Source organism: Arvicanthis niloticus, chromosome 9 (assembly GCF_011762505.2).
Source record: "Arvicanthis niloticus isolate mArvNil1 chromosome 9, mArvNil1.pat.X, whole genome shotgun sequence".
Classification (NCBI taxonomy): Eukaryota; Metazoa; Chordata; class Mammalia; order Rodentia; family Muridae; genus Arvicanthis; species Arvicanthis niloticus.
The window spans coordinates 69,565,179-69,626,126 of NC_047666.1; the positions used below are offsets into that span (position 1 = coordinate 69,565,179).

Consider the following 60,948-nt stretch of genomic DNA (forward strand, 5'->3'; position numbering starts at 1 on the left):
CCATGCATAGTTTTTGGGTTTATCATGTCAGCTAGTTAAAATTTTGAAACCCGGTACCTAAGTCACAATAGAAAATTTAAAACTTTCAGGAGGATTGGGATCATCTGAGATGTGCCTAAGTAAACTGCTATCACGGAGTTACCATGTTTTACAATCATTTTGTTAGTTTTGAGACTTTCATATACTATATTTTAATAAATTGTACCCTTCTACCATAAGTCCTTCTAGATCCACCCATTTTCATACCTGTATAACCTTGTGTCATCATTTTTTTCCTTAAACCCAACAATTAATTCTATTAGTATGTGGCCCATAGACTCTGGGACGTCACCAACCACTTTCAGATTGGGTATAAATACTGTGATGTGAAAATATTTTTTTGAAGAAATGAACAAGCATCTACTTTCCCCTGTTTGAAACTGGTGACAGATCAAAAGTCCAAAAGTTTAACTTGGGGATCTAATGAATTTTATTGGTGTTACTAATAGAAATATGTATGAAGGGCTACTCATAGGAACGTAAGTAACTGAAAGACAGAATCATCACTAGAAACACACCCTATCATGGGTCCTTAGAGATGGAGACTTGGATTGCATTGCATAACCTGCAGGGCCTGCAGCTCAACGACTTGGAGGGTTTCCTTCCCAGGTGATTCAGTTGTCCTAAGCCTGTTTTAATTCGCTTAGCTTGTCAGAGACTCTATTAGTATTATAAAATAAATGTTGATTGAAATATATATATATCAAATTATTATTACTTGCATATTATTTTGACACAGAGAAATAAATAAAATCATAGTTGGTTAAACTTTTTGTGAATATTTGAATTTTGTGTAATCATTTGATCAAGTGGTCAAAAACTAAATTTAAAATGATATACAATTAATTATAAATCAGATAGATATATTAACACTGGCTTTGAAATAGGCAAGGTCACTTTACTCTGAAGCAATCGTGTTTAAAGAAAGTTCTTGTACAATGACAGATAATTGACAAACAGTAAAGTGTATCATTTCCAATACACTGTATTCTGGATTTTGAATTCAAGCAGACTGTTCATTTTATTGTGTGGATGAAATGTTAGAATAATGCTGTGTGCCATTCTCAGCTTCTGTAGAAAGACTCTCTCCCCAGGATCTGCTGTTGGTCAGGAGGAAACTATAATGATTCCAAGTCAGAATTAAAGTTATCTGAAAGAGCTCTGTGCACATGAGTGTAATTCTTGCCTGAAATGCAAGTCCTGAGGCTTTCCTGAAAGCCCATGAAGTCTCTCTATTGGTACCCATTCCACACAGCTCCTCCCCTTGTCCTGTCTCTATTTGTTTCTCTTCATACTTGAGCTCACTTTGCTACCTTGGAAGGAGGCAAGCCACAGGGAACATCCTGCCTCTACAGTGAAGGTATGTTTATTTTTCCATTCATAGATGTTTCCTTGATTTTTCCACACCAGCCCATTACCAACATGCTATCTATATGAAGGGATCTTACCACCCAAATTATGGATGATTCTAAATCTTCAAATTGTTTACATTCCTTGTTCAGTTTTCCTTCAAGGACTGAATGTACTATTATCAAAAATTCTCAACTACTTCATGTTGTTCATTGCCCTCTACACTACATTTGGCAACCATTCCTAAAGTTAGTTCATTAAGTCCTGTATTTCTCTTTAGATACTGAATTATCAGTGTATCAAATTTCTAATTCTTCATCTTTCCTAGCATATATGACATCCTTCATCACTTTTGGTGACCATGAGTTACATTTACAATGAAGACACTGGATGCAGTTGACTGGAGTCGGGTACAGTCTGATGGTGTATTTTGCTAATGAAGAAGCTGTTCTAACATTCAAAGAAGAGGGCAGGAATAAGGAGTTGTCTTGCTTTATGGATTAGCTAATCCTCATCTTAACTGGTCACAGCACAAAAGTTTTCCATCATAAATTCATGGATAGTGAAGAACAAATGCATCAGGTATCATGTAAAGCATAGCAAAAGCATGAACTGACCACCTTGTACAATACTAAGCATAAGCTATATGTACAATAAATATTGACCAATATGGATACATTATAGAAAAATTTAAAAAATTTAATCTCAATAAGTATGTATGTATATGTGAGCATTGTATGTATGAATTTATCCAAGTGACATAAGAAAGCATCATTCTATTTATTACTTAAAATTGAAAGTATAAAGACCCTCCTGACATTGTGATACAACATAACATGAGAATTAAGGACCTCATATGGCAAGGTCTGAAATTTGCAGTACTTATAAAGTCTTTTCCTAAGAAAGTCAGATATCTGTTAATATTTTATTGTTTATTTTATATATTTGATCGTTTCTAAAAGTCTTTTACACAGTATACATTGATGCAAATATAGAAAAGTTATGAAAATAATGTGTTTAAATTTTCATGCAAGCATGTGAGTTTCCTACCTTTCCTTTATCATTGTCTAGAAAATAAAACAGGAGCTGTGTGTGAGCAAACAAGTTCTGGTCTGCTACTCCTGAGCTGTGTGAGGATACACACTTTCATGGAAAGAGATTCAGGCTCCATCACTGTCAAACTTGTATGTTTGTTCCTCTGTTAATGTGTGGGAAAGAGTTAAGAAAAAAAAGCATGTCATAAAAATCAACTCAGAAATTGTCTTATATTGTCTAGACAGAAATTTTTAAAATTATATTTCAAATGGATATGTGAGCAAATCTTTATAATTAATATATAAAATGCACTATCTTTGGAAGACAATATTTGTTATCTTCCAGAGCACACTTGTAACCATTTTATTCATCGAATTAATAATTGGAATTATAGGAAATGGGTTCATGGCCCTGGTGCACTGCATGGACTGGGTTAAGAGAAAGAGAATGTCATTAGGTAATCAAATCCTCACCGCTTTGGCAATCTCCAGAATGTTTCATCTCTGTTTATTGTTTATAAATTTAGTTATCTTCTTTTCATATCCAGATTCAACTATGACTTCAAGAATGATACATCTCACGAATAATGTTTGGATTATAGTCAACCATATCAGCATCTGGCTTGCTACATGCCTCAGTGTCCTTTATTTTCTCAAGATATCCAATTTTGCTAACTCTCTTTTCCTTTATCTAAAGTGGCGAGTTGAAAAGGTAGTTTTAGTCACACTGTTAGTGTCATTGGTCCTCTTGATTTTAAATATTACACTAATGAACTTAGAAATTAACATATGTATAAATAAATATAATAAAAACATATCTTGCAGCTTCAGTTCTCATTACAAGCAAAAGTGTCATAGGCAGATGTTAAACATTCACATTATTTTCTTGTCTGCCCCCTTTGTTTTGTCCCTGTCAACTTTTCTCCTGCTCATCTTCTCCCTGTGGACACATCACAAGAATATGCAGCAGCATGTTCAGGGAAGCAGAGATGCCAGCACAATGGCTCACTTCAAAGCCTTGCAAAGTGTGATTGTATTTTTCCTACTATACTTCGTTTTTATTCTGTCTGTCTTAATTCAAATTTGGAACCATGAATTACTGAAGAAAAATATTTTCAATGTATTTTGTCATGTTATATCTATAGCTTTTCCTTCATTCCATTCATATGTCTTGATTCTAGGTGACATGAAGCTGAGACAGGCCTGTCTCTCTGTATTGTGGTGGCTGAAAATCAGGCGAAACTATGTAGAAACTATAGATCTCTAAAATATTACGGATTATGTTGTACGTTCTAGATAAAGGTTAACCAATACAAATATCTTTTATATTTTTCATTTTTTACATTTTAAATGTCCTTTGACTTTTACTGCATAAATTTGATTTTTGTTTGCAATTATCACTGATTAAAGCTATTCCTAATTTATCTAGTTGTGTACAAGGTTATTTCTTAATATACATATCAAAAAAGGACCTCATTGTTACCCACTAAAACACAAATATATCAAAATTGTACAAATTTTCTATAAAGCAAGAGCCACAGTGATTTTGATTTTTAGACTATACTGTATGGGTTTTAATATCCATAAAATGTTTGATAAAAGCAAATAATTGAAACCATTTAACACAAAATGTGTGAATAAAACTTTATAGACAAATGTGTGGTATAACACAGAATTATAAATAAGTGAAAATAAAGGTAGTTTTTAAAATACAGACATAAAATTTATAATTATTTTTGCCAATTAGTTCATGAAATAATGTCAAATAATTGTACAATATGATACATAGGCAGTAGATCTTGGTAAGATGCCCAGTGTTTTATGCAGTGAAATCTTCATTACAATATGATTCTGAATTTTATGGAGATGAAGAATTCTTTGTTCAGTCATAATTTTATTATTACAAATTTCTGTATCAAATTTATAATATACTTTTCTATGCTCTGACAAAATAAACACTCATTCATTGAAAAATATTTATAGTTAATATCTATCCATTGTAGCATTTGACCATATTTTAATGAGAAACAGAACCTCTGTAATGAAGAAATTTAACATCTCTTACCAGCAGTTTCGAGGAGAGTTATATTCTTCTATTTGGCATGTTTTCTTTTGTAAGATTTTGTATTAATATTCTAACATTTTAAGACTTCTTGTCCAGGTTTACAACTTATGGAATAATATTATTCTGACATAAAACATACAAAATATACAAATAAAATTTTGTTTGGTCAAGTAAATAGAGTAAGAGTCTTGAAAAGTCTTCAGTAGCTATCAGGTGTGACAGCACATGCCTTTATCCCAACCCTTGAAAAGCAGAGATAATGAGAACCTACAATTCAAGGCCAACGTAACTGGACAGTGACCTCCATTTCACTTAAGGATACTTAGAAAGAACCAGCATAAACCTAATCAATAATTAATATGTAACAGTAATTATTTCTGTGTGATATCTTCAATTAATGTCTGTATCCTTATTTAAAACTTTAGATTAACGCTCAACAATAAGTGAAACTTTCAACAATATAAAGGTGAAATGGAATGTTGAAATATAATTGATAAGATTACCTTATTGAGCGAGATGTCTCTATATGGTTCTTATTTTCATATGTTATGAAGTGTCTATTTCCTGACACCTGCAGACTTAATGTCATGAGGGATTTACAGACAGAGCTCAGGATCAGAATCTCTGATATATCTTCTTGGCTTTCTAAAATATGTTAAAAGATCTGCACATACTGTCACTTGTAGAGATCTTTTATGTAGAGAATGTTTTCATTGCATCCAGAAATTACAGGGAGTAACTCTAGTGGAGATTATTCTGTTAGAGCAAACTGGAATTTGCTACAAATTAAATAGAATACATGTTTTTACATATATTTTGTCTTTTCCTCTTTATGTCATTTAGTTTTTTATCATGGATTTGTGGTGATTATTTTTACACTCTAGTCTATATAATAAAAAATGATAGAAGAAGAATAATTATGAAAATAAAGGAAGAATTTTAATTGTCAAAGAACACTGAATTTATATAAAGATGTAATTATGAAGGTGAACAAAATTTTGCACTTCCAAATTTGATAGCTTCACAGATCACACATAAGTAGAGGATAATCCACCTACAATGAAAACGCTTTTGCACATAAGTTTGTCATTACCAAAAAACATTTGTAGAATTTATGTATTGTGATGTATTCCATGGGAGACACTCAATTCAGATAAAGCACTAATGGCAAACCAACCAAATGATTTCGCCCATGTCCAAATTATTGAACTATTCAGTTTATGGGAGTTCCTTATGGGAGGATGGGTATTGGATTAACTTCTTACAGGGACATGGGTGTCTCAAGATAGCTACATCTATAAGGAGTCTATCCCAGCTAAAGTCAGCACTTAAGAAAGATGGAAGACCTGCAGGCAACTCAAATCAAAAAATTCTCCTGTCCCCAGTGGGTGGTGTTGACTAAATAACCTTGGATAAGAGCCTTGTGCCTTGTGCATTATAGGAGCATCCCTAACCTTGTAAATTCTTATTCTACTGGTATTTTGGGCTTCTCTCATCTCTCTTGGTGGAGCAACGTCAATCTAAAGGAGACAACAAGAAACAATGAGTCTGCCAATTTGACACAAGATTTACTCAGGTATTCATACACTATACTCAACAGACTAAATAAAACAAGTTATTCATGTAGTAATTCCAAATCATACCACTCAAACAGAACTGTTAAAATGAGCATGAGCGCAGATAGAAGAGACAGGATGGAGGAGAGTGAGAGACGAGAGAGAGAGAGAGAGAGAGAGAGAGAGAGAGAGAGAGAGAGAGAGAGAGAAAGAGAGAGAGAGCTGAGAGAAAAGATATGAATCAGAAATCCTCAAAACTGTCTACATTTAGTTAATATTATTTTAAAAGACAAAAATCCCATAACTTTTAACTTTGCAAAATTATTACTTGAGATGATCACTTTTTATTATCTTTGGGTTTTTATTTGGATTTATGAACCCTTGTTCTCCTTAACTATATTTTGTTTATAGAACTAAAACCCATTCCCAGAGTATCATAATACACATTTAATTTTGAATAATGAAGACATATTTAAAACTAGATTTTCAAATAAGAACCAATTCAATTGTTTAAAGGTGTTGCAATATTGTCTCTGCATTATGAAATGGAAATGAGGTAAAATCTAAGGCCAAGTTGAACAGGAATTTCAGGAACTATGAATTACTCTCTGATATCAGAGACCTTAGTGGAGATAATTTACACTCCTATCCTACTTTATGAATATTACTGAGTTGACTTTCTCTTAAGTCAGCATCCAAAGTTTGTTTTGACTTCTTCAGGACAAGTCATCAAGATGAACAGCAGAAAATATACATGTCCTCTCGCCTGTAATGTCTAGCTCATGATAGGGAATTAGTTATCTATATTCTTCTGTTGCTAACTATATTTCTGATACTGATCAAATGTAGAGCTACTTGCAGAGAGTGTCGAGTCCATAACTAAAATACTTACATGAAATTTCTATAACAATAATGATTGGTTATCTTTCTGTTATTTTTGTATCTATTACTGATAAGAAAACATCATGATCTCTCTTTTATGAAATATTTATAATTTATGGCTTTAAAACAAACCACTCCCTCAACAGGATAGCTTTAAGCAACAAGATTGAAGTAAAGCTTAATTTAATTTAATTACAATTGCATATATAAATATATATATTTTTATTTATAAACATATAATCTCCTTGCAATAACTTTGGGGAAAAAACTGGAAGCTAACCAACTTTGAAGTTTTCTTAGGCCTTCTCAGGATTCCAATTTATACTGGGAATTGTCCAGAGAAGCTATGCTTTGTAATATAGTCCATTGCTTTTCAAGTATCTGAGTAAAAAAGTGATCATATTTAGAAAAACTAAAATTTAGATAAATTTGATGATTTGAGACCTTTTTGCCTACCGGAAACAAAACCAGCACTGCCAAGAGTGACATCCCTATGTCATGGTTCTATTCTCTTTATTAGAAGTGAAGTAAGTCAAGCTCACTCTCAAGGCCATGGCATGGCTTACACAAATAAATGGAAAGCAAGAGGCAGTCTCATTCCAGATCGTCTACTACACTCATTGAGTGAGAAAAGTATCATTTAATTATTGACTTTCTGGTCTATTTTAATGTTATATATAAAATATTTGCATTTTTTAACAGAAGATAAGAACAAAGAAACAGGGTGTATGCAGATTCTTGTTTGAAAGATGTTGCCTGTCGTGCTCATGCAACTGAGATCCATTCTCTAACATGAAATTCTATCATCATTTGGTTGTTAGTCATGTGTTAAAGTTCATTTCTTTAATTATTTGACACACCTTAAACAAACAAACAAACAAACAGCACTGTGACATACAATGATTTCAGTGCTGTCTTATTATTCCTAAAAGAGAACAAACTTGCCCCTCTTCATGAATTTCATATTTTGCTCTCTTCATCTTCCAAGGTTAAGGTTTCCCTTAAAGCAAATAATCTCATCACTCATATGCAGAAGAAGCATGTTATGTTGATTTTACTGCTGCATCTCTTCTTGCAAATCCATGTATAGTTTTTTGGTTTTTCACGTCAGCTAGTAAAATGTTGAAACCCAGTATGTAGATCACAATAGAATAATTAAAATTTTCAGAAGGATCATGATCATCTGAGATTTGCCTTAAGTAAACTGATATTACTGAGGTACCATGTGTTAAAATGTTCTTAGTGTTTGAGAAGGTTGTACATTATATTTTGATATGTTTTACCCCTCAACCTAAGTCTTCCCAGATCCACCCATTTTCATATCTATCTAACATTGTGTCATCCTTTTTCCTTAAACCTAACAATTCCATATATTTTGCCCATAAATTCTTGGGAGTAGCCAAACACTTTCAGATTGGATTTAAATACTGTGATGTGAAAACACTCCTTTGGGGAAATGAACAACCATCTACTCACACCTATTTGGAACTGATGACAGATCAAAGTCTGAAATTTAACTTAGGGACCTAATGAGTATTATTGGTGTTACTAATGGAAATATGTATGAAGGGTTACTGATAGCAACATAAGTAACTCAAAGATAGTTACATCACTAAAAACCCACCCTATCATGTGTCCATAAAGCTTGAGACTTGGAAAGCATTGCATAACGTACAAGGCCCAAGATCAACATGTTGGAGCATTTCCTTTCCAGATGATTCAGTTGTCCTGAGCCTGTTGGAATTTGCTTAGCTTGTTAGATACTCTTTTAATGTAAAAAAATAAAATTGATTGAAATATACACATAAAATTATAATTACTGCCATACTTATTTTGGCATGGAGAAATAAATAAAATCATAGCTGATTAAACTTTCTGTGAATTTTTGAATTTTGTGTAATCAGTCTATCAAGTAGTCATAAATAAAAATTTAAATAACATACAATTAATTATAGATAAAACAGATACTTTAACACTGCCTTTAGAGTAGGTGATGGCACTTTTCTCTGAGGCACTTTCTTTTTAAGAAAATTCTCGAATATTGACAGATTATTAACAAACAGTAAAGTTTATCATTTCCAATGCACTGTATTCTGGAGTTGGAATTCAAGCTGATTTTTAATCTTATTTTGTAGATGAAATGTTAGAATAATGCTGTGTGCTGCTCTCAACTTAAAGATTCCTCCCCAGGATCTGCTGTTTTTCAGGAGTAAACTATATGATTCCAAGTCAGAAGGAAAGTTATCAGGATGTGATTCAATATACTTCTTCCTTTAATGTCTTAGATTAGTTACAAAGGGCTATAGTAGTATTATTGATGAGAAGGGATAGAATTTGGATGCTCACAATTTCAATTTCCAAAAGCACTTTAAATATTATACATTTTAGCAAAAAGCATTTTTATTAAGATCATTCATTTTTGACTCCAAATTATACTATCATCTTCTGGGCTGTTCTTCAGAGAAAATCTTTTCTGAAACAAGAAAATGAATGTTATCTTATTTAAGGTGTATTCACACATTAAAGGTGGCATTGGGATTGTAATTTGCACAGTGGGTGGAGTTTGGAATCTTGCTGCTAAAAGTGATAGATATTTTCCCATCATTTTTTATACTGCATTATACCATTATTGAAGTTCAGAATTCATGAATGGGAAATTCTTTACTAAGCCACAGCAAATTTTCTTTTCTGAAGAATGTTGTACAATTTACTTTAGGAGTGATTTTCTTCAGAGACAGGTGGCTACTGGATCCAGAGATCTTTATTATTTTGTTCAACAGGGAAGAAAAAAAACTATTTGGGAAAAAATGTTCCCAGTGGCTATGAACTGCTAAAAATTTATTTTAAAAAAATCAGTAAAATAATGAGAAAATATTTGTGATTGGTGTTATTAGAACAGAATGCCAAGAAGTGAAATAAAGGGAAATAAAACTGTGTATTAGCAGTAGTGTGTGCACATGAAGGGCAATGAGTAAAACCATGCTTAAATCTCACAAAGATACTCTGTACCTTTTGTTCGCAAATTAATGGAAAGAAAACCCACAGTTGTCTTTTAAATGTCAATAAATTATCCATTAAAAAGTTAAAAATCCTAGGTATTGTGAAGAGCTCCATGCAGGTGAGTGTAATTCTTGCTGCAAATCTGAGACCTGAGGCTTTTCTGAAAGCCTATGAAGTCTCCCTATTAGTACTCGTTCCACTCAGCTCCACCTCCTGTCCTGTTTCTATTTTGTTCTCTTCATACTTGGCCTCATTTGCTATCTGGAAGGTTCTAAGTCACAGGAAACATCCTGCCTCTACAATGAAGGTATGTGTGTTTTTTCATTTATAGATATTTTCTTGATATGTGCCATACCTGTCTGTTATTCCTCTTTATAGAACTTACCACCAAAAGATGGAGACTTCTGTGTCTTCAAATTGTTTACTTTTTTTTCCTGCAGTATTGCTTCAGGGACTGAAAGCAGTATTAGAGACTTTAAATCACTGCATCTTATTCTTTGCTATCTACACTATATTTGGCAACCATCCCTTAATTTGTCAAATTATGTTCTATATTGCTCTTTAGGTACTGATTTAAGACTATATCAAAGTGTACTTTCTTTATGTTTCCCAGCATGTTTCACAGATTTCTGCTTTGGTAACAAGCAGTTATGTTTACAGTGTAGATACTACAAGAACTTTATTGGAGTGGTGGCTACAGTCGGATGGTGTTTGTTGCTAATGGAAGAATATGTTATAATGTTCAAAAGAGGGGCCAAGAATAAATAGGTGTCTTATGTTGTGGATAAGCTAATCTTATTATAATAAGATTATAATAATATTATAATCTTATTATCTTATTAGTCCTATTATATCAGGTAACATGGAAAGCTCATAATAAACATGACCTGAGCAACTTGGACAATGCTGAGCCAGATTTATGTGCACATAATATTGGCCAATGTATATATATTATAGAAAAAATTAAAAATTATTTTAATCTCGATAAATACATACTTACAGTTGAGCACTTATAGATGTATATATGCATATAAGATAATGATGAAATATTGCGTTTGCTACTTAATATTGGAAGATCCTCATGACACTGTTACAGAGATAAGAATATGAGAGTTAAGGACATCATATCATAAGGTCTGTGATATTTGCTGTACTTATAAAACCTTAGAGAGAAGACAGACCCATATTTGTTTATATTTTGTTTTTCATATACTTGATAATTTCTTTTTGTTCCTTTTTTTATTGGATGTTTTATTTACACTTCAGATGCCATCCCCTTTCCCCATTCCCCCACTTAGAAAACCCCTATCCCATTGCCCCTTTTCCTTTTTGCACTTATACATTTTTTTAAAAATGTTAATCAAAGGCTTTATAAGTTTGGTATTGCTCAATCAGAAGTGTAACCCACTACCCAACCTAGATATATCAACTATCTTTGACTGGTGGAGATACATGAACATCTGCCTCCCTGTCTCCCCCCTCTTTCTCTCTCTCATCACCTAGCTTCTCCTCTCCTTCTTCTCCTCCTCTTCTTACTCCTTCTCTTCCTCTCAGTACTCCTCCCACTTTAGCTCCTCCTACATATCACCCTTCCTGTTAAAATGAAACTTTTCTCTCAAAATACAATTAGAGCATAATTATGCCAATTTGTACCAGTGAGGTACAAGATAGTCCTAATACCCAGTCCATCATTTTGTTGACTAACCAGAACCTCTGTCATCTATCCTAACTAAAACACTTAGTTCTGAACCTGGCTTTTTCCTTGGCTTTAGGATGAATGTCAGCTGATGACCATCCACTCAAATCTTTTCTCTCAAGGTAAATATCCAGGATTGGCTATGAGACTATAAGTTTTCAACCCAGTCAGAAATCCAGAATGACTGAGTTAACTATAACTGTGGGAAGCACAAAGCATAGCTTCTAAAACTTAGCCAATTTATAGAGACAGCCACTAGACAAGAATTGCCTCTTTCCTTCTACAGACAAGTTACTGTCCAGAAAAGGACACACTTGCAGAATAGTCGACTGATTATATCTGCCTAGACAGAGTAATCAGCCCTTAATAATTCTGCAGCACTAACGACTGTCAGATGATCCTGGGCCAGAAGGCGAAAGAACAGATGCTCCAACATTTTGTAGTACAGGCAGTGTCCAGGTGTTCAGAGGTCTCTATAAATTGGCTAAGTTGTACTTGATAATTTCTAAAAGTATCTCCCACAGAAGACAAAATACATAGATTGATGCAAATATAGGTAAGTGATGAAGCTCATGTGCTTTCCCTTGCACAAAAACATTGAAGTTTCCAATCATTTCTTCATCTTTGTCTAGAAATACTACAGAATATGTGTGTGAGCAAAGCATTTCTGGTCCAACTCTCCAGAGCTGTATGAGAAGACACATTTTCATGGAAAGATCTTCAGAATGCATAACTGTAATCCCTTCATGTTTGTTTCTTTATTAGTGTGTGTGGCAGAGTTAAGCATAAATATTTTATGAGAATCAACTCAGAAATAGTCTAAAATATTTAAACTTTCATGTTAAAATTAGCACTTCAAATGAATATACTTGTAAATCTTTAGAACTAATACATAAAATGGAGTATTTGTTGAAGAGAATACTTGCTATCTCCCAGAATATACTTCAAATCATTTTATTCATTGAATTAATTATTGGAATTATAGGAAATGGATCCATAGTCTTGATGCACTGCATAGATTGGGTTAAAAGAAAAAAAATGTCATTAGTTAATCAAATCCTCACCGCTTTGGCAACTTCCAGAATTTGTCTCCTCTGGTTTGTTCTAATACATTCCCTAATTACCTTACTGGATGCAGATTTAGCTACTAATAGAATGATGCCATATTTCATTAGTAATCTATGGACTATAGCTAACCATATCAGCATCTGGCTTGCCACATGCCTCAGTGTCTTTTATTTTTTTAAGATAGCCAATTTTTCTAACTCTCCTTTTCTTTATCTAAAGTGGAGAGTTAAAAAAGTTGTTTCACTTATATTACTGGTATCTCTGGTCCTCTTATTTTCAAATATTTTACTAGTTAACTTTGGAATTAACATGTGTGTAAATGAATATCATCAAATAAACATGTCATACAGCTTTGTTTCTTATTACCATGCAAATTGTCAAAGGCATGTGTTATGCCTTCACATTATTTTCTTGTCTGTCCCCTTCGTTTTGTCCCTGTCAACTTTTCTCCTGCTCATCTTCTCCCTATGGACACATCACAAGAAGATGCTGGAGTGTGTTCAAGGATACAGAGATGCCAGAACCATGGGCCACTTCAAAGCCTTGCAAACTGTGATTGCCTTTCTGCTACTATACTCCATTTTTATCCTGTCTCTGTTACTACGACTTTGGAAACATGAATTACTGAAGAAACCTCTTTTTATTTTATTTTGTCATATTGTATATATAGCTTTTCCTTCATTTCATACATATGTCTTGATTCTGCGAGACAGGAAGCTGAGACAGGCCTCTCTGTGTGTGTTATGGTGGCTGAAATGCAGGTCAAATTATGTGGAATAAAATTTCTTTGTGTTTTTATTTTCAACTTTGAAATATTATTTGATCTTGACTGCATGAATTTGATGCCTTATTTGCAACAACCACTAATTAAAGCTATTATTAAATTACCAAGTTGTGTGCAAGATTATTTCTTAATACCTTTATCCAAAATGACCTGTTAATATACCACTAAAACATAAATATATCAAAATTATATAAATTTTGTATCAACCATTAATCACGAAGGTTTTGAGTTATGACCTCTATCATATGTGTTGTTATTTATAATAAAATGATTTAAAAGCATATGATTGAAACCATATAATATATGTGAATAAATCTTAAGATAAGAAATGTGCATTATAATATAGAATTATAAATATGTGGGAATAAAGGTAGTTTATTAAATACAGAGCTCAATTTGGAAATACTTTGGCCAATTCTTTGGAGCCATGAGGCTCCTGTGTTTTAGTTACTGCATACTTGTTATTACTTTTATTACCAATCATCTAAAACATTTTCATAATTATTAAGACAATGTAATTTTCATTTCTATGTGCAAAGTATATTATTTTAGTGAAAGTAATATAATCTATTTTATTTTAACATATAATTATAAGAAATACAATATTATTATAATTCTAAAATATTAATTTGAAATTGTTAATTTTATATTTCTAATATTACAGATACTTATTATCATGTGACATATGTTATTGATGACCCTAAAATCATCCATAGCAAAACTTCAAATGTATACCTGTTCTTACTATTTGTTACATGCAGTTTCCACGATAAGAACTTATTATATTTCTGGGTTCTGGGAATTAAATGCATGGTAGAAAAGTGTTTTACTACTGAGTCACATCCCTAAGAGTAATCCTAAGTGTCTCTCCCATGATCCATCTGTGTTCTCACACATGAATTCTGCTGGTTTTCACATGATTGCTCCAGGATACAACAGAACATAAAATATCGGTAGAAGGTGAGAGTAACGTCTTTCAGTAGAGGGAACACACCAACAAATTCATACAAAAAACAAAAAGACATCCCCGGTTAGAATTGTTCACAGATAAACATTGCATAGACTGTGTATTTTGTTGCTTAAAACAAATATTCTTGCCCACCAAATGCAAAACAGTTTCAAGGTAAGATGAAAAAGTCATAGACTCCTGTTAATCTCAATGTGTGTATTTGATTTACCTATTATTGACATTTAATGGAGAATATGGCTCTTAATTCTTTAATATCTACAGTGAAGGAAAAATTTTAGAGCCTCCACTTTCTATTCCTGATAAAATACAATTTTCAATATACACCAGAAGATACATGGGAGTCTTATAAACTAAGTTCTATGTACTTCAATTATTGAGCTATAATTCCTAGAGGTAGACACATCTGTATTAAATTTCCTTCATAGCCATGTGACTGGTGGTTAGTGAAGAGTCTGACTCCATGATAGTGGAGAGTTGGAATATTCTAAATTCAGAGCCAAATTATCTTGATCTTTTTTTAGTCCTCTGGGTAGCCATTGAAATATTGTCACATTGCTCCTAATCTGATTATTTTATTATTAGCATATAAAAATTTTTGAACTTGTTAATGTAAATACCAGCTATGTATGCATGTATATATGTTAATAATGATTTACAGAACAATTTTGTACTAGTAATAATGGCATTATTATAGAAGGTTTTGTATTAGCCATTTTCTTACAGCTTTAATGAGACATCATGGCAATATTATGGAAAAAGAGATACTGATGAAGAAGATATAACAGCATATTTTATTAAGGTAGATTCTTCTTTCAGAGTAAAAATCTATTACTAAAATAACCAACACAATTTTAACTAAAACCTAATAGAATTCAGGAGCATCTATAGAGTACTTTGTTAATACTGAAGAGTTAAACTTTTAATTACTGAAGAAGACTTCTCTTCTGTTAACATGAGCAATGTGCTTGGTAAAAAATTTTGGGTAATAACTGAATATAAACAAGGAAATTTCTGTCTGAGGATCACTTAGAAAACTACGGAATAAAATTTCATGTCTTTATTTCTTTAGAGCTTTTTCTTCCTTCTTTCTTTCTTACCTCCCACCCTACATCCCTCGACCTTTCTTTCTTCCTTCCTTCCTTCCTTCCTTCCTTCCTTCCTTCCTTCCTTCCTTCCTTCCCTTCCTTCCTCTCTCTCTCTCTCTCTCTCTCTCTCTCTCTCTCTCTCTCCTACATGAGTCTTCATTGGCCATGGATACTATTTGAGGGGGATGAAGGGGAGGAGTGAGTAGCACAAAGCCCAGGCTAGCCATGCTTCACACACTTTTGGATGATGGAGAAATCACCAAGGTAATGGCTGATCATCACTGGCTTGATATGCACTTGTTTGAAGGGCTAGCTGTTGTACACAACCACCATGTTTCCTGCCTCCTCAGTTAGAATGATGATGTCCCCAAAGTGAGTCTTTGGGACCTCTGGCTTTTCCATGTATGAAGCCTCCTTCACATTTCACAAGTGCTTGAGTAGTAAGTCTGCTTCCAACACAGGTGATGGTTCAGGATATGTCCAGCAGTTGGTCCAGGTCCATGCCATGGTAGGTGAACTTGCTGAAGGTCCACTTCCTGTGCTCTACTTCAGTCATTTTGGTGGCTTCTCAAAAAAAGAGGTATTTTATTTTACATATAGGGATGTTTTGTTTACATGAACTTCTATGCATTGTTTGCATGCACAGTGCCTGCATATGTCAGAAGAGGGCATTGGACTCTTTAAATTTGGCAATTAAACCTGTGGCTTCTGAAAAAGAAACCACTGAGCCATCTCTCTAGTCCCTTCCTTAGAACTTCTTTCAGAAAGCCAAATAAAATCTGTACAAAATTGTAGGAGGCAGAGGTGTATTTATTATCTGTATTATACAAGATTGCTTTTTATGGTAATTTGGAGAACAAAAGTTGAAAGATATTATCAGGAACACTCTACAGATCTTTTCCTTTAATCCTTTCCTCTAATGCAGTAATTTATAAAAGATTATCCTTGGTAATAATAAAGCATTCAAATCACCTGCAGGAGATCAGGTTTCATCTAGTAATTTAGACAGTTTTTCTACACTTTCCTTTCAATTTTTAACATTAGCTGACATCTATCCTTGATCAACTCAAAATGAGACAGATTATACAAAGTTAACAATGGAAAAACTATGAAAATAATGTATTCATTTGCAAGCTATCAAATGAGAAATGAATATTTCCTTTAGCACCTGCTGTGGAATATTCCAGCCTAAAGTATCCAGTCTGTGGGCAGGTATTCTGAGATGTCTGAGGGACAGTGTATCACATGCAAAAGCATTGAGCACTCTGCAGTTATTATGTGTTTTACTGCTTTTTTTTTCTGTTGAAAGACAGTAAAATGATCCTGAAAGTTCAGTGCTTATATAAAAACACAATGTTGATTGAATTTAAATTTGAAGATTAAAAATCATATCCATGGAGAGTACACACACACACACACACACACACACACACACACACACACTCACACAATCCTACAAGACTTGACTTAATAGCAAGCACCTTTCCCATCCAGACAGAGAGAAAGAGAGAGAGACAGAGACAGGGACAGAGACAGAGAAAGACACAGAGAGAAACAGAGACAGAAAGACAGAGACAGAGTCAAAACTGAGAGAAATAGAAATTTTTCTAAGGTCTTCATAGCACGAATTGGATCAGGAAATACTGTACCTCAGCTAGCTGAATTCATTGTTTTGCCTACCTCAAGAGCTACTTTATTTGAAGAAGTTAAGACATTTTTATGAAAATGTGATCAAATACATTTTACAGATAAAAAATTACAAAATTATTCTTATTATTCAATAAATGTCAACCATTATATCTCCCCTCAGTTCCACCATATTATGTTTGCTATAAAGAAGGTTAATTTTCTTACCTTAAATTTTCCTCCCTATTAAATGTGGGACATAAGCCTTCACATTTAAAAATCAGTAACAAGGACACTGTGTGACTTTTAGAGGAAACCAAACTGAATACATTTGTGTCTCTTTATACCTACTGTGATTTTTCCAAACAGGTTTATAATGGAGTAATTCCTAAAGATAGTCCTGAAAATACTTTAACTGTGTTTATTAAGAAAAGATGAATATACATGTGTTGGTATTTGATGCATTTATGAAAATCAACAGACATACTGCTAATACTTATATAAATGGTGTCAAGACGTTTCTTTTGAATTCTAAAGCCAACTGTATTTCACTAGCTTCTTATTCTGTTAACATCTTCTAAAATTAGGACTGGAGTGCAATTTTCAGCAGTCACACGAGTGCTCACAACTATTTATAGTTCTAGTTGCAGAGATTCTGACATCTCTACTGGTCTCTGAGGGCTCCAGGCATGTGTATAGTATATACACATATAGGCAAACAAAAAACTTGTGCCTATAGCATAATAAAATAATTTTTAAAAAGTTTTAGATTGCTGACATTCTGTAGTCATTTCTCCTAATCTTTTACATGAAATATGTTCTTAATAAAGTAGAAAACAATGTATACATGTGGTTTTCTTTAAAATAGTTGGTTTGTAGAAGGAAAGATACAACAAACAGGCAATGGCAAGTGGAAAGTGTGAGTGATTCAAATTGATTACAGATGATGTGAAGGTCATTTATTGGGTGAAATGAGACAGTGATTTAACTCAGAGACTGTTTGCATATTAACAAGTGTGTGCTTCTTACTTAGTAAGAGTAGTATTTTCCTTAGTTGGAGGTAAGACAAAAACAGCATTCTAATATTCAAAAATAACTTAGACAATAGGATTTATAATGAAAGGAGGAAACATGACAGTCTAAGAAAGTACAAAGAAATAAGTCAACCTAATTTAAAATTAACACTGTATTACTCATTATAACACCCAAAACACACCTGTTAACTTTGCACATATTTATTAATCATACTTCTGTGAGACATTATACAACATTTTTGCAAAACAGTCCTCTAGATAGCTTATCTCCTGCAGATCAAAAGCTCAGTCTTTTATTTTACTTATCAATCCATCAATTTTAAGTTTCTTTATGCATCAACAACCTGTGAATTCAGCCCCTTAAATCTTAGGAAACAGAAAGCCCACATTTTTTTTTTTTAACATCACAATATAACTCATAGATTTGACTGCCTCAGTTATGCACAGATTCTAAGCTAGCACAGTGGAACCCAGTCCTGAAATTACCATTTCTACCATACCTGGGCCTAACCTTTCTCTGTCCTAGCCTGATTTTGAACTCGAGAATTGGTCTACTTTTGTAAGCTTAAGTACAAAAACTCAGCTGGGTGGGATCTCCTGTAATCACAACTCCCTAAATCTCTACCTCCCTCCTTAGTATATTTCTGATAAATTGGCTCATAGTACAGCTGCCTCTGTTTCTTTAGCTTCATGAAGCTTCTCATGTAATTCACATTGCAACTTTATATTTTGCATAGTAGAGAAAATACATATTTTTGAACTCGTGTTTTTTTCAATTCTTTTTTATTAGATATTTTATTTACACTTCAGATACCATCCCCTTTCCCCATTCCCCCCTTAGAAAGCCCTTATCCCATGACCCCTTTTCCTTTTTGCACATATACATTTTTTAAATGCTAATCATAGGCTTTATGTTTGGTATTGCTCAAACAGAGGTGTAACCCACTACCCAACCTAGATATATCAACTGTCTTTGACTGGTGGAGATACATGAACATCAGCCTCCCTGTCCCCCCTCTTTCTCTCTTTCATCACCTAGCTTCTCCTCTCCTTCTTCTCCTCCTCTTCTTACTCCTTTTCTTCCTCTCAGTACTCCTCCCACTTTAGCTCCTCCTACATATCACCCTTCCTATTAAAATGAAACTTTTATCTCAAAATACAATTAGAGCATAATTATGCCAATTTGTACCAGTGAGGTACAAGATAGTCCTAATACCCAGTCCATCATTTTGTTGACTAACCAGAACCTCTGTTGTCTATCCTAACTAAAACACTTAGTTCTGAACCTGGCTTTTTCCTTGGCTTTAGGATGAATGTCAGCTGACGACCATCCACTCAAATCTTTTCTCTCAAGGTAAATATCCAGAATTGGCTATGAGGCTATAAGTTTTCAACCCCATCAGAAATCCAGAATGACTGAATTAACTATAATTGTGGGAAGCACAAAGCATAGCTTCTAAAACTTAGCCAATTTATAGAGACCTCTGAACACCTGGACACTGCCTGTACTACAAAATGTTGGAGCATCTGTTCTTCTGCCCAGGATCATCTGACAGACCTTAGTGCTGCAGAATTATTAAGGGCTGATTACTTTGTCTAGGCAGATATAATCAGTCGACTATTCTGCAAGTGTGTCCTTTTCTGGACAGTAATTTGTCTGTAGAAGGACAGAGACACTTCTTGTCTAGTGGCTGTCTCACCAAAACTGGAGTAACTCCAAAGATGCTCAATTTCTTCTTAGAATTCAATATAGGAAGCTGTCAGAAGCAGACAGGTCTCTAATCAAAATGAGCATTAATACAGAAATGTTTGTCATGTCAATTCTGTGGAATTCTGATGTTTTGAAAACCAACTATCCATGTAAGGTAATCTGGACTGTTGTCTGTTAACTCCACTCAGCTATTTCTAAATAAAACATAGAAAACACTCTAACAATAAACTCCAACCCATGAATTTGCTGTAGTCCCTTAACTCATAGGCTGACCATCTCAAATCAGTTTTAAAAAGTTAAAGAAGGACTGGGTCTAAGCCTTGTATTCCTAAGTGTGTTATACTGGTACAATGCCTATGAGGGTAACAATATTCATCTCACTCTTATATCAATAAGAAGCTCGTACCAATGAAAACCTTAAAATTTGTAATCAAAGTAAATTGGTGCCGTTTCAGAATTTATATCTTCATCTTGATACTAATTATACAGATTTCTACTAATAGAAATAAACCCTACCTAATCCTCTTTATTCCCACAAACCACTACTTTTCCCTAGAAAGACAGCCCAACATTTACCACCTTAGTCCCCAAGCCCAGGGAATAGGAATGCTGACTCTTCATTAGCTTCTTCAAGCTGACTATGGGCTTTGAGATATTAGAAGAGGAGTGGGGGGAAGAGCAAATTGATAAGCCTCTGATGCTGTGTCTTCACTGCCTCCAGATGGAATTCCAGGACCTCAGGGGTTTGAGCAGGTCTGCCCAGCTTGCTTGTTGAGTAGATACACCAAGGCTGATCATTCTGCAATATATAATTCTCAAAACAAATTTTAGTATCAAGATAGTTTTTTTTTAAACATTTTATTAAGGATGTTGGTTCTAACTGCTTTTCTTCCCCCCCTCTTTTATTGGATATTATATTTACATTTCAAATTTTATCCCCTTACCGCATTCCCCCCACCTCCCAGGAACACCTTATCCCATCCCCCCTCCTCCTGCTTCTATGAGGGTGTTTACTCATCTACCCCCCCAATCCCCCTCCCCACCCTCAGATTACCACCCCCACTCAGTGCTCAGCCTTCAAGGTACCATTGACCTCATCTCCCACCTATACCCAACAAGGCCATCCTCCCCTACATGTACAGCTGGAGTCATGTGGCTCTCCATATGTGCTCCTAGGCTGGTGGTTTAGTCCCTGGGGAGCTCTGGCTGGTTGCTATTGTTGCTTTCCTCATGAGGCCACAAACCCTTTAGGCTCTTTCGTTTTACTCTCTAATGTCTCCATTGGGAACATTTGATCAGATTAATGGTTAGCTGTGAGTATCCGCCTGTGGGTATGTCTGACTCTGGGGGACCTCTAAGGAGACAGTCTTATCAGGCTGCTGTCAGCTTTCCCTTCCTGACATCCATATCAGCGTCTATTTTTGGTGACTGCACATGGAATGGATACCCAGGTAGAATGGTCTCCATATAACCTCTCCTTCAGATTCTGTCCCACACTTTATCTCCATATTTGCTCCCTTGAGTATTTAGTTACTCCTTCTAAGAAAGACCTAGGCATCCTCACTTGTTCTTTCTTCTTCATGAGCTTCATGTCGTCTGGTAGTTGAATCTTTGTTGTTTCAAACTTTTGGGCTTATCTTTCCAGTTTTTGGCTATTATAAATAAGGCTGCTATTAACATAGTGGAGCATGTCTTTGTTATATGTTGGGGCATGTTCTGGGTATATGCCCAGGAGTGGTATAGCTGGGTCCAATTTTCTGAGGAACCGCCAGACTGACTTCCAGAGTGGTTGTACCAGTTTGCAACCCCAACAACAATGAAGGAGTGTTCCTCTTTCTTCACATCCTCCCCAGCATCTACTATCACCTGAATTTTTGATCTTAGCTATTCTGACTGGTGTCAGGTGGTATCTCAGTGTTGTTTTGATTTGCATTTCCCTGGTGACTAAGGATGTTGAACATTTCTTAAGGTGCTTCTTGGCCATTCGAGTTTCCTCAGTTGTTTAGCTCTGTACCCCAATTTTTAATGGGGTTATTTTGTTGTTTGGCATCTAATTTCTTGAGTTCTTTGTGTATATTCAATATTAGCCCCCTATCGGATGTAGGATTGGTAATGATCTTTTCCAAATCTGTTGGTTGCCATTTTGTCTTGTTGACAGTGTCCTTTGCCTTACAGAAGCTTTGCAATTTGATGAGGTCCCATTTGTTGATTCTTGATCTTAGAGCATAAGCCATTGGTGTTCTGTTCAGGAACTTTCCCCCTGTGCCTAGGTATTCGAGGGTCTTCCCCAACTTCTCTTCTATTAGTTTCAGTGTATCTGGCTTTATGTGAAGGTCCTTTATCCACTTGGAGTTGAGCTTTGTACAAGGGGATAAGAATAGATTAATTTGAATCCTTCTACATGTTGACCTCCAGTTGAGGCAGCACCACTTGTTGAAAATGCTGTCCTTTTTCCACTGGATGGATTTAGCTCCCTTGTCAAAGATCAAGTGACCATAGGTGTGCTGTTTTATTTCTGGGTCTTCAATTCTATTCCATTGATCTTCCTGTATGTCTCTGTACCAATACCATGCAGTTTTTATCACTACTGCTCTGTAGTACAGTTTGAGGTCAGGGATCTTGATGCCTTTAGAAGTTCTTTTGTTGTTGAGAATAGTTCTTGCTATCCTAGGTTTTTTGTTATTCCAAATGAATTTGTAGATTGCTCTTTCTATCTCTGTGAAGAGTTGATTTGGAATTTTGATGGGTATTGCATTGAATCTGTAGATTGCTTTTGGTAGGATGGCCATTTTTACTAAGTTAACCCTGCCAATCCAGGAGCATGGGAGATCTTTCCATCTTCTGAGATCTTCTTCAATTTCTTTCTTCTGAGACTTGAAGTTCTTGTCATACAGATCTTTCACTTGCTTTGTTAGATTCACTCCAAGATATTTTATTTCATTTGTGGCTATTGTGAAGGGTGTCATTTCCCTAATTTCTTTCTCAACCTGTTTATCTTTTAAATAGAGGAAGGCTACTGATTTGTTTGAGTTGATTTTATATCCAGCTAGTTTGCTGAAGTTGTTTATCAGGTTTAGGAGTTCTCTGGTGGAAGTTTTAGGGTCACATAAGTATTCTATCATATCATCTGCAAATAGTGAAATTTTGACTTCTTCCTTTCCTATCTGTATCCCTTTGACGTCCTTTTGTTGTCTAATTGCTCTAGCTAGGACTTCCAGTACTATATTGAATAGGTAAGGTGAGAGTGGCCGGCCTTGTCTAGTCCCTGATCTTAGTGGGATTGCTTCAAGTTTCTCTCCATTTAGTTTGATGTTGGCTACTGGCTTGCTGTATATTGCTTTTACTATGCTTAGGTATGGGCCTTGAATTCCTGATCTTCCCAAGACTTTTAACATGAAGGGATGTTGAATTTTGTCAAATGCTTTCTCAGGGTCTAGTGAGATGACCGTGTGGTTTTTTTCTTTGAGTTTATTTATGTAGTGGATTACATTGATGGATTTCCAAATATTGAACCATCCCTGCATTCCTGGGATAAAGCCTACTTGATCTTGATGGATCATTGTTTTGATGTGTTTTTGGATTCAGTTTGTGAGAATTTTATTGAGTATTTTTGCATCAATATTCATAAGAGAGATTGGTCTGTAGTTCTCTTTCTTTTTTGGGTCTTTCTGTGGTTTAGGTATGAGTGTAATGGTAGCTTCATAGAATGAATTGGGTAGTGTTCCTTCTGTTTCTATTCGATGGAATAACTTGAAGAGGATTGGTATTAGGTCTTCCTTGAAGGTCTGAAAGAATTTTGCACTGAAATCATCTGGCCCTGGACATTTTTTTGGTGGGAAGATTTTTAATGACTGTTTCTATTTCTTTAGGAGTTATGTGACAGTTTAGATGGTTTATCTGATCCTCCTTTAACTTTGGTCCCTGGTATCTATTTAGAAAATTGTCCATTTAATCCAGATTTTCCAATTTTGTTGAGTATAGGCCTTTATAGTAGGATCTGATGATTTTTTAAATTTCCTCTGTTTCTGTTGTTATGTCTCCCTTTTCAGTCCTGATTTTATTAATTTGAATACTGTCTCTGCGCCCTTTGGTTAGTCTGGCTAAGGGTTTGTCTATCTTGTTGATTTTCTCAAAGAACCAGCTACTGGTTTTGTTGATATTTTGTATAGTTCTTTTTGTTTCAGCTTGGTTGATTTCAGCCCTGAGTTTGACTATTTCCTGCCGTCTACTCCTCTTGGGTATATTACCTTCTTTTTGTTTTAACGCTTTCAGGTTTGCTGTCAAGTTGTTAATGTATGCTCTTTCCAATTTCTTTTTGTGAGCACTTAGAGCTATGATTTTTCCTCTTAGTACTGCTTTCAGTGAGTCCCACAAGTTTTGATATGATGTGTCCTCATTTTCATTTAAATCTAAGAAGTCTTTAATTTCTTTCTTTATTTCTTCCTTGACCAATTTATCATTGAGTAGAGCATTGTTCAGTTTCCAAGTGTATGTGGGCTTTCTGTTGTTTTTGTCCATATCAAAGACAAGTCTTAGTCCATGGTGGTCTGATAAGGTACTAGGGATTATTTCAATCTTTTTGTATCTGTTGAGGCCTGTTTTGTGACCAACTATATGGTCTATTTTGGAGAAGGTACCATTAGGTGCTGAGAAGAAGGTATATTCTTTTGTTTTACGATGAAATGTTCTATAGATGTCATTTAAGTTCAATTGGTTCATAACTTCTGTTAGTTTCATTGTGTCTCGGTTTAGTTTCTGTTTCCATGATCTGTCCATAGCTGAGAGTGGGGTGTTGAAATCTCCCAGTATTATTGTGTAGGGTGCAATGTATGCTTTATGCTTTAGTAAAGTTTCTTTTATGTATGTGGGTGCCCTTACATTTGGGGCATAGATGTTGAGAATTGCGAGTTCCTCTTGGTACATTTTTCCTTTGATGAATATGAAGTGTCCTTCTTTATCTTTTTTGATTAATTCTGGTAATAAAACTGATTTTATTTGATATTAGAATTGCTACTCCAGCTTGTTTCTTGGGACCATTTGCTTGGAAGATTGTTTTCCAACCTTTTACTCTGAGGTAGTGTCTGTCTTTTTCACAAAGGTATGTTTTCTGAATGCAGCAAAATGTTGGGTTCTGCTTATGTATCCAGTCTGATAGTCTATGTCTTTTTATTGGAGAATTGAGTCCATTGATATTAAGAGATATTAAGGAGAAATGAATGTTGTTCCCTGTTATTTTTGTTATTGGCAGTGGAGATATGTTTGTGTAGCTACCTTCTTTTACGGTTTTTGGATGATTACTTTCTTGCTTTATCTAGGTTATAGTTTCCCTCCTTGTGTTGGAGTTTTCCATCAATTATCCTTTGAAGTGCTGGATTTTTGTTGAGATACTGTGTAAATTTGGATTTGTCATGGAATATTTTGCTTTCTTCATCAATAATGATTGACAGTTTTGCTGGGTATAGTAGTCTGGGCTGGCATTTCTGTTCTCTTAGGGTCTGTATGATATCGGTCCAGGATCTTCTGGCTTTTATGGTCTCTGGTGAAAAGTCTGGTGTAATTCTTATAGGTCTGCCTTTATATGTTACTTTGCCTTTTTCCCTTACTGCTTTTAGTATTTTTTCTTTGTTTTGTACATTTGATGTTTTGATTATTATGTGGCGGGAAGTATTTCTTTTCTGGTCTAAACTATTTGGAGTTCTGTAGGCTTCTTGTATATTTATGGACAGCTCTTTCTTTAGGTTAGGAAAATTTTCCTCTATAATTTTGTTGAGGATATTTACTGGTCCTTTAAGTTGGGAGTCTTCCCCCCATCTATTCCTATTATCCTTAGGTTTGGCCTTCTCATTGTGTCTTGGATTTCTTGTATATTTTGGGTTGGTAGCTTTTTGTATTTTGCATTTTCTTTGACAGTTGTGTCAATGTTTTCCATGGTATCTTCTGCACATGAGATTCTCTCTTCTATCTCTTGTATTCTTTTGGTGATACTTGTGTCTATGACTCCTGATCTTTTTTTTTTTTTTTAGGTTTTCTATCTCCATGGTAGTCTCCCTTTGTGATTTCATTATTGTTTCTACTTCCAGTTTTAGATCCTGGATGGTTTTGTTTAATTCCTTTTCCCGTTTGGTTGTGTTTTCTTGCAATTCCTTAAGGGATTATTGTGTTTCCTCTTTAAGTGTTTCTATCTGTCTAACAGTGTTCTCTGTAAGTTCTTTGAGATTGTTATTTATGTCTTTCTTAAAGTCCTCTATCATTGTCATGAGAAATGATTTTAATTCTGAATCTGGCTCTTCTGTTGTCAATGGGTGTTCAGGGCTTACTATGATGGGGGAACTGGGTTCTGATGATGTCAAGTAACTTTGGTTTTTGTTGCCTGCGTTCCTGCGCTTGCCTTTTGCCATCTGGTTAACTCTATTGCTGCCTGTACTTGCTGTCTCTGACTGAAGCCTGTCTTTCTAGTTATCTTGCTTGTGTCTGATCTTCTAGGGGTCCAGATATCTCTGTGATCTTTTCCAGCTCTACTGATTACAGTGGTACCTCTAGGATGCCTCAGGATTTGGTGCCTCCAAGGTAGCAGTCCAGCTAGGTGTTTGCAGTTCTGGGTGCAGTGTCTCCTCTAGGATATCTCAGGATATGTTGTCTGAAGCTCTGAGTTCAGTTGTTTCTCTGTGCCTCTGGGTTGAGTGGACCTTCCAGTATGTCTCAGGCAGAATCCGGGGTCCACACAACAGCAGACCCGGCAGAGGTCTGGTCCAGGCCTCAGATCCGGGAGAAGGGCGGAAGGGCTGAACTCATGTTTTAAGGGTTCTTTTCCACAGCCTTCAGGGCTGTCCTAAAGGTCCAGCATTTTTCATTTTGCTTAGACATTAGCCACACTTTTGCCCCCTCAACTCTGATTATCACTTCTGGACTCTTACTATTATTCTTGCCATCTGATTATCATGGCATCATTAACATTAACAGGGAGTACATTCCTTAATGAAGGAATGTAAAATATATACATTATTATACAAACAATCTTTATGCCCATGTCAGCCATCGACATTCCTGGAAGCTAAAGTCTGCTGTCCCTGTCCCAGGAACAGTAACCATGTCATTGTGTCCACAACAAGGCCATGCTGGACCCAGCAGTAATTTACTTAGTAAAATACACTGGCTGACCAGTCAGCCAAAAATATCATTTAGATTCTAACTACCTACTGCATCATTATGTGTGTATGCCATCATGCCTGACTTTTACATAAAATCTATGGACTTAGCTCTAGTCTTTACCTCTGGGCAGTAAGCACTTTACAAACCTCTACAAACAACTGGTCTACTCAGTCCCTTGGGTTTTCATTCATTTAGTATGGAGCTTAATTTTGAGCCAATATGCCAACAAAATAGAAGCTACTATTAGTATCAACAAAATAGTATCAAATAAAATACACTAGACTATAAAATATATCAATATTGAAAAACATATGTATCTAATGAAAAATAAGTATAACAAATAAACTAGTAGTTCTTTCAAAATTATGTGAAATATTTTCTGGAAACTATAAAAATATTAAGATAATACAAACCAACAAAATTTTATTATAAATAATAAATTAATAAACTATTAATAATTATTAATTAGGATACAAACTCAAATCTACTAAATAAATACATTCTTTTAGCAAAATAAATCATCAAATCATTATTCTAATAATATATTTAACTTTTGAAAGCACAGTTCTTTAATAAACCAGAAAACACAACATGTGTCAAGGAATTACTGCTAAAAATATGTTTTTTTCTATTACTGTGATTTTGTTATATATGAATTGATAATACTAGTTATATGACTATTCCATAAATTTGGGATGCAAATTATATAGCAATTCAGTCATAGGTACAAATGAAAAGGTCCCTGCATTACATTAGGCTTCATAATAAAACAGGCAAAGAATGGTCCACTCGAAATGAGATATTTGAAAATTACAGCCAAAACTTCCACATTCGTAGCTGTGAGCATATTCCTTGAAAATGTGTTTAGTAGATTAACTGATCAAATATAAAGTAAATCAGGTTGAATAAATCACAGTTATATTTACAAAATAAAAGTAGTTAGGGATAGAACACAAATATTATATTGTATGAAAGAAATTAATTTCAGTGACCATCATATATTATCATGGTTAATGCTGAAATAATGATGCCACTTTAGAAACATAAATAAAGGTAAAAGAGATTGTGTAGCATACACATTTCCCATAGTGAGAAAATGAGAAAAATTAAAATGTCATTAGATGCAATTAGACAATTAGAAGACATTGTCTTCTTCTCCATGCTCTGCATTTGTCATCTCTTGGTGTCTGAGAGGACTGATCTCAGTACCGTCCATAGATAGAAAAACCCTAGAAGCTTAAGTGACTTGCTATGAAATGGCAATATTCACATGTCACCCATGAATATCCTCCCATATACTTTTAATTGGTTATATATCATTTCTTATATGTAATGTGATAGAAATATTGTGTAAACAGCTGTTATTTTCTACTATTTAAAGAACTGTGACAAGAAACTATGGGAGATGATCACAAAAATGTTTTGGGAATCCAATCACTCCACATCTTTGTGCCTGAATTTCAGTCACAGTAACACAGAAAGAGAAGATTGCCTCAGTTTACTGTATCTCAGAACCAGGATAGAAGAATGGATGGAAGGAAAAGAGACTAGAGCAGCTTGGTAGAACATCACAGTAACATTTTTTTAAAAGCATTTTAGAGATCCGAAGTTGTACAAAAAGATGCAGAAAGAAAATTGGATACACAAGCACAGAAGCAAGCATGCTTTGAAGGCTCTGATGTTACCTACAGTGCTAGTGTCTTAGTATCATTGGGCACTGACTTAAATCATCTTGTGATGTTTCCACAGGGAGAATATGAGCAGGAAAAAAGTAATCAGACTCATGATGAAGGGTACAAAAAGTAAAACAGTGTATAGGATTCAGAGAAATTTCTGTAGTCTTATTCAAACTAGAACCATAAAATGCATTTTCCCCATATATCCACCATCCAAAACAAAATTATGTCTATGCAGTTGTAATGTATTTTTAAAAGTATAGGACCAGAACTGCTAGCAGAATCACTCAAATCATTCTTTTAACTCTCCACTTTAGATGACAAATTATGGTGTTAAAAAAAATGGCTGTCTTGAGATACAAAATATATTGATGTAGCAAGCCAGAGGCTACAATGGTTGCCCACAGTTCAGGAGACATAGATCCTTCTAATAATTTTCCAACCATAAGTAAAGCTGAGTATAACATATAGACCAGTGTACTTATAAATATTGAATAGAGCAAACAATGTGGAGGATGGCTAGGACAGTGAAGGTTTGATCTACTGTAGTAATCTTTCTTTTCTTGTTCCAGCTTGTGCAGTTTACAGAGCCACAAATGCATTATAAAATTTTTTGTTATGAATTCCTCAATTAAAATTGTCATTAATAATCTCATGAGAATGTCATCATTGTCTCTCATAATGACTTCATTTTGACACTCCTTGAAGAAAATTTGAGATGGTTACATTATACAATCATCACATTTTTGCTTCTCCATCTCTCATTTTAAATAACTATAAGCAGACAGAAAATGCCCTAAGCCAAGGATTGGGTCCATGGTCTCCTTCGTACATATGTACTTTCCCTCATGGTTTGATGCACATCAGTGCTCTGCCCCACAGCCTTAGATGTTTTCTAACCAATGACATGTGATACATTGAGTTGTCATGTGCTAAGATGCAAACATTTCATTATTTTGCTGTTTATATCTCACCTGTATACTTTAATTTGGAACAAAAGTACTTCAATTTAGAAAAAAGACATTAGAAAATTCTACTGTATATAGACATCAAAGGGATTTATGAGCTTTCTAGGCTTAGAAAATCTCAAAAATGTATCAAAATAGCTCAATATTTTTCTAGGGTTCTTCCTACAATATTCAGATATCTAAAAATATCATAGACCAAACATTCTCTTCTTGAAGTATTTAGGACCAAAAATGGGATTTTCTTATTTGATTTTTCTAAACAAGGTCATTGATGAATACTCAGGCAAACACACACAAATAATCTCACTTTTTAGTAGAAATCTCCCTTTTCTACATTTTAATTTATAAATTTTACAATATTGTTAGCCATCTAGTACATGGCTCTTCTGGGCCAGTTGATCATAAAGTATTTAATAATGCTTTTGTATAACTTATGCAAAAATGATGTAAATACTCAGTATATTCGGGGCTACTTTACATAGGCATAGAGTAGGATCAGCTTTCCCATTTGGGTATGAACCATATACTGGTCAGAAATGAGTTTATCTACCCAATGTTCTTCATATTGCACTTGTTTGCTGCTCATTTGACCTGATATTTTTTCATTAGCACAAAAGACCATCCCTCCCATTCACATCTCTCTCTCTCCCTCTTTTTCTTTTTTTTATTTTTTTTTAAAGACAGGGTTTCTCTGTGTAGCCCTGGTTGTCCTGGAACTCAGTCTGTAGACCAGGCTGGCCTGGAACTCAAAATCTGCCTGCCTCTGCCTCCCAAAAGCTGGGATCAAAAGCATGTGCCACTACTGCCCACCTCATTCACATCTCTTTAATGACCATAATTCACAGCTGTCATTGAAAATGAAGGATAGGAAAGGAGGAAAATGAATAACATGAAACAGAGAAAGCTTAGTTTCTAGAGTTCTAAACAAATAAACTTTATAGTTAAGTTATATACATATATATACTGAAAATCAAGTTGTATAAACTTTAGCAGTGACACATAGTGGCATAAGGGCATAAGTGGAATGAAAGGATTAATGGACAAAAAAGAAAATCCAAAATATGTCCAAAACTCTCACATCTGTACAATAATCATATGAAAGATATACAAAGAATGTATAAAAAACTAAGAATGTAAAAAAATAATGAAAACTGTAGAAGAATTTAATCCACAAATCCCTCTGGCTAGAATACAGACATATTTTTAATCCAGAACAATGTAGGTAAGTTTAGATTATAGAAGGAAATAGCCATGCTTGAAAGGGACTCATATTTCAGAGGCAGACTAAGAGATGAATCAAAGAAAGATATAACAGAATAAGTCAGAGATAGAATATACCCAATTCTCATGAAAACATCACAGGAAAGAAAAACTATTTAAGAGCAGTTCTGGAAGAGAAAGAGAATTTGGTATCAGTCAAGTGAATTAAGTAAAGTGGAATTGAGTTGACTTGTGAGTTCATGCAATATACTGTGCAGGTCAGCAGAGGCTGTTGAAGCCAGAAAATAAAGGGGAGGCAGAAGATTAGAACAAATTGCCCAAGTAGGTTTGAGGACAAGCAGAGAAATTCATTTAGAAGGTTAGAGAAGCCAGACGACATCTTGGAGAGAAATGTGAGCCAGAACAGCTGAGTTGAACCAACTAGCCAGAGTCCAGAAAGAATTAGAATGGGTGAATTTATTCAGCAGTAAGTCCCAGATGCTTAAAACATTCTAGGCAAAGGGTAGCAAAGGATGGAAGCTGAAGACTTCAAGATCTAGGCTTTCAGAAGTCTAAATTCTATAGAGGCTAGAAGCTTCCAGGCCTAGGCCTAGGGATAGTTAGAACAAAGAAGGAAATGCCCTGGGCTCAGGTCAAGCTTTGTGAATGCATATCTCCATACAGCTCTCACCTAATCACTTCATCTGAGAAAATGAAAGTTATTTTATATAAAACTTTGATAATTAAAATAGTCTTACCTTTAAGGTGGAAATGGGCCTAGAAGTGAGGTTGTAGTAAGGGTACTGATAGTGGGATTTTATGAACTATCAAAATAAACACAACTTAGATCCTATCATGGGGCACAAACATCAAGAAGCTTTCCTAATTTCACTATGGCACCTTTCACCGTAGTTTGTAACACTTTAGATTCCACCAGCATAACAACTTCTAAGGAAAGACTTTACCTCACAAATGAATGAGAAGAAAATGGAGTTCAATTCCTATACTTGACATTCACAAAATATACTGGTGGGTTTAATTTGTGGCAAAGGATAATGTCTTTACCCATCATAAGTTAATGCAGCAGGTAAGTGTATCTAAAAGTTGGTGTTGTATTATGTCAATTTTGTCACCCCTTGCCAGTAATTCATCAAAAATTATACATCAATCATATTTTCCCATGTTTTTAGCTTGTAGCATGATTGCTTTAATGCTATTCCTATTCATATATGTCTATCAATAGTTATGAATATAAGAATAAACCTAATTTAAATGAAATTTTTTTATCTTGGAAGACATTAAAGCAATACTTTAGTAGAGTTCTTTCTTTGACCCTAAACTGTGAGTAGTTTGCTTCTAACTCTATGTTGGGAGTCCAAATTTCTTTCACCACAGATCACCAGAGAAACCAGGAGTTAAACATGTAGCAGGGGCTTCTCAATGGAAAAGACAAAAATACCTGCATTCCATGCATAAAGCTGAGATTGGTGACATTTTGCTCTCTGTGGAGGCAGACCTTGCCTACATCTCATAGAATGCTTATTCAAATCTCTCCATCCTTAATATTTCTCTTTAGTTCTCTTTAGTCAAGAGAACCCATTCTTAGGGAAAGATGTGACATATTGGCTGCTAGAAGCAATACTGGGATGAAGTGTAGCTATCTTCTATTTGAGTTTGTTGGAAGATTACTTTCTTGCTGTTTTGTAACAGCCCACTCAGTTCTGCAGGTCAGGGTCTGGAGGGGCAAGCAACAAGAAGAATGGAGACAAGACAGAGGGTCTAATCAAGTTTCAAGTCTCATTTATTGTCTCTCTCTCCTATTGAAGAGAAATCTGGGGTATTTATAGGCTTTTGCCATGTGCCTTGTAGGCGCGTGGATATCATGTGCTTTGCAGGCTTGGATACCACGTGCGCCTTACAGACATGTATGGTGTGGATAGCACTTGCACCTCATGCCTTGCAGGCGTGGATACCATGTGTGCCTTGCAGCTGGGGGCAGTAAACAGCAAAACAAAACATGTGGGATATCAGAGTGTGCTTCAGCTGTTGTAGGCTGTTGAAAACCAAGTCTCAACGTCAGGGTACATGGCTTGAGATGGCTACAAAGCTGATAGCCGCTTTCTGCTAAAAGTGGGCTCCCAACACCTTTTCTAGGTAGTAATTGTCTTCCTTGTGTTAGAATTTTTCATCTATTATCCTTTGTAGGGCACGATTTGTTGAAAGGTATTGTGTAAATTTGGTTTTGTCATAGAAAATCTTGGCTTCTCCATCTATAGTAATTGAGCATTTTGCTGGGTATAGTAGTCTGGGCTGGCATTTGTATTCTCTTAGGTCTGTATAACATCAGTCCAGGATCTTCTGGCTATTATAGTCTCTGTGAGAAGTCTGGAGTAACTGTTATAGGTCTGCCTTTATATGTTACTTTACCTTTGTCCCTTACTTCTTTTAATATTTTTCTTTGTTTTGTGCATTTGGTGTTTTGATTATTATGTGATAGGAGAAATTTCTTTACTGGTCTAATCTATTTGTAGTTCTGTAGGCTTCTAGTATGTTCATGGGAATCTCTTTATGTTAGGAAAGTTTTCTTCTATAATTTAGTTGAAGATATTTACTGGCCCTTTAATTTGGGAATCTTCACTCTCATCTCTACCTATTATCTTTAGGTTTGGTCTATACATTGTGTGCTGGATTTTCTGGATGTTTTGGGTTAGGAGCTTTATGAATTTTGCATTTTCTTTGACAGTTGTGTCAATGTTTTCCATGGCACCTTCTGCCCATGAGATTCTCTCTTCTATCTCTTTTATTCTGTTGGTGATGCTTGCATCTCTGACTCCACATCTCTTTCCTTGGTTTTCTATCTGCAGAGTAGTCTCCTTTTGAGATTTCTTTATTGTTTCTATGTTCATTTTTAGATCCTGGATGTTTTGTTTATTTCCTTCAACTATTTGCTTGCATATTTTTGTAATTCTTTAAGAGATATTTGTGTTTCCTCTTTAAGGGCTTCTACCTGTTTACCTGTGTTCTCCTGTATTTCTTTAATGAAGTTATTTATGTCCTTTTAAAGTCTTCTATCATCAGCATGAGAAGTTATTTTAAATTTGAATCCTGCTTTTTTTGTATGATGGGGTGTCCAGGACTTGCTATAGTGGGAGAAGTAGGTTCTGATGATGCCAGGTAACCTTGGTTACTATTGCTTATATTCTTGCATTTGCCTTTCTCCATCTGGTTTTCTCTAGTGCTATCTGCACTCACTGTTTCTGACTGGAGCCTGTTTCTCCTGTTATTGTGCTTCTGTCAGAATTCCTCAGAGTCCAGCTGTCTCTGTGATCCTGTGATCCTGTGATCCTGAGCTTCTGGGTGGAAGATCTCCTGGGACTCAGGCTGCCTCTGGAATCCAGAAATCCTATGATCCTTGGCATGTTAGAGCTCCTGGGAGTCTAGCTTCCTTAACTGCTCTGAGTGCAGCAGATTCTCTGCTGCTATGAGTGCAGTGTTTCTGCTAGGATGGGTCAGGATATGGTGTCATCATGGGAGCAGACCAGCTAGGTGCCTGCCCCAGCAAAAAGGCCTAAGTAAGGGGCAGAAGAAGAGTGGTATTCTGGAAGGGAGAGTTTGGATGGGTGATGTTCCCCAGGCTCCCAACTGCAGTTCTGGTGCTTCTTGTCTGGGGGAGGGCTCTTACCTGCTGGTGTGAGTGCAGTGTTTCCTCTAGGATGGGCCAGAATATGCTGTTTTCACAGGAGTAAACCAGCTACAAGTCTGACCCAGCAAAAAGGCAATACTAACTTATATTACCTTTAGATATGTGCTTTGAATTCGTGATCTCTTCAGGACTTTTTTTTAACATGAAGGGATGTTGAGATGATCATATCCTTTGTTTCCCAGAGTTTGTTTGTGTAGTGTATTACGTTGAGGAATTTTCATATATTGAACCACCTCTGAATCCCTGGATGAAGCCTACAACAAAAACCACACAAAGCCCACATACTCATGTAAACTTAAAGTGGTCAGAGAAGAAATAAAAAACAAAATCAAAGACTTCATAGAATTCAATGAAAATGATGACATCATACCCTAACTTGTGAGAAACAATGAAAGTAGTGTTAAGAGGAAAAGTTATAGCATTAATTGCCTTAATTTAAAAAAAAAATGGAGATACCTCTTCCAGGCAGCTTAATGGCCCACCTGAAAGCTCTAAAACAAGAAAAACAAACAAACACAAGAGAAGTGGACAGCAGGAAATAATCAAAATCAGGGCTGAAATCAAACAGTTAGAAATACAGAGAATGATACAAAGAATCAAAGAAACCAAGAGCTAGTTCTTTGAGAAAATAAATAAGATAATCTCTTACCCAAACTGACTAAAGGGTACAGAGACAGTATCAAATTTAACAAAATCAGAAATGAAAAGTAAGACATAACAAAAGAAATGAGGAAATTTAAAAAGTCATCAGAGCCTACTACAAAAGTCTATGCTCTACAAGACTGGAAAATCTAGATGAAATGGATGATTTTTCTAGACAGATACCAGGTACCAAAATTAAATCAAGATCAGGTAAATGGTCTATACAGTCCAACCACCCCTAAGCAAATAGAAATTGTCATGAAAAACTTCTCAACCAAAAAGCCCAGAGCCAGATGGTTTTAGTGCACAATTCTACCAGACCTTCAAAGAAGAGATAATACCAATATACCTATAACTATTTTCCAAAATAGAATAGAAGGAACACTACCTAATTAATTCTATGAAGCCAGTTACATTGATAACTAAACCATATAAAGATGCAATGAAGAAAGATAACTTTAGACTAATCTCATTCATGAATAACATTGCAAAATGGAAAACAATATACATGGTATGAAAGTTTATCAAAAACTTTGTCTCAAAATCAAAAACAATGAATTCAGTGAGAAGTAAGCATCATATTTACTCTCAGCTTTTGTTGAAAACTTTTTAATAGAGAAGAATTTATTTCTACTCTCCAATTACTAGGAATGTTATAATATATATTGTAGATTTGATCAACATTTATTTATTATTATTTGATTATTTTCTAGCCTAGATTCTTTCATGAATCATTGTTTTAGTGCAGTTTCACCTTCAACAGGTTACTGTTTTTCAGAATGTTGTTTCTTCATTGGGACATCACTGACTCTTTAATCATAGCATTTGGCTTCTAATAAACTAGACTACTTCACATAAATTAGACATCAGTTTTTCTCTGATCTGGTTTGTATGAGACCTGTTCTAATACCACATTTGTCAAAAAGATTCATTGATTCTTCATCTCAGAGGCTGTCATCATTATGAGGTTTTTTTTTTTCCCATCTTTATTGATGAATCTGCCCCAAACAATCATTTGCACTTTAAAAAGTAAAACTACAAAAATTCTTTATTTTCTTTTAGTTTTGTTCTAATACTATCACACACAAACAAATACAAACACACACATGCAGACACACACAGACATATACACAAACACGCACACATACACACAAAGTATGTCTCTCCTTTCCTTTAAAAAATCTCACTTAAAGCAATTTTCTAGCTGTCTTTTAAATCAAAACTGGCACTGTCATGCCTCTAGCCAAAACAAATGTAACCCATGAACTGTTAGAGCTCAAAACTTAGGAATATATTTAATTGTAAAGACCACTCAAATATACTCGAGAAACATCTAGAAAGAAGTTACAAAAAATTAACAAAAGTAAGGCTTTAATCTCAGAATAGCTTTATTTGGGTATCTTTTTGTAGTTTGTTTAGTTCATCCAAAATTTAACCTGTTAGTGCTCCATAAATTCTAAGTCTCTCTAAGATCCAAGTATCTATTCTCTCCTTTCTGTTCTAGAAAGATGCTTTAAGTACGTTGTTACTCCTTTTCAGTGTTTACACACTATTTTTTACACTCATTCTTCCTGTTGTTGTTATTCTATGTGTTCCTTAATTTTATCTTTTTAAAAACTCCCTTTTATAAATGTCATACACATAACAAATACACTGCATATTTATGGAAGCCATAACTAAATTATTGAGAATTCTCTTAGCTCTTACTTTGAAGAGTAACTAAGACATCTGGTTCCACAGAGTTTAGTGTTTCAGGTCAGGAGGAAAATATGACAATGAAAAAAATTTTTATTCAAATTTGTATTTTAATATATTTGACTTTATCATTTCTGACATTACATCAATATGAAATTTAAGGGCATATGAATGATGATGTAGGCATAAAGACTATCTGGATTAGAATGTAATATTTCTTTTAAAACAGCTTTAAATAAAAATACCAGACTATATTCAAAACAGATCTTTATAGATTAAGTGTGGGACTAAAGTTGAAAAAAGACAAAAACTTAGGACTAAGATTTTCTTAAGTATATGTGAATTTCTACTCAGTTGAAGGAGTTTCTAATCAAAGCTGAAATTACAGTAGAAAGGAGCAAGGTAAATATGGCAAAGAGTGAGTTTCTGTGGAAGTTTGTTTGAGAAGTGATCAGCGAGGTAAATTGCTAGAAGTTTGGATGACCTTTTTCTGTTTAAATGCTTACAGGATAAGATCAAATGTATATGATACTGGTAATAGCTGTATGTATAACTGGAATACTGGGGAATGTGTTCATTGGACTGGTAAACTGCTCTGACTGGGTCAAGAACCAGAAAATCACCTTCATCAACTTCATTCTGCTCTGTTTGGCAGCTTCCAGAGTCAGCTCTGTGATGGTGGTATTTATTGATGCAACCATACTAGAACTAGCTCCTCATTTCTATCATTCTTACACTCTAGCAAAATGCTCTGATATATTCTGGGTTATAACTGATCAACTGTCAACGTGGCTTGCCACCTGCCTCAGCATTTTCTACTTATTCAAAATAGCCCACTTCTCCCATCCCCTTTTTCTCTGGTTGAAGTGGAGATTGAGAGGAGTGCTTATTGTTTTTCTTGTGTTTTCTTTGTTCTTACTGATTTTTTATTTTCTACTTGTTGAAATACTTTCTATTTGGGGAGATATTTATGTGATACCTAAAAGCAATCTGGCTTTATTTTCAGATACAAGTAAGACCTTTGGTTTTCAAAAGATAATTGTTTTTGACATGATGTATTTAGTCCCATTTCTTGTGTCTCTAGCATCACTGCTTCTATTATTTTTTTCCTTGGTGAAGTGCAGTCGAAACCTTGTTCCAACTTCTACCACCTCTGAAGATTCCAGAACCAAGATCCACAAGAAGGCCATGAAAATGCTGGTGTTTTTCCTTGTTCTCTTTATAATTCACATTTTTTGCATACTGGTTGCACGGTGGTTATCATTTTTGTTTCCATTGAACAGGTCAATTAGTTTTGTCTTCTTAACATTAAACATCTTTCCCCTAACTCACTCATGTATTCTCATCCTGGGAAACAGCAAGCTTCGACAGAGAGCAATGAGTGTCCTGCAACATCTTAAAAGACAGCTTCAAGAGCTGATCATCTTCCTTCATAGAGTCTCCTGTCTACACTAGGGGAACAGCTTAACAGAGAGACTTGGATGGTCACTGGTGAATTGTTCTTTTAAGTACTGCTGAACATTTATAGACTAGAGCATACTGCTTTTCATGAGAAAAACACCATATCACAGTCACGTTATAACAGCCAAACCAGTCTTTTTATAATTTGTTTACAATTTTTGTTACTTATAGTCTCAAATATGTTTAAAGAGAATAGTTAATTTTACAGGCAAAAGGTATAAAATACAGGGAATGTTTATATTTCCTTAGATATCAAAGTTACTTGTAAGCTTCAATAAGTAGAAGAAGGGCAAGATGTTGATAGGAGATTAAGAAAATCTAAAGGTACAAAGAGAAAAACGTCGTCACCTTTTAAATTATTTTAAAACTCTCTGTTTATATTTATTTACTTTATATGTATAAATGTTTTGTCTGCCTGTATGTCTTTGCACCACATGTGTTTGTCTAGTATCCAGGGAGTTCACTGGAGGGAATCAAATCCTCTAGAAATAAGGTACAAATTGCTGTGAGTAACACTGTGAGTACTGGGAACTAATCTGAGTCCTCTGCCTGGACAAGTGCTTTTTCCTGCTGAGCCATCTTTTCAGTCTGCACAGCTCAGACCCATTGCTGTTTTGGTAATTCCATAACGATGAGGTGACAGTCTGAGGTTTGTATGGTACGGCAGATGGGCTGTAATCATATCCTAATGTTCTTATACAAACTGAAGTTAGAGATTGTATTCTTTAATGAGACTCTTCCCCATATAACTAATGTTATATTTTTATCAATTATTTGGGAATGTCCTACAATGTACCCTGAAAAATCTTTGCTTTCCAATCCTCAGAGGTCTATCCTTCCACCACTGCATAGCCCACTCTCCAAAGAGAGAAAGAAAACACCTAGTCCAATTTGTGTTATCCATGTATTCATTAGAGCATGGCCAAACTCCCAGTTGGCAACCTCTTAGAGAAAACTGAACCACCACCATCACAGGACATCAAAGGCATTTTTATCACAAATTTAAAGGGCAATCTTCAATAGCTTTCACTGTGGATTGTTTCTGTTTTATTTAGGGGTTGGGCGAAGGCGTCAAGAGGTTGTCACAGAAACCTTTAATATCTCTTATTTTCAGTTATGAGTCTGAAGTCATAGTACTACAATACCACTGCAAAAAAAAAAAAAAAAAAAAAAAAAATTCCTTGCCTATACAAGCTTTCAGCAGCATGGACCAGTGAGATCAACATGATTTTCTGGTAACAACATGGACCAGAAACATCATCATGGATTCAGGTGGCATTACAGACCATGGATATCAACATTATCTCTGGCAGCAAGAACCAGGATATTTTGAGGAGGCTTAATTCAGAAAAATGAACTGTTCTTCATTTTAGATATCCTGATGTTATCAATCATGTTGATAGTGTGGTTGAGCACCAAACTTGGGGAGAGGACCTTCAAGAGTTCCAGGCTGCTGTATACCACCCTGTCTTTAGTGTCAGGTGCCCTTAGTGTCAGAGTATGACCATCATGTGTGTAGCCTGTGGGCAGCAATGCATCCTTGTATTTTCCTCCCCCTAGCAGGGAGAGTAGCAGGAGCAGAAGCTTCAGTGGTTCCATACCTCTGGACAGCCTGTCAGATATCACCAGGCAAGACAGGCCCAGTGGTAGCCCAAGGCTCCAGGTGGCATGAGGGCCAGCCTTACTTGACAAGAACATGTGCCTTTGTCTGCACTCCCATATCTGTGGCTGCTACCTCTTCTCTGGTTTTTCTCTAAGGTCTCATATGACACCACTCCACCATCTTTTCATTCAGTTCTACAAAACCAATTTTTAAAAACATCATCCCATAAGAACTGCCCTTTACAGGTTACTCTGGAGATATTGCAGACTCTGAAAGCTCATCCTCTGCTGCCTTCTTCTAAAAGGATCTATGGACTTAGCCTTCCTGGAGTGGCCCCACAGCTTAAATTATTTTTCTTTCTTTTATTTTTTTTTGTTTCTTTCTCTCTCCTCTTTCTCTCTCTCCTTCTCCCTCCCACTTTTCTCATCCTTCCCTATCTTTCTTCTTCCTTCCTTCCCTTACAAATGTTTTAAAAGAAAATACCAGGAGTCCTACTGAGAGTCTGCCTCTCAGCCTCTGATTTTATTTGTTTTATATTTGCTTTCTGAAACAATCAAGTGCACATTTCATATGGTGGACACACATAAACTGAATGGCTTCTTTTTTTCTCAACAAGCATTTGCATGTAGCTCATGTACCATTTTAATGAGTTACAACAGAGGGAAAAGGCAGTGTTTTGGTTTTACATATACCAAGTCCTTAGCTGTAAACTCTTCAGGGACACTTTCTAAAAGACAAGTCTCAGTAATCCGAGGAATTAATAACATTCAAACAAAATGAACTGAAAAAAATGCTAGTTTTTTATCAAAGATGTCAGGAAATAAAGGGAAGACTTTAATAATCCAATAAACATAACATAGAATCTAATTCTAACATTACCCCATTTGTGAATGATATTGTTTTTATTTTAACAGAGCAGAACACAGTTTAGAAAACACAGAAATAAATCCTTAAAGGAACTCTGTCCTTAAGCAGCAAGCAGCTTCTCTGAGCTAAGCTTTGGTATGAATAGGTAGCCAAAACTTTCTCAGTAATTAGCATAGTGAACTGGCAAACTAAATTTTCATCCACTCAACTTTAGCAAACAGCCTTCCTTTACTATTTTAATAGAGCTACCAAGGGTCCAGATTAGTTGATTCTGGTGGTCTTCCTGTGGAGTTCCTATCCCCTTCAGGGATCTCAATTTTCCCCCCAACTCTTCCATAACACTTCCTGAGCTGCTACCCTGATGTTTGGCTGTGCGTCTCTGCATCTGTTTCAGTCATCTGCTGGGTGGGGCCTCTCAGAGAACAGTTATACTAGACTTTTTTAATGAATGTCATTTTGTGTCTAGGTTACCTCACTCAGGATGATATTTTCTAGTTCCATCCATGAATTTGCAAAATTTATGATGTCTTTGTTTTTAATAGATAAGTAGAACCCTATCTCATTGTGCAAATAAACCACAATTTGTGTCCATTCTTTGGTTGAGGGGCATCTAGGTTACTTCCAGTTTCTGTCTATTAACAATAGAGCTGGTATAAATACAGGTCATCAAGTGACTTTATGGGATCATGGAACATTTTTTGGGTATATGTCCAGGAGTTGTATATGTCGGTCTTGAGGTAGCACTATTCCTAATTTTCTGAGAAACTGACAGATGGATTTTCAGAGTGGTTGTACAACTTTGCACTCCCACCAAAAGAGGAGTGTTTTCTTTGCTCCCTCACTAATATATGCAGTCACTTGAGTTTTTGATCTTAACCATTCTTATTAGAGTAAGTGGCAATCTCGTGGTCATTTTGATTTTGATTTCCTTGATAACTAAGAACTTTCAACATTTCTTTAATTGCTTCTTGACCATTTTAGATTTCTCTGTTGGAAATTCCCCATTTAAATCTGTACCTCATTGCTTCTCCTTCTTTTAATTTTTAATTTTAATTTATTCACTTTAAATCCAGCTCACTCCACCATTCCAAGGTCATCAACTCCCACAGTCTTTCCTCCAAATCTCCTTCTCTTTCATCTCTGAGGGGGTGAAAAAAATCCTTTAACTCTAAAATAAGTACAATTGTTTCATACAGAACACAATATTTAACAGCCTGAATACAGGCACAAGTTGTGTTTCCCTCTATTTTATATCTTAGAACATTAAACCTTTTAAAATATATTTTGCACATTTATTTAATTTATACTGCTTACAATATTATAACAACATGTATAATTGGATGAGTTAGGGATGATGTAATGGCTCAGTGGGTAACATTTCTTGGTGGCAAGTCTGATGACATTTGATCTTTAGAACATATGTGGTGAAAAGAACCAAATTATTCAGTCTGTCTTCTAACCTTCACCTGTGTGTTTTGTCATTTAAATGTACACACACACACACATACACACACCACTGTATACATAATAAATAAATGATTTTTAAAAAGTTTGTGCTGATTATGAGTTTACTCAGTCACAAAATATTGTAAATTTTTATTTCTTTGACAGCCAGTGCAATCTCAGCTCTGGTACCCAATGACAAAAAGAAGCATCAATGCATAATTAGAGTTTCATTAAATTATCATGAGGCCTACTTATTTTATATATCTAAAAATTAGACAGAATTATAGCACATGGTTGAAAAATCATGTAAACATATAATATATTGTAAATATATATTATATCGTCCTAAAATTATAAGTGTATCTAACTAAGAATGTTAAATTCTGAAACTAGTACTTTGAGTATCATGATTATAATTAAATAACTCATGATTCTCAGCATTTCCCAAACTCTTTCTCAATTAAACCTAAAGAAATCATTTTAGTTAATCTGATATCTTAAATATTCTGTATCTTATATACTATAACTTTATAATTTTAAATTATATGTGTGTGTTGTCCTTGTCGTGTGAAATATTTACATATAACTTTTATCAGAAAAAATTGATAAAGTAATGTAAAAAATTTTTAAAGAAAATAATATTAGAGAGTTTCTAATGAACTCAGCATTTTTAAAATATGCAAGATGATCTGCAATATATTTTAGGGACCCATGATATGAACCTGTGCTTCAGCCACTATAGCACAGAAAGAGAGGTCCCTCTCAGGTTTGTGTCTCCCCAGATCAAGACACATGAGTATCCTGAAAGAAAAATTGCTAAAATAAATCTCGCAGAACCTGACATAAAGAATGTTCTTCAACAACTCACTACTCCAAACTTCGATGAAATGAGCCAGAAAAAAATAATTCCACAGAGAAGGACATAGGTGATCATAGTTTATATGACTTTGTTGTGGGCACTGGTGAGGGCATCTCTGCTCCTTTGTGCATGCTGTTGCATCTTCTTGCAATGTCTCCACAGGGAGAAGATGAGCAGGAGAAAAGTTGACTGTGAAAGTGTAAAGGGTATGGATGTGAAAATACAGTTGTTTATGAGTAAAATAACTCTGTAAAATGATGCAGTGTTATTTGAAGTGAAATCATACAGCAGACAACCTCTGTAGTCACCTATCTGGATATCAATGTATGAGTTTATCATCAGAGTTTTTAGAACCAAGAAGGCCAAAGACATGAGCAAAGTCCCTGAAACAACCTGGTTAATTCTCATCTTTAAGTAAACAAAAATCGAGTTAGAAAAATTAGCTATTTTAAGAAAATGAAAAAGGCAAGGCATGCAGCAAACCACATGCTAAAATGATTGCTGAAAATCAAATGGAAATTAATCAGTTTTACCACTCTTCTAGTTACCAAGACGTGTGAGTATAGTGTAGACATTGATATAAAAGTGAACACTGTCAAAAGAACGTAGATTCTGGAGAAAGGCAAGGCTGTGAGTATTTGATTCACTGCAGAGATTTTTCTTCTCTTGACCCAGTGTATGCAGTTCACCAGAGCTATGAATCCATTTCCAATCCATCCTATTATTATTTCTACAATTACAATGGATGTAAACATGCTCTGTATGATTCTGTAATGCAAATTATGATTCATGAGATCACCATAGAAAATTTGCAGAGCTGTATCTGAGTCGTGAATCCTCATAACATACTCAGTTTTATAAATGATCTGTGTGGTAAGAAACAGCAAATATCAAGCTTTGACAATATTAGGCTCATATTACATATTTTTTCAGTGAGAAAGAAGTTTTTTCCCACTGAGTTCAACCAAGCTCCATCCAGAATACACTCTTTACACCAAGTGGTGTGGAGCATTTTTGAGTGAATCCTAAAGGTAATACTAAGTCTTCATGTTTTAGACAAAAATAAATACATATTATTTTTATTGGTTCCATGACTGCCATAGTAAAATTTTAAGCTGTCCCTTTATCGTCACATTGCTGACTTGGCAGGCAACCCTGAGGTCATCTTGCCAGTTCCAGCTTTCAATGTGATCAATGGCGGTTCTCATGCTGGCAACAAGCTGGCCATGCAAGAGTTCATGATCCTGCCTGTGGGGGCATCCTCTTTCTGGGAAGCCATGCGCATTGGAGCAGAGGTTTACCACAACCTGAAGAATGTCATCAAGGAGAAGTATGGGAAGGACTCCACCAATGTGGGTGATGAGGGTGGATTTGCACCGAACATCCTGGAGAACAAAGAAGCCCTGGAGCTGCTCAAGTCTGCAATCGCAAAGGCTGGCTACACGGACCAGGTTGTCATCGGCATGGATGTGGCCACCTCAGAATTCTACAGGTCTGGCAAGTACGACCTGGACTTCAAGTCTCCAGATGACCCCAGCAGGTACATCACACCGGACCAGCTGGCGGACCTGTACAAGTCCTTCATCAAGGACTACCCAGTGGTGTCCATTAAAGACCCCTTTGACCAGGACGATTGGGATGTTTGGCAGAAGTTCACAGCTAGTGCAGGCAACCAGGTGGTGGGAGATGACCTTACAGTGACCAACCCTAAGTGGATTGCCAAGGCCACAGGCGAGAAGTCCTGCAACTGCCTCCTGCTCAAAGTGAACCAGATCGGCTCAGTGACTGAGTCTCTGCAGGCGTGTAAGCTGGCCCAGTCCAATGGCTGGGGCGTCACGGTGTCCCACCGATCTGGGGAAACAGAGGACACTTTCATCGCCGACCTGGTGGTGGGGCTCTGCACTGGGCAGATCAAGACTGGTGCCCCTTGCTGATCTGAGCACCTGGCCAAGTACAATCAGATCCTTAGGATCGAGGAAGAGCTGGGCAGCAAAGCCAAGTTTGCTGGCAGGTCCTTCAGGAACCCCCTGGCCCAGTAAAGCATGGACAGGAGAGCCTGGAGCCACCCGCTGCTTATGTCCTCTGTCACTGATGTCATCCAGGCGGCTCAAGGCCGGCCCAGTGCTTGCCCCTCTCCTGTCACTGCTTCCTTAGACGTCCACACCTGACCACCAGGAACCCTGCTGGGGACCCGGGCTTTGTAATCATGTGATTGGTCTGAATCATTGTTTTTGTCACCTGACTTCCCAGCTAGTGTCTGGAGCCCTCAGAACTCCAGTGTAATCTCTAGGGTACCCACCATCAAGACTCCCCCAGTGGTTTACATGCAAAAATAAAAGTCATAGAACCCCCCCCCCCCCAAATAAGAAATGGTAAGATTCTTATATAATGTAACAGGTGACAGTGAAACATAAAATATCATGTTGTTCATTCTTCCTGGTCAAGATATATTCTCTGCATTTTTGGAGTAAGCATGATTTCTCAAATAATAATATTCTTTAATATGGTTTTGCTCATGTTCATGTCTTATGAAACTAAATCACGGAATCTCATGATAGTCCCATATTTACTTCTCTGCCACTTTCAATGTGTTAATATAGTTTTTTAAAAAATAGAAAATATTTTGAAAAATATTAAATCAAATGTCTTGTTGGGAAGAAAACTGTTACTAACTACAAATAATTGTAGAATACATGTCATTTATATATAGAAAGCCAAAAACATCACTAAAGATGTTAATTGCTTGCAATTAAACAAAACACAAATTTACAAAAACAGATTATATACACTCCAAACATACTTTACTGTTACAAACTTCGTATACCTTTTATATTTACCTTGCCAGCAGTCATACTACTAATATATTTGTACCAAGTGTACATTCTGCTAATCTTCTGGCTACAATTTTTGAATTTTCAAACATTTGCTCTTATTAATGTTTCCACTTATGGAAGCATATAGATGCAGCATGAAGCCAGCACCTGCGATCTGCAATGGTCACATGGTTTTCCCCTCCGTGGATTCCTGTTCTTGGTGTTTACTATTTCGTTCTTACACCAATTTTTAACTAAGCTATTATTTTCACTGACTATGCATGCTCCAGAATCAAATATCTAGACATTATTCCCTATAGGAATAACTGGATCTCATGTTCAATGGTTTCTGCCATACGTATAGAAAGGTTTTATAAACAACAGAATTATAAAGTTCTGTGTTAAGATGATTCTTAAATGTTGGAAGAATACAGTAACACTGAGTAGTGCTGAATAATTTCATATAGCTCTATTATTATTCAAGTTAATCTCCTTTGTACAAGAAAATGTGTCATTAATAATTATGTCACCAGTTTTTCTCACTCCTCCTTACTCAAAAGATGATGAGAAATCAGAGAGTAAGACATTCTTTACTACTGTAGAATGCTTTGTGTGTTATTTTCATAGTTGGGGATGAGTCAATTTTGTTAATTTTTATAAATTCCATATTACTCAAAATGGAATATTTATTATGATAGGAAAGATTAAGTTCTTTTGATGACCTTAATATAAAGCATTTATGGAAAAAAATATGGAATCCACTGAAAAAAGAAACAGATATGAAGTTCCACTCCTAACTTGTAAGAACAATGAAGTCAACATAATGTGACATTTAGTGTTCTTCCCTGTCATTAAATGGCTCACCTCCTCCAAGATTTTCATCCGTTTATTGAAGCTGGTATGAGTTAGTGCTGCTTGTAGCAATGATGTATTTAGTCTATTCTAAATATACTTATTACTACTATTCAATAGTAATGTGCGCATGTATCATTGTATACTGTACAGATTCTCTTTATGATTCTTAGATCTCACTTTATGACAAGTAAGTCAAGAAATCAGGATGATAAAATAGGTGTCTCAAACACATTTTCTATATGATTTAAAATTGTGAAGTCTTATCTTCTTACAATGCTAGAAATTCAGAAAATTAAACATAAAACTAGAAGGATGTATTCTATATGTGATATATTACAGGGGAGACAGGGATAAAACACTAATGACAAAGCAAAGAAATGATTTTACCTATGTAAAGCTTATTGAACCATTGAGTTTATTTGAGTTCCTTATTGGAGGATGGATATGGTGTTTCTTACAGGGTCAGATGTTTCTCAAGATAGCTTCATCTATAAGGAGTCCATCCCAGGAACAGTCAGTATTTTGGAAAGATGCAGGACATGCTAGCAGTTCAGAAGCAAAAATAAAAAAAATTCTCCTCTCCCCAGTGGGTATTGTTGCATAAATTAACTTGGATAAGAGCCTTGTGAATTATAGGAGCATTCATTAACTTTTATGTTCTTATTCTCCTGGTATTTTGAACTTCTCTCATCCCTCTCAGTGGAGCAACTTCAATCTAAAGGAGACAGCAAGACAGTAAGTCTGCCAATTTGACACAGGATTTACTCAGGTATTCTTACACTAGGCTCAACAGACTAAATAAAAGGAGTTATTCATGTTGTATTTCCAAATCATACCACTCAGAGTTATTAAAACGAGCATGAGAGCAGATAGAGGAGAGAGGATGGAGGGGAGCTAGAGAGAGAGAGAGAGAGAGAGAGAGAGAGAGAGAGAGAGAGAGAGAGAGAGAGAATGAATCAAAAGTCCTCAAAACTGCCCACATTTAGTTAATATTATTTTAAAACAAAAAATTCCCATAACTTTTAACTTGGCAAAAATATTACTTGAAATGCTCACTTTATGTTTTCTTTGGATTTGCACTTAGATTTATGGACACATGTTCTCCTTAACTATATTCTGTCTATAATGCTAATACCCACTCCAAGAGTATCATAATAAACATTTAATTATGAATAATGAAGACATATTTAAAACTACTTTTGCAAATAAGAACAAATTTAATTTTTTAATGTGTTGTAATATTGTCTCCGTGTCACAGAATTGAAACAAAATAAGGTCAGGTTGGAGAACAGGTATTTCAGGAACTATGAATTGATCTCTGATTTCAGAGACCTAAATGCAGATAATTTACCATCCTGTCCTGACTTTATGAATATTATTGAGGTGACTTCACTTAAGTCAGCATTCAAAGTTTGTTTTGACTTCTTATGGAAAACAACTCTTCAAGATCAACTGCAAAAAATATACATGCCCTCTAGCCTGTGATGTCCAACTTGTGACAGGGGATTAATTATCTATATTCTTTTCTTGCTGAGCATGTATCTGACATTGATCAAATATAGAGACACCTGAAGATAATGTCGAGGCTGTAACTAAAATACTTACATAAAGTTTCTATAATAAAAATGATTGGGTATGTTTCTGTTATTTTTGAATCTGTTATTTGAAGTTTAGTGTAAGGATACATTATGAGCTCCCTCTTCTGAAGTATATATTATTTATGGCTTTAACACAAACCACTTCTCCAACAGGATAGCTTTAAGCAACAAGATTGAGGTAAAGCTTAATTTAATTACAATTGCATCTATTTTTTTTTATATATTTATAAACATAAAATCTTCCTGCGGTAACTTTGGGGAAAAATTGGAAGCTAACCAACTTTGAAGTTTTCTTAGGTCTTGTCAGGATTCAGATTTACACATGGAATTGTCAAGAGAAGCTATGCTATGTAATATAGTCCATTCCTTTTAAAGTATCTGAATAAAAAAGTGATCATATTTAGAGAAACTAAAATTTAGATAAGTTTGTTGATTTGAGACCTTTTTGCCTACAGGAAGGCAACAAAACAAACAAACAAAACAAAAACAAAACAAAAGCACTGCCAGGAGTGACATTCCTATGCCAGCATTCTGTTCTCTTTATTTAAGTGAAGTAAGTCAAGCTCACTGTCAACACATGGCATGGCTTACAAAAATTAATGGAAAGCAAGAGGCAGTCTCATTCCAGATTCTCTACTAAACTCACTGTGTGAGAAAAATATCATTCAGATGTTGACTTTCAGGTCTTTTAGTGTTATATATAAAAATATTCACATGTTTTTAACAGAAGCAAAGAACAAAGCAACAGAGTGTATGCAGACTCTTGTTTGAAAGGCACTGTACCGGTATAACACATTTAGGAATACAAGGCTTAGATCCAGTCTTTAACTTTTTTTTAACTGATTTGAGATGGTTAGCCTGTGAGTTAAGGGACTATAGCAAATTCATGACTTGGAGTTTATTATAAGGGTGTTCTCTATGTTCTATTTAGAAATAGCTGAGTGGAGTTAAGAGGCAACAGTCCAGATTACCTTACATGGATAGTTGGTTTTCAAAATGTCAGAAGTCCACAGAATTGAAGTGACAAACATTTCAGTATTAATGTTCATTTTCATTAGAGACCTGTCTGCTCCAGACAGCTTCCTATATTGAATTCTAAGAAGAAATTGAGCATCCTTGGAGTTACTCCAGTTGTGGTGAGACAGCCACTAGGCAAGAATTGCCACTTTCCTTCTACAGACAAATTACTGTCCAGAAAAGGACACACTTGCAGAATAGTCGACTGATTATATCTGCCTAGACAGAGTAATCAGCCCTTAATAATTCTGCAGCACTAAGGTCTGTCAGATGATCCTGGGCCAAAAGGCAGAAGAACAGATGCTCCAACGTTTTGAAGTAGAGCGAGTGTCCAGGTGTTCAGAGGTCTCTATAAATTGGCTAAGTTTTAGAAGCTATGCTTTGTGCTTCCCACAATTATAGTTAACTCAGTCATTCTGGATTTCTGACGGGGTTGAAAACTTATAGCTATAACTATTTACCTTAAGAGAAAAGATTTGAGTGGTTGGTCGTCAGCTGACATTCATCCTAAAGCCAGGTTCAGAACTAAATGTTTTAGTTAGGATACATGACAGAGGAGCTGGTTAGTCAACAAAAGGATGGACTGGGTACTAGGACTATTTTGTACCTCACTGGTACAAATTGGCATAATTATGCTTTAATTGTATTTTGAGAGAAAAGTTTCATTTTAACAGGAAGGGTGATGTGTAGGAGGAGTTAAGGTGGGAGGAGTACTGAGAGGAAGAAAAGGAGTAAGAAGAGGAGAAGAAGAAGGAGAGGAGAAGCTAGGTAATGAAAGAGAGAAAGAGGGGGGAGACAGGGAGGCAGATATTCATGTATCTCCACCAGTCAAAGATAGTTGTTATATCTAGGTTGGTCAGTGGGTTACACCTCTGATTGAACAATTCCAAACTTATATAGCCTATGATTAACATTATTCTAAAACAATGTATAAATGCAAAAAGGGAATGGGGGCATGGTATAGGGGCTTTCTAAGGGGAGGGGAATCGGGAAAGGGGATGGCATCTGAAGTGTAAATAAAATATCTAATAAAAAATTATAAAAAAAAGAAAGACATTGTCTGTCATGCTCAAGCAATTGGGATCCACTGTCTAACATGAAATTCTATCACCATTTGGTTGCTTGTCATGTGTTAAAGTTCTTTACTTTAATTATTTGACACACCTCAAACAAAAAAGGACACCACTGTGACATACAATAATTTCATTGCTGGCTCATAATTCCTAAAAGAGAACAAACTTGCCCCACTTCATGAATTTCATATTTTGCTCTCTTCATCTTCCAAAGTTAAGGTTTCACTTGAAGCTAATAACATCATTCACTCACATGCAGAAGAACATATTATCTTGAATTTTACTGCTGCATCTCTTTTTGCAAATCCATGTATAATTTTTTGTTTTTTCATGACAGCTAGTAAAATGTTGAAACCCAGTACCTAGGTCACAATAGAATAATTAAAATTTTCAGGAGGATCATGATCATCTGAGATTTGCATAAGTAACCTGCTATCACTGAGGTACCACGTTTTATAACTATTTTCTCAGTGTTTGAGAATTTTGAACATTATATTTTGATATGTTTTACCCTTCAACCTAAGTCTTTACAGATCTACCCATTTTCTTATCTATCTAACACTGTGTCATCCTTTTTCGGTAAACCTAACAATTTCATATTACTTTGCCCATACATTCTTGGGAGTAGCCAAACACTTTCAGATTGGATTTAAATACTGTGATGTGAAAATGCTCCTTTGGGAAAATGAACAAGCATCTACTCACCCCTATTTGGACCTGGTGACAGATCAAAGTGCAAAAGTTTAACTTGGAGACCTAATGAGTTTTGGTGTTACTAGTAGAAATATGTATGAAGGGTTATTCATAGGAACATAAGTAACTCAAAGATAGTTACATCACTAAAAACCCACTGTACATAGGTCCTTAAAAGTGGAGACTTGGAGTGCATTGCACAACTTAGAAGGGCACAGCTCAACAAGTTGGATGGTTTCCTTTCCAGGTGTTTCAGTTGTCCTAAGCCTGTTGCATTTGGCTTAGCTTGTCAAAGGCTCTTTTAATGTAATATAATAAATATTGATTGAAATATATACATCAAATTATAACTACTTGTTTACTTATTTTGGCATGAAAAAATTAAAACCATAATTGATTAAATTGCTTGTGAATATTTGTATTTTGTTAATAAGTCTATCAAGTAGTCATAAATAAAAAATTTAAAAATATACAATTAATTATAGATAAAACAGATAGATTAACACTGCCTTTAGAATAGGTGATGGCACTTTCCTCTCAGGCACTCACTTTTAAAGAAACTTCTGGAATCTTGACAGATGATTGACAAACAGTAAACTGTATCATTTCCAATACACTGTATTCTGGAGTTAGAATTTAAGCTGATTTTTAATCTTATTTTGTAGATGAAATGTTAGAATAATGCTGTGTGCTGTTCTCAAGATTCCTCCCAAGGATCTGCTGTTAGTCAGGAGGAAACTATGATGATTCCATGTTAGAATGAAAGTTATCAGAATGTGATTTAAAATTCTTCTTCCTTTAATGTTTTGGTTTAATTACAAAGGCCTATAGTAGTATTAGTGACTAGAAGGGAAAGAATTTGAACCCTCACAGTTTCTATGTGATGCTCCAAAAGCACTTTAAACAATATACATTTTAGCAAAAAAGATTTTTAGTAAAATCAGGGTATTTTTTTAGAGTGAATTATACTATCATCTTCAGGGCAGCTCTTCAAAGAAAATCTTTTCTGAAACATGAAAGTGAATACTATTGTATTTCAGGTGTACTCACTCATTAAAGATGGCGTTGGCATTGTATTTTGCTCAGTGGGTGGAGTTTGGAATCTTGCTACTAAAAGTGATTGAACTTTTCCCATCATTTTTTTTTTTTACTGCATTATATCATTATTGAAGTTCAGAATTTATGAATGGTAAACTCTTTACAAAACCACAGCAACTTTTCTGAAGAATGTTTTACAATTTACTTTCTAAGTGATTTTACTCAGAGGTAAATGTCTACTAGATCCAGAGATCTTTATTATTTTGTTCAACAGGAAAGAAAAAATAAAAAGACTATTTAGAAAAAATGTCCCCAGAGGCTATGAACTGCTGAAAATTTATTTTAAAGAAAGCAGTAATGAGAAAATATTTGCGATTGGTGTGATTAGAACAGAATGACAAAAAGTGAAATAAAGGGAAAACATACTGTGTATTAGCAGTAGTGTGTGCACATGAAGGGCAATGAGTAAAACCATGCTTAAATCTCACAAAGATATGCTGGCTCTTTTGTTCACAAATGAATGGAAAGAAAACCCACAGTTGTCTTTTAAATGTCAATAAATTATCCATTAAAAGGTTAAAAAAAAACTATAGTTATCATGAAGAGCTCCGTTCAGGTGAATGTAATTTTTGCTAGAAATCCAAGACCTGAGGGTTTTCTGAAAGCACATGAAGTCTCTCTACCAGTACACATTACACTCTGCTCCACCCCTTGTCCTGCTTCTATTTGTTTGTCTTCATATTTGACCTCATTTGCTACCTGGAAGGTTCCAAGTCCTACGAAACAACCTGTCTCTACAATGAAGGTATGTGTGATTTTCCATTCTTAGATGTTTCTCTAATATGTCCCACACATATCTGTTATGCCTCTTCATAGAACTTACTACCAAAAGATGGAGACTTCTGTATCTTCAAATTGTTTACTTTCTTTCTGCCGTATTGCTTCAGGGACTGAAAATAGTATTAGTCAGAGAGTTTAAATCACTGCATCTTATTCTTTGCCATATGCACTATATTTGGCAACTATCCTTTAATTTGTCAAATTATGTTTTGTATTGCTCTTTAGATGCTGATATATGACAATATCAAAGTGTACTTTGTGTTTCCCAGCATGTCTGACATCTCTTCGGCTTTGGTGACAACCTGTAATGTAAATACTGGAACTGCACTAAGGAAGAGGTGACTACAGTTGGATGATGTTTGCTGCTAATGGAACTATCTGTTGTAACATTCAAAAGAGGGGCCAGGAATAAGGAGGTGTCTTACGTTGTGGATGAGCTAATTTTCTTTGTTGACTGGTCAAAGCAAAAGTAGAGTTTCCCTCTTACATTCACAGATGGATTAGTCCTATTACATCAGGTAACATGGAAAGCTCATAACCAACATGACCTGAGCAACTTGGACAATGTGCGTTATCTATGTGCACATAATATAGATCATAGGTCAATATAGTTACATAAAGAAAAAATTAAAAATTATTTGAATCTCAATAAGTACATACTTACAGGTGAGCTTTGTTTAGATGTATTTATGCATATGAGATAATGAGGAAATATTGTTTTTACTACTTAATATTGGAAGATTAAAGATCCTCATGACACTGTACAGAGATAAGAATATAAAAGATGAGGACATCATATCATAAGGTCTGTGATATTTGCTTTACTTATAAAGACTTATAGCAAAGGGAGATCCAAATCTGTTTAAAGTTTGGTTTTTTTATATACTTGATAATTTCTAAAAGCGTCTTCCACAGATGATAAAAAGTCATATGCAAATACATAGTTTAAAGCAAATATAGGTGAGTAATGAAATTCATGTGTTTTCCTTTGAACAAAAGCATGAAAGTTTCCAACCTTTTCTTCATCTTTGTCTAGAAAATACTACAGGATCTGTGTGTGAGCAAAGCACTTCTGGTTTGACTCTCCTGAGCTTGTGAGAAGACACATTTTCATGGAAAGAGCTTCAGAGTCCATAACTGTAATATCTCCATGTCTGCTTCTCTATTAGTGTGTGTGGGAGAATTAAGCATAAATATTTTATGAGAATCAACTCAGAAACCATCTAAAATCTTTGAACTTTTATGCTAGAAATAGCACTTCAAATGAATATGCTTGTAAATGTTTAGAACTAATACATAAAATGGAGTATCTGTTGAAGAGAATACTTGATATCTCCCAGAGCATACTTAGAATCATGTTATTCATTGAATTACTAATTGGAATTATAGGAAATGGATTTATGGCTTTGGTGCACTGCATGGATTGGGTTAAGAGAAAAAAAATGTCAGTAATTAATCAAATCCTCACTGCTTTGGCAACTTCCAGAATTTTTCTGCTCTCGTTCATGCTAATAAGTTCTCTAAGTACCTCACTATATGCAAATTTAGGTACTACTAGAACGATGGCACATTTCACTAGTAATCTATGGACTATAGCTAATCATATTAGCATCTGGCTTGCTACATGCCTCAGTGTCTTGTATTTTTTCAGGATAGCCAATTTTTCTTACTCTCCTTTTCTTTATCTAAGGTGGAGAGTTAAAAAAGTAGTTTCACTTTCATTACTGGTGTCTCTGGTCCTCTTGTTTTCAAATATTTTACTAGTTAACTTTGGAATTAACATGTGTATAAATGAATATCATCAAATAAACATGTCATACAGCTTTGTTTCTTATTACCATGCAAATTGTCAAAGGCACGTGTTACACCTTCACATTATTTTCTTGTCTGTCCCCTTTGCTTTGTCCCTGTCAACTTTTCTCCTGCTCATCTTCTCCCTATGGACACATCACAAGAAGATGCAGCAACATGTTCAAGGATGCAGAGATGCCAGAACCATGGCCCACTTCAAAGCCTTGCAAACTGTGATTGCCTTTCTGCTACTATACTCTATTTTTATTCTGTCTCTCTTACTTACAATTTGGAAACATGATTTACTGAAGAAACCTCTTTTTATTTTATTTTGTCATATTGTATATATAGCTTTTCCTTCATTTCATACATATGTCTTGATTCTGGGAGACAGGAAGCTGAGACAGGCCTCTCTCTGTGTGTTGTGGTGGCTAAAATGCAGGTCAAATTATGTGGAATAAACTTCTCTCTATATTATCAATTTTTGAATATTCTTTGACCTCAACTGCATGAGTTTGATACTTTAGTTGAAACAACTACTAATTAAAACTCTAATTGATTTTGCAAGTTGAGTGCAAGCTTATTTCTTAATTACTTTACCAAAAAAGGTTCTGTTTATATTTCACTAAAACATAAATATGTCAAAGTTATATTAATTTTGTTTCAACCATTAGTTACGGAGATTCTGAGTTATGACCTTTAACATATATGTTGATATCTATAACAAACTGTGATAAAAGCATATGACTGAAACAATATAATATAATATAGAATGTATGAATAAAACTTAAAAGGAGAAATGTGTAGTATAATGTAGAATTTTAAACATGTGGGAATAAATGTAGTTTATTAAAAGCAGAGCTCAATTTGGAATTATTTTGGCCAATTCTTTGTAGCCATGAGGATACTGTGTTTGAGTTACTGCATATTTGTTACTAGTTTCATTACCAACCATTCTAAAATACTTTCATAATTATAAAGGCAATGGAATTTACATTTCTAGGTGCAAAGTATATTATTTTAGGAACTGTAATATAATACTTTATTTTATTATATAGTTATAAAATACGTGATTATTATAGTTCTAAAATATTAGTTTGAAATTGTTACTTTTATATTTCTAATATTACAGATGGTCATTATCATGTGAAATATGCTATTGATGACTCCTACACAGTCAATAGCAAATCTTCAAATGTATACCTGTTCTTACTATTTGTTGTTCAGTAGCCTTTAAGAAGCTATAAACTTATATAAATTCCTGAAATGGTTTCAAAGAATTAGTTGTAGAATATAATACATTTGCAGTAGAGCTTGGGGAAATGCCCAGTGTTTTATGCAGTTAAGTCTTCTGTATGATATGCTTCTGAATTTTACTAGAGATGAAGGGTTCTTTGTTCAGACATATTTTTATTCTTAATTTTTTAAATGTCTGGGTCGAATATCTAAAATACTTATCCATACTTTCACAAATGTTCACACATTCTCTGAAACATGTGCATAGTTAACATCCATTCATTGTACTATTTGAATATATTTTCATGAGATATAGAAGCTCTGAAATAAAGAAACTGAACATCATTTACATGCAGGTCCCAAGATAAGAACTTCGTATATTTCTGGGTTATGGGAATTAAATGCATGGTAGAAAAGAGTTTTACTACTTAGGTATATCCCTAAGAGTAATCATAAGTATCTCTCCTTCGATTCATCTGTGTTCTCACACATGAATCCTGGTAGTTTTCACATGATAGTTCCAGGATACAGCAGAACATAAGGAGTCAGTAGAAGGTGAGATTAACATCTTTCAGTAGAGGAAACACACCACACAAATTCGTACAAAATACAAAAAGACATCCCTAGTTAGAATTGTTGGCAGATAAACATTGCATAGACTGTGTATTTATTGCTTAAAGCAAATATTCTTGCCTACCAAATGCAAAACAGTTTCAAGGTAAGATGAAAAAGTCACAGACTCCCTGTTAAATCTCAATGTGTGTATGTCATATACCTATCATTTAATGGAGAACATGGCTCTTAATTATTTAATATCTATAGTGAAAAACATTTAAGAACTTTCCCTCTATTTTTGATAAAATACGATTTACAATATACACCAGAAAATATATGGGAGTCTTGTAAATTAAGTTCTATGTACTTCAATAATTGAAATATAATTCCTAGAAGTAGACACATCTGTATTACATTTCCTTCAAGGCCATTTGACTGGTGGTTAGAGAAAAGTTTGAATGATGACTCTATGATAGTGGAGAGTTGGAATGTTGTAAATTCAGAACAAAATTATCTTGATGTGTCATAAGTTCTCTTAGTAGCCATTAAAATATTGTCACATTGTCCCTAATCTGATAATTTTATTATTAGCATATAAAAATTTTGAACTTGTTAATATAAATACCAGCTATGTATATATGTATATGTGTTTATAATGAGTTACAGAACAATTTTGTAATAATGGCATTACTGGAGAAGGTTTTGTATTAGCCATTTTCTTGCAACTTTAATCAGACATCATGACAATATTATGGAAAAGAGATACTGATGAAGGAGATAGAACAGCTAGCACAGGGGGGAGAAAACTGAAAAATCACATCAACTTCTACAAACACAAATCAGTGTAATAGATTTAATATGTGAACTCAAAAAGTATCCTCTATGAGCTACCCCTTCAGAGAGTCTCACCTCATCCATCAAAAGTGCTACAGACCAGGACAACTGTAATACCTCAGACTATAGAGAACACTTCTCATTCAAACCATCACATTACCTTCTCTGACACCCATGGACTTATGGCTATATCAGAATGCAAAATGCATTTACTCCAACACTCTACATGCTTTCATCTTTAATATTTTAACTGTTGTTTAAAAGTCTAAAGTATTTTATGAGACTCAAAGTAGATATAGTCTATTAATTGTGGCCCCCATAAGATCAAAAAGCAAATTGCATACTTCCAACATATAACTGTACACAATGGACCCTTTCATTTCTAAAAGTGAGGAATTCAGGCTTAGTAGAGAAAAGCAGGAAGGAAACAAGTGTGAAATCAAATGCAGAGATACAAAATCCTAAAGCAGCATATCAAGTACATAGAGCTTCAGTGCTCCTTCACCTTCTGCAACTACACCTTTCTCTAGGAATGGCTTCCATTACCTGTGTACAGTTCTCCCTGAGAGATACACAAAAATAGGCAGCGTGCTAATTAAAGAGAAAAAGAAAAGACAGTTTAGAACATAGCATTTGAAATTCTGTAATGACAAAATCATTTCTTACTAATAAAAATGTAAATGATCAGGAGAATATATCTTCTGTACATAGTTCAGAGCTAGAAAGGAGCAGTTATTGCTTTTGCAAAGGGCCTGCTTTGTGGTTTCAGTTTGTAATATTCAGGCTATGGCTCACAACCCTCTAAACCTGGTTCCTTATAATCCAACAACTCTCCAGAACTTCAAATCTCCTACATGTATGCATTACACATATATGTACTCATGTGCACATTGCATACACAAAAACAGAATTAAATTTATAACAGCATACTTTATTAAGGTAGTTTCTTCTTTTAGAGAAATAATCTATTTTCAAAATAACCAACACAATTTTAGCTAAAACCTAATACAATTCAGGAGCATCTATAAAGTACTTCATTAATACTGAGGAGTTAAACTTTTAATTGTTGAAGAAAACTTCTCTAGTCTGTTAACATGAGCAATTTGCTTGGTAAGAATTTTGGGATAATAACTCTGAATATGAACAAGGAGATTTCTGTCTGAGGATCACAAAACTATGAGATAAAATTTCATGTCTTCATTTCCTTAGAGCTTTTTTCTTCCTTCCTCCCTTCCTTTCTTTCTTCCTTTCAGTCTTCCATACTTTCTTCCTTCCTCCCTCCTTCACACCCTTCTTCCTCTCTCTGTCTCTGTCTCTGTCTCTGTCTGTCTCTGTCTCTGTCTCTCTCTCTGTCTCTCAGTCTCTCTCTCTCTCTCTCTCTCTCTCTCTCTCTCTCTCTCTCTCTTTCCTTCCTTTTTCTACATGAGTCTGTATTGGCCATGGGTACTATTTGAGGGGGATGAAAGCAAAAAGTGGGTATCAGCAACACCAGGCCAGCCATGCTTCCCAGGCCCAGGGGAATGGAGAAATCACCAAGGTAGTGGCTGTTCATCACTGGTTTGAAGGGCTTGCTGTTGTACACACCGACCAGGCTGCCTATCTCCTCAGGCAGAATGATCATGTCCCCCAGGTGATTCTTTAGTACCTCTGGCTTTTCTATGTATGGGGCCTTCTTTAGCCTTTCTCAGGTGCTTGAATAGTAAGTCCTGCTTGCAACTCAGGTGATGGTTCAAGACATTTCCATCAATTGGTCCAGGTCCATGCCATGGTAGAAGAACTTGCTGAAGGTTCAGTTCTTGTGCTCCACTTAAGCCATTTTGGATGGCTGCTCAGAAAAATGAATTATTTTATATTATTTTATTTTATTTTACATATAAGGGTATTTTGTTTACATGTACTTCTATGCATTGTTTGCATGTACAGTGCCTGCATATGTCAGAAGAGGGCATTGGACTCTCTACAAATGTAGTTATAAACAGTTGTGAGCTACCATGTTGATATGGCAATTAAACCTGTAGTCTTTGGAAATGAACTCACTGAGCCATCTCTCTAGTTCCTTCCTTAGAACTTCTTTCAGAAAGCTAAATAGAAACTGTACAAAATTGTAGGAGGCAGAGATATGCTTATTATCTGTGTTATACAAGATTGCTTTTTTTTCATTTTTTATTAGATATTTTATTTACACTTCAGATGCCATCCCCTTTCCCCATTGCCCCCCTTAGAAAATTCCTATCCCATGCCCCCTTTTCCTTTTTGCATTTATACATTTTTTAAAAAAGGTTAATCATAGGTTTTATAAGTTTGGTATTGTTCAATCAGAGGTGTAACCCACTACCCAACCTAGATATATCAACTATCTTTGACTGGTGGAGATACATGAACATCTGCCTCCCTGTCTCCTCCCTCTTTCTCTCTTTCATCACCTAGCTTCTCCTCTCCTTCTTCTCCTCCTCTTCTTACTCCTCCTCTTCTCCTTACTCCTCCCACCTTAGCTCCTCCTACATATCACCCTTCCTGTTAAAATGAAACTTTTCTCTCAAAATACAATTAGAGCATAAATATGCCGATTTGTACCAGTGAGGTATAAGATGGTCCTAATACCCAGTCCATTGTTTTGTTGACTAACCAGCACCTCTGTCATCTATCCTAACTAAAACATTTAGTTCTGAACCTGGCTTTAGGATGAATGTCAGCTGACGACCATCCACTCAAATCTTTTCTCTCAAGGTAAATAGCCAGGATTGGCTATGAGGCTATAAGTTTTCAACCCCATCAGAAATCCAGAATGAGTGAGTTAACAAGCTGGGCAGACCTGCTCAAACCTCTGAGGTCTGGGAATTCCAGACCTCAGAGGTTTGAGCAGGTTTAGCTAGGATTTATTGCATAGCCATAACCTATTAGTAGAAATCTGTACAATTATTACTAAGATGAAAATATAAATTCTTAAATGGCACCAATTTACTTTGATTATAAATTTTAAGGTTTTCATTGGTACGAGATTCTTATTGATATAAAAGTGAGATGAATATTGTTACGCTCATAGGCATTGTACCAGTATAACACATTTAGGAATACAAGACTTAGACCCAGTCCTTCTTTAACTTTTTAAAACTGATTTGAGATGGACAGCCTGTGAGTTAAGGGACAAATTCATGGGTTGGAGTTTATTGTTAGGGTGTTTCCTATGTTTTATTTAGAGATAGCTGAGTGGAATTAACAAGATTGCTTTTAATGGTAATTTGGAGAACAAAAGTTGGTAGATATTATCAGGATCACTCTACAGATTTTTTCCTTTAATCCTTTCCCCTAATGCAATAATTGATAAAAGATTATCCTTGGTAATAATAAACCATTCAAATCACCTGCAGAAGATCAGGTTTTATCAAGTAATTTAGACAGTTTTTGTACACTTTCCATTCAATTTTAAATGTTAGCT

The 60,948-nt window shown here is 35.1% G+C and overlaps 3 protein-coding genes and 5 pseudogenes across 3 annotated transcripts; 5 read left to right on the plus strand and 3 right to left on the minus strand.

Annotated features, from left to right (window-relative positions):
* The first annotated feature begins 2,730 nt into the window (after nt 1-2,730).
* LOC117714663 (taste receptor type 2 member 117-like) lies at nt 2,731-3,690 on the plus strand. The gene has a single exon (XM_034511237.1). The coding sequence runs from the start codon at nt 2,731-2,733 to the stop codon at nt 3,688-3,690; it is 960 nt and encodes a 319-aa protein (XP_034367128.1).
* Nucleotides 3,691-12,519: 8,829 nt separating this feature from the next.
* On the plus strand, nt 12,520-13,470 carry LOC117714649 (taste receptor type 2 member 109-like). The gene has a single exon (XM_034511208.1). The coding sequence runs from the start codon at nt 12,520-12,522 to the stop codon at nt 13,468-13,470; it is 951 nt and encodes a 316-aa protein (XP_034367099.1).
* A 2,215-nt stretch (nt 13,471-15,685) lies between these two features.
* Nucleotides 15,686-16,085, minus strand: LOC117715771 (small ribosomal subunit protein uS19 pseudogene; annotated as a pseudogene).
* Nucleotides 16,086-37,452: 21,367 nt separating this feature from the next.
* On the plus strand, nt 37,453-38,388 carry LOC117714659 (taste receptor type 2 member 42-like). The gene has a single exon (XM_034511224.2). The coding sequence runs from the start codon at nt 37,453-37,455 to the stop codon at nt 38,386-38,388; it is 936 nt and encodes a 311-aa protein (XP_034367115.1).
* A 4,592-nt stretch (nt 38,389-42,980) lies between these two features.
* On the minus strand, nt 42,981-44,011 carry LOC117715772 (taste receptor type 2 member 129-like; annotated as a pseudogene).
* A 280-nt stretch (nt 44,012-44,291) lies between these two features.
* LOC117715773 (alpha-enolase pseudogene) lies at nt 44,292-45,500 on the plus strand (annotated as a pseudogene).
* An 8,897-nt stretch (nt 45,501-54,397) lies between these two features.
* Nucleotides 54,398-55,386, plus strand: LOC117715774 (taste receptor type 2 member 109-like; annotated as a pseudogene).
* A 3,544-nt stretch (nt 55,387-58,930) lies between these two features.
* LOC117715775 (small ribosomal subunit protein uS19 pseudogene) lies at nt 58,931-59,328 on the minus strand (annotated as a pseudogene).
* Between the last annotated feature and the right edge of the window lie 1,620 nt (nt 59,329-60,948).

Bases quoted from the DNA above. Each gene is read 5' to 3' on its own strand.
- LOC117714663 (XM_034511237.1), top strand. From the start codon at position 2,731: ATGCACTATCTTTGGAAGACAATATTTGTTATCTTCCAGAGCACACTT.
- LOC117714649 (XM_034511208.1), top strand. From the start codon at position 12,520: ATGGAGTATTTGTTGAAGAGAATACTTGCTATCTCCCAGAATATACTT.
- LOC117714659 (XM_034511224.2), top strand. From the start codon at position 37,453: ATGTATATGATACTGGTAATAGCTGTATGTATAACTGGAATACTGGGG.